This window comes from Arachis hypogaea, chromosome 2, assembly GCF_003086295.3.
Source record: "Arachis hypogaea cultivar Tifrunner chromosome 2, arahy.Tifrunner.gnm2.J5K5, whole genome shotgun sequence".
Lineage (NCBI taxonomy): Eukaryota > Viridiplantae > Streptophyta > Magnoliopsida > Fabales > Fabaceae > Arachis > Arachis hypogaea.
The window spans coordinates 58,785,065-58,857,153 of NC_092037.1; the positions used below are offsets into that span (position 1 = coordinate 58,785,065).

A 72,089-nucleotide genomic window follows, 5' to 3' on the forward strand; every position below is an offset into this window, starting at 1 on the left:
TAACAACAACAATAACAATAATAAAACTAAATTACTTATTACATAGTACTTACCATTCGATGTCGTGATATGTGTGTTAAGTGATTTCAAGTTTTATAGGGCAGAAATGGCTTAGAGAATGGAAAGGAAGCATGCAAAAGTGGAAGGAACACAAGAAGTTGAAGTTTTGAGAAGCTGGCAGCGATACGCACACACGGACGACGCGTACGCGTGACTGGTGCAGTAGACATACGACGCACACACGTGGATGACGCGTACGCATGACAGAGCGTCACGTGCTGCATTACACAAAAAATGTTGGGGGCGATTTTTGGGCTGCTTTGGACCTAATTTCAGGCCCGAAAATACTGATTAGAGACTGCAGAGTGGAGCTGGAAGGGGAATTGAATCATTCAAACATTCATACACTTTAGGTTTTAGATATAGTTATCTAGAGAGAGAGGCTCTCTCCTCTCTCTAGGTTTTAGGGTTTTAAGGTTTAGCTTTTCTCAAATTCAGATTTCTACCTTGCTTTTATTTAGTTTTTTTCTACTTTCATTTGTTCTAGTACTTTGGATTATCTACTTCTATCATTGATTCCTTTATGTTGCCAATTTAGCTTATGAACTCTTATGTTTCCTTTGATCAATCTTAATGCAATTTATGTTTCCATGTCTATGATTGCTTTCTTTAATTTGTATTATTGATTCCTTGCAATTGTTGATCTTAGATTTTACATTCTCTTATTACTTTTCTATGTTTTTATTTTATGCATTCCAAGTGTTTGATAAAATGCTTGGTTGGATTTTAATTTAGATTTTTGTATTCTTAGCTTGGATTGAGTAAGTTGGAGACTCTTGAATTGTCAAAGTCTCTTTGTTGGTTGGTGATTGAAAGTTGCTCGTTGGCTTGAGCTTCATTAACTCTAGTCTTTGATTAGGACTTGTGAACTCAAGTTGAATTTCTCATTTAACTTACCTTTAATTGTTAGAGGTTAACTAAGTGAGAGCAAAAGGCAATTACCATCACAAGTGACTATGATAATGGGGATAGGAATTCCAATTATCAATTCTTGCTAGGATTTTTTCTTAGTTGTTATTTTATTTCCTTGTTATTTATATTACTTGTCTCTTATTACAAAATCCAAAAAGAAACTTTTCGATAACCAATAATAAAAACACTTCCCTGCAATTCCTTGAGAGATGACCTGGGGTTTAAATACTTTGATTAATTTATTGGGTTTACTTTAATGACAAACAATTTAAATATTGATTGAGGTTTAATTGTCGGTTTAGACTATACTTGCAACGCGACATTTTTGTGAAAATCTTTACCGACATTTTTCCTCCGTCAGTGTAGCCGCAGCCATCGAACTAGAAGCATCGACCATGGCAGTCAAGTGAGGAATCGGAGCTGATGCCCTAGAACTATCGACATTGATCTCTAACTTTGCATACAGCTCGTGTATTCTGACCTTTGGAAAACTCTTAGGATAATGAAACAGAACCCGAATATCTTCATCGAACGCTATCACAAATGTATCATACTTCACACCAATTGACACAACTGCGATAGGGATCTTATAAAATAACTTCTTCACCCACTTGCTCCCAAATATCCCAAGCTTCTACAATATGTTGTTCTTTAGATCTGACAAGGTATTCGATGAACTGATAAATACACTCAAGGGTTCTCTGTTAGTGAACTTCACACTGTATTTCTTGCTTTTATGAATTTTTCCAGAACAATGCACTAGCACTAGGAAACTTTCATCCTCACTTGCCATTTTAAAAATGATCATCTTCTACACAATTGATTTTACCGTGTATATATAGAATTTTTACTCCTCATAAACCATGAAAGGGGTAGAGAGGATTATGTATGCATGGTTCGTATTCATAAACGGTGGAAGGGATACCACGGTTTATATATTTTCTGTGTTGTTTATAAACCGTGAAAGAGATACCACGGTTTATGTAATTCCACTAAAATGTAGAAGGGTTCTACGGATTATATAAAGTAGTAACAGGATAAACAAGTAACGAATTCTCAATTGTTGTATTTGGGTAAACATCTGCTCCATTTATTTATATAGGTAAATTGCCTTTAATTTAATTCATGTAATAATCTTAAGAGACTTATTTTTATATGCAAATGTTACTAACACATCCACACAATAAGGATCAAGTTTACAACCTTAGAAGCAAGCTACGAATCAGATGACTTTAGTTTTGTTGTTGTTTACTATTTAATATTTAGTTTTGTTGTTGTTTACTATTTAATATTTTGCTGTTATTAATTAGTATGACACTATAAATGATTATTATGCTAATCTTGTGTTGGTTGTTAGATTTGTTTTTATTGTCTTGTGAAATTTGAATGATTAATGTGTAATTGAATTAATTATTATTGTAAGACTTTAAATTATTATTATTAGATTCTAAATTATTATTATGTAAATGTTGTAATGTTATGAATAATTGTTTTAAGTATAGATATCAACTTTTTTATAACAAATAAATTTTTTTTATAAACAAGTGTCATTATAATTTTTTAGAATTTTTTTTATCTAAATTAATTAAATATATTATTTATCAAAATTTGTAACACACATAATGTTTATTAATATACAGAACTTTACACATTTTGGGTATTGTGATCCAAGACACATTAAACATATATTTCAGGTACTTAATTACCAATTAAGCTATGACTTTACAAAAACTGAATGTATTCCGGATGACATAACTGCAAAGTTGTATATAAACTGAGGACTCTAGGCACAATGAGTTTAATGCTAGTGTATTATTGTAATAATTTAACTATAATATTATGTACTCATATTATTCTACTCATATAGTTAATTAAATATTTGATTTGAAAATATAATTTGTAGATATAAAAATATAATTTATTAAAATAATTAAAAATATTAATAATTTTATTTGGATCTAGAAAATAAAAATTGATATATTTTGTTATTGCTATTAATACGTGTGCGGTTTTAAATCACTAATTTTAAATCAGTAGGAAACACAATTCACATAAATTTTGAAAAAACAACAATTCATTCGGGAGTGGATCCTTTTCAGTGAAAAAAATTGGATGGTATCAAGTGTTTAATCTAACCATTCGTTACTCTCTCTCTCTTATTTATTTCTGGTCCTACTTATAAAATTAAAGGTGAGAGATCACATTTTATTCTCTCAATTATTAAAAAAATGGAGAGAATCCTTTCCTCAAATAACTACAAATCTCGTTATAATTTTTCTTTTTTTCTTTATAAATTTTAACTTTAAATAGATTCAATTCAATCACAATAATTTAAATTAGATCAAATTCAAAAATAAATTTAAATTGATATTTTTGAATAAAATTTAATTAAATTTTGATAAATAAAAATTAAATAAATACTATTTAAATCGTAAAAAATTGCACCAATTTTAAAGATGTTAAAATTAGTAGACAGTTAAAATTTAAATTGGTTTAGTATTAACTATTAATCCAATTCTAAAGTGGTAATCCACTACTCCAAACCGTTGGAACCTAAAATTAAGGTGAAATTAATAACCACTTCCAATTTCAATAATCCACTAATCCTAACTTATACACTTTTAATTCATGTTAAAAATGTCAATCAGAAAAAATAATTCACATTGGGAATGTCAATCAGAAAAAATAAAAGGTTCTGCCATTGAAATAATTCATCAATAGTAATAAGAAGAAATTACATATATATCTCGATCTAATTCAATAATCTAAATAGTAATAAATTATATTGATTTTTATTTTGTAAATCAGAAAAAACAATTCATGTTAAAAATGTCAATCAGAAAAAATAATTCACGCTCGAAATGTCAATCAGAAAAAATAAAAGGTTCTGCCATTGAAATAATTCATCAATAGTAATAAGAAGAAATTACATATATATCTCGATCTAATTCAATCTAAATAGTAATAAATTATATTGATTTTTATTTTTAAATCAATTTAAATTATACTATAAATACTATTTTTATTTTGGGATTAAATTTTTTATACTTACAAATACCATTATATCAACATATCAAGAGGTTTTGCACATATCTTAAATAATTTAAAATTTTTAAAATGTTATTTTTTATTTAAAAAATTTAAATCATTTTATATTTTTAATCAAATATGTAATTTACCATCCAAATAGAATAATATGAATACTTAGGGGTGGTAAAGTGGGTCGGTCTGCACCGTCAAATCCCGCCCCAATACGGCCCACCCTGCCAAATTAATATGAGTTCGACTTACTATTCCGCCCCGCCAAAGGGTGGGCCGGCCCGCCTTTTTTTTAAAACATCCCAAAATAATATGTTAAATCACAATATTAGAGTTATATTACATGTACACCAAAATCAGTCATTAAAGTCAGTCATCAGTATAAAATACATGCTATAATACAAATGCACATTGAAAATAAATTAAACTACATATATATTTATACACAAATATATTAGTGACTAATTTTAATGTACAAATAACATTTTTGCAACCATAATAACTTAACAAATCTCGTACACAACCAAAATAAAATACAAACACATAATTCATACATAAATTCATATCAAAGCATAACTGAAACAAGTTAAACCCAAGTGATAATTAACCATTGTTCGAAGACATAACTGAAACAAGTTAAGCATAACAGGATGCAGAAAGCATTTCCACTCATGTTAGTGCACATTAGGTTTAAACAATGATTGGGCAAAGCTTTTTATCCATATTTTTGTTGGAACTTTCTAAAAAGCTAAACACAATTCACAACCCTTTTTTTAGGCCAATTCAACTTTTAGACGTAACTATTACATTGCTATAGCAAATACGATAGGTAATTAGGTGCAGCAATAAATTCCACCAAAACAGGATACCAAGTGAAATTTAACGTAGAAAAGTAAGCTTCTGATCCTTTGCAATAGAAAAAGTATGAGGAGCCAATGGAATACTTGTACAATGTGTACAATAGAGGTTTATGCAGTATTAGAGATATAACCATTAGTGTTACCTTTTTCCATCAGCTAAAATTTTTGGGATGAGTGGTAGCATGACATGGTATTAGAACGCTAGATTCGAAAGGTCAAGAGTTCGATCCTTGGTGAACCCCAAAATCAGCATAATCTTTTGGGAAGATGTTTATTATCCCTAGTACTCGGATAGTTATTCTAGATAGTATAGGAAATGTTCATTTTGTAACTCAATAGCCTATTGTACACATTGTACAACAACATGTCATATCATAATACAAGCCTACCATGGATGGTAGATCCTTTACATTATAATTCAAAAGAAAATAAGAAGTTCTACCCAAAAACACTATAAATATTTTTATTTGACAACTATTCTACGAATTAGTAGAGACTAAATTTATATAAAAAGATAAAAGAGAATCCTTAGTTACCAGCTACATGGTAAACTCTATCATCATCAACCATTGATGGATCAATTCACCAAGCAAATCAATATGAACACATAAAACGAGGGGAGACAGAGACGAGGCAGAGTTGTGAGAAAGAAAAGACGAGCACGCTGCTGTGAATATGAAGGAGATAGAGACGAGACAGAACTGTGAGAGAGAAGAGACGAGCATCGCCATAAATGTGAGGGAGACATAGACGTAATGCAGAGAGGGCCAGTGACGAGAAGGAGAGCTGTGAGAGAGGGAGACGGCTTCGTTGGTGTGAGAGAATTACCACTGCCACCTCTTATGCTCCGAGAATGGGAGAGAGTTTGAGAGACAAAAGTGAACAGGTAGCTCACGGAGGAAGGAGTTCGGGGAGGGATGTTGTGTGTGTGACTTTGGCCCGATTTAAGTAAATAACTTAATTAAACTCCTTTTGAAAAAATAGTTTAAACAATAAATAACTATATTAAAAGTAACTTATAAATAAGTTCTTTTGTATTTGAATTTTTAGTTTTAAAAGTATTTATTTTATAGAAATGTGATAAAAAATAGTAGTATTATAAGAGAAGTCATTTTTTTAACTTCTCTGTAAACTCTTAAATAGCTTCTTAGAAAGATACAATTTGGTTTTGAAAATTGCATTAGACACTAATACTAATATTTTTCATAAGTTAAAAGTTCAAAAAAATTACTTTTAAAACTTCCCAAACGAGCCCTTTGTGTGAAACTGAAATCCTAACCCGAATCCAGATGTAATTTTTTATTTTTAAAAATAACCTAAAACGAATGTCAGCCCATCCGGCCAGCCCATCTTACTCCGTCCTAGCCTGCGATTTTGACAGGTTTTTAAAATTTAGCGGGTTCAAAATCTCGTCTCGATATACTTTTTTGGCAGTTTGAACCGGCGAATTTAGCCCATTTTGCCACCACTACCGTTATAATAATACATGTATTCTTCATTGTGCCTTGTTCATACTTCGGTAGCCAACTTAGTCCAACCCAAAAATAGGCAAGGCTCAACTATTAGAATCCAAACTCCTCCTACAGACACATTCGATTTTTTTACATCTGACCTGGTGGCCAAAGTCTAACTGTTCCTACAAACATATTCATCCACTCAAATATGGGATCTCAACAACCCTTAAATAAAGAGGAGAATAACACCTACCAAGATAAGTGAATAAGTCATTAAAGATAACTTATCTTTACTACTATATATACCCCTACTACCTAGGGGTGACAACAGGGCGGGTAGGGACGGGTTTTTGCTCTACCCGACCCCATCTCGCCTTATAATAACCCGCCCCGCTCCTACCCGTGGGTAGTAAATAGTTGAACCCTAACCTGCCCTTGCGGGTACTTGTCCTACCATAATTATTAAAATCTAATAAATAAAATTAAATTTCAAAATTTATATAATTATCATCACATACATAACATAAATTAAAGTAAAATTTTAAATATGATGCAATGTTATCAATCGTTTTACTAATTATTTTACATATATTACACATATTATATATTATATATATCGGGACGGGTAGCACCTAAATTTGGCCCCGCCCTGCTAAAACCCCGCCCCAGTGTGGGACGGGTAATGACCCGTCCCGAGTGAGTAGGAGCGGAGTGGGTACCCGCGGGTTCAGGTGATGTTGCCATCTCTACTACTACTTCAAGTATTTTTCAACTTTAATCTATCTAAAACTTGTTTAAAATCCTTGTTAACTTAGTCAACGAAATCTCTTACAAGTACTACTCCACGCCTTCTCACGAAGGATTCGGACGACTTCGACTTTATCCATGCCGAAAAAGACGTCGGATCTTTCACCTAAAGGCGTTTGGACCTCATGTTCAAACCTAAATCACAATAGTTTTAAGTAGACCTTAGAACATACTTATATCTTAAGTATCCCATATATGCACAACTTTATAATTGTGTCCTATCCCAAGTGCATCTGGAATCCATTCCGTTTTTGTTAAATCATATTTTGATAATTAAATATTTGAAATATGTGTTTAATGTGTCTTAAATTATAGTATTCAAAATATGTAAAATTGTGCATATTAATAAATATTGTGTTATAAATTTTGGTAAATAATATTTTTAATTAATTTAAATAAAAAATCTAATTTTTTGACATAAAATTTATTAAAATTTAAAATTTAGACTTTATTCGATTTAGAATCGATTTTATTTAATATGATCTAAAAATAATATAATTTTATTGAGAAATTCTCCACATACAAGCGTTTTTTATACAAGTCTTTACAAGTGCACGTTCTTCTTCTTCTTGCGCACGTTCTTCTTCTTCCTCTTCCTCTTCTTCTTCTTCGTTTCTTGCCTTCTCTTTCTCCTTCTTCATTTACGTGCTTTTCTCTCTATTTTCTTTCTTCGTTATTCTCGATTTCCATTATTTTTTGACATCAAACTCTGAAATCGTTTTTGAAGAAGAAGAAGCAGCAGAAGATGAGGAGGAGAAAGAGAAAGAGTTCTGAATTATGCATAAGGTGTACTTCAACGAATTTTGGGTGTATTTCTTAAATCATTTGGGTATAGTTTTTGTAATCCTTTGGGTGTATTTCTCTAATCGTTTGGGTGTATTTCTATAATCGTTTGGGTAAATTCATGTAACCGTTTGGGTATATTTCTGTAATCTTTTGGGTGTCTTTCTGTAATCGTTTGAGTGTATTTCTAAAGTTCCATTATCTTCAAATTTGGCAAGAAACTCGTTTTCATGGAGGAAGAAAAAGAAGAGTCGTTTATAATGCATGGTGAGTAGCGCGCTTTGGAAACAGGAAGTGGCTGAATAACGTGTGTTTATTTACTCTTGAATGTAGGAGTATAATGTGTATTTTTTGTTGGACTTCTACCAATTTATAAGATTTGTAAGCCAAAAAGACTTGTACGTGTAACAGATCTCAATTTTATTTAGTTTAAAATCGAAAAAATAAAGCCAATCATTAATTATTTAAGATGGGACCCATGTGCATCCCTACAACAAACCACAACTCCAAATCAGATCTTAGACCATCTCCAGTAGGGAACTCATCCCAGTTCCTGTTTATGGTCCACCTGTCATAAAAAGTAACTCCACATCAGCTTTTGCGTCATAAACAGTAAATAGGAACTCAAAACATCTCTCTCTTCTCCATTAGGAGGAACTAACTTTAGTCCCTATTGTGATCCCACTTAATTAATTAATTAAAATACTTGAAATTAATTTAATTAATTTTTTTAATACTGTAATTTAAATTTATAAATTTATAAATAATTCACTATTAAAAGATATTAATATTAATTAATATCATATATAATAATAATAATACACAATATATAATTCGGAGTTACACCATTTGTAAAATTACTTAATACAAAGAAAAACATAATTAAGCTTTATAATTGACGACAAGCATTGTGAAATTACCATATGTGTTCAATCAAGTCCTCTTTCAATTGTCTATACTGCTGCCTATTTCGAAGTTGGACATTTCTTTAGAGAAATTGATGGTACGGTACGAAATCTTCTTCTCCCAAATTAATATAATAATATAAATATAAATAATATTTAATATTAATTATGATATAAATAATTAATATAAATTATTAATTAAATAAATATTTAATTATTTAATTTATTTAATTATTATAATTATCATTAAATTAATTATTTAATTAATTATTATTTAAATAATTAATATAATTATTTAATATAATTAATTATTATTTAATTATTTAATATAATTATTTAATTTATTAACATTTTTATAATTATTTATTTTTTAAATAACTTGCCATTTGGCAAGTTATCATTGGATGTATGGAGTCCCCATTCAGAGGGACTCCCCTTCTTGGCCCCCGTGAAGGAATTGCATTCCTTTTCACTCCAACGCTTCAAAGTCTTTATGTGTCAGAGAAGGGACTCCACTTTTATACCATTGGAGTTGCTCTTACATTGGACCACCACTTCCCTCTGACAATAGACTTATTCCCACATGTTATTGCTATCCCGGTTTTTGGGTGTAAGCTTTTTAATAAATTATCATGAAACGATATTCTGACAAATATAACATAATTAATATGAATAAAAACAAATGGTGATCATTCACCAGGTCAGCTCCATCTTCGTGGCTGAAAGAATATACTGTGCATTTGACGCTTTTAAATTCAGCTGCCACCTTGCATCATCTCGAAGTTTCTGTCAATCAAGTAGTGGTATGGAGGTCTATTTAACGCTGGAAGTCCAAGATTCATTCATGCTCACTGGGCGTGTTCATATACCGCGTAAAATGGGATTTGGTCTGATTTAGATTTCACTGAGTCTATTTTTTAGATTTTAATTCAATTTTAAATCTGATAAAATTTAAATATTTTTAAGTTATAATTATATTAAATATAAATTAGATAAAAATTAGATTTTTAGAATTTTAATAATAATTTATAAAAAATTTATTTATGATATACTTATTTATAAAGAAAAAACTTGTTACTAAAAAATTAATATTTATATTTAAATTTAAATTTATTTATAAATTTTAATTTGATATTTTTTTATTTATTTTTTAGTTTAACAGATATAGTTAAAAATAAAATAATAAACTTATAATTAATATAACATAGTATTAACATTAATTTAAAATATGTATATTTTTTTAGTTCTTTAGAATATACATGGATCGAATAAAATTGAATTCGTCTTAATTTAGATCTGACCTAAAATAATAATCGAATCTATTTTTGAGACCTTTATCTAATCTTTAATCTGATAAAATCACATCAAATTAACTCCTAAAATATTCAAAATTAGATTAGATCTTCAAAACGAACCAGACCATGAACACCTCTAATGCTCACCTTGTTTTCATGCTTTGGAAAAAGTTAACAAAAAAAAAGTTAACTTATGACTTATGAGTGATGATTTACACGGTTGTTTAATCCAATGGTAAAAAAAAAAAAATACAAGAATAAACATTAAAATTAATCTCTAAGAAATGTCAGTTAGATATTTTAGTTTTTTTAAAATTATTTTATTTACAAAAATTGATCTCTTATCATTTTAATTGAAACTAGTTTATTTTAAAATATATTAAAAATTTTATTAGAAACTATAAAAAATTAATTTATTTGATAAAAATAATTTTTAAAAATTTATAAAAAATAAAAATTTATTAAAAATTAAAATATCTAATAAAAAATTCATTAAAAACTAATTTAAATATTTATGATAACACAATAATAAATTCACAATAACATGAACTCTATTGAAAAGTTTCGGCATGAATAGTTACGTTGGTACGTGTTTTTTTTATCAGCATTTTGGTATCAATATTCAATAGCTTTTTGTCAAATTTGGGTATTCTGGCGTTAATGGAGCATTATTTGAAAAAGTTTATTGGTTCACTTATTACGGAGATCAAACACCCACTTTAACTACCATTATTCATGAAAAGTAAAAATTAGTCGTCAATTAATTATTTGTATAAAAATATTTATATAAATATCAAATAATTATATATTCACGTTTTCAATAAAATTTAATAAATAATTAATTAATTTTAATTTAAAATTTCAATTAATTAAATTTCATAAAAATATAATCAAATTTTATATTTATAATCAAAGTACGAATAAAGTATAAAACTAGAGTAAAAGATGATTTTATATTTATAAACAATTTGATTATGTTGCTAAAAAATAATTTGATTATTCTATTACAAATTATTTGATTACTTTGTTGTAAGGAGTTTGATAACTCAGTATTAGTCATTTTGTCAAAGTACGAATAAAGATAAAACTAGAGTAAAAGATAATTTTTTATATTTATAAATAATTTGATTATGTTGTTAAAAAATATATAATTTGATTATTCTATTATAAAACATTTGATTACTTTGTTGTAAGGAGCTTGATTATTCATCAGTATTAAATTTTGTTAAAATAATATGTAAACAACACAAATAATACATAAAATATAATGACTAATTTAGTGATTAATTTTTTATATTTATAAAATTATTTTTGTTTTCCAATATATTGGGTCAAACCAATTATTATTTGTGGCATTTATATAACATGTAAACCATTAAAAAAATAAAAAATATTTAATAGATTTTATATGAGTAAATGTTAAAAAAAATTTCAAGTTAGTACTTGAAATTCTAGGTGTAAATCAATTTGTTTTAAAATTTAAATAAATTATATTATTTGCTAAAATTTTAAAATGGAAAATTAACTTCTTACATAATTTATGTGCTTAGTTACTGCGTTGCTTAGGTAAATTATCGTTAAAAGAAATGCATAATATTAAATAAATTTAAAGTATCTTATTTTATATTTATTAATTATTATTAGAGTAAATGCATAATATTAAATATAATAAATTAAAATTATCTTATTTTATATTTATTAATTATTTCTAGAAAAAATATAAAATATTAAATATAATAAATGCATAATTATAAATTGAATTTTGTTATTTGTACCTTAAAAGTATAGGTTAAATATACTATAAAAAAATATTTTAATGCTATTTGTTATTTTTAGGGCAATTTACGTTTTTAAATTGTTTCAACCTCAAATTTACGCAAATGCATTGTTTCAAAAATGGTTACGCAATTACGTTGTTTCACTATATTATATAAACCGCTACTGGCAGTAGCGGTTTAGAGATGCACAGAAACCGCTAGAGCCAGCAGCGGATTCTGTTGATTTTTGGTTCTTCATAAACCGCTGCTGCCAGTAGCGGTTTATGTTTGTTGAAATGCGTGCGTAAACCGCTGGTGGCCATAGCGGTTTACGTGTATTCTATGTCATTGGGTTCCCTATATAAACCATGGAGGGGCAAATGTGGAGAGGTAGAGTGTTATTCACAAATGGCTGGGGAGGATAGTTTTGTGGCTCTGGTCCATTGCTCTGGAAAAATTCAAAAGAGCAGACGCCACGGTGTGAAATTCACAGATAGAGAACCGGTTAGTATTTTTATTCGATCTTCAAGTACATTGGCAGAGATTAAGCTCAGCATACTACAGAAGCTCGGTACCTGTGGTACGAAGCAGGTTAAAAAGTTGTTTTACAAGATTCTCATTACTGTTGTGTCAACCGGCGTGCGGTTCGAGACCTTTGTGATTGGGTCGGATGAAGACCTGCAGGTCTTGTTTCACTGCAGGCGTAGTTTTCCGGAGGTGAGGATACCTGAGATGTTTGCGAAGTTGGAAGATCGTGTGGATAGCTCTGGGGCATCAGCACCGGGTCCTCAGTCGACCACAGGGGGCAGTGCATCGACATCACTGCCTTTGGTTCACGCGGTAGTTCTACCTCCCGAGCCAGAACGTGCTGAGGTTGAGTTTGAGGTTGGACCGGATCGAGTTGAGAATGCGCTTTGTGATGATGATTCCGATGAGGAGCCACTCGATATTGGTGGGGACAGTGAAGATGATATACCAATAGGTGCAGCCCATGGAGGTTCCGGTTCTGCAACACAAGAGTACCCTCCGCACCTGTCGTCTTTGAACTTGGAGGCCCTTGGTCAGCACCAGAATGTTGAGGCAACATTCGATGGACAGGGTATGCATGATGGGACAGGTTTGACTGAATTTCAGATTGGCCAATCGTTCCAGAGTAAGGAGGAAGCTGTGCTGAGCGTGAAAGATTACAGCATTCGGCGTGGAGTTGAGTACAGGGTTATGGAGTCAGACAGTCTAAAATACCAAGGGAGATGCAAGGAGTTCGGTAACGGATGCACGTGGTTGATCCGGATAGTAATGCGAAAAAGGAAGAGCACATGGGAAGTTAGGAGGTACAACGGACCACACATGTGTATGGCCACATCGATTTCGAGCGACCACAGGCAGCTTGATTATCATGTGATTTGTGCAAGAATCTTTCCATTGGTTAGAGCTGATGCGTCGGTATCGATTAAGGTGTCGCAAGAGGCAACAGAGGCAACATATGATTTCAAGCCAAGTTATCGGAAAGTGTGGTTGGCAAAGCAGAAGGCAGTAGCACAGATCTACGGCGATTGGGAGGAGTCATATGCGGATCTGCCCCGATGGATCCTTGGGGTCACGTTAACCATGGACGGTTCCGTTGCTTTGCTGAAGACCTCCCCGGTTAGAGTGGGTGACCAGGTTGATGAAGAAAGAGTCTACTTTCATCGCATGTTTTGGACATTCCCTCCATGTGTTGAGGCCATAAATAACATATCCAAGAAACACAACATACAACATAATCGACTAATCATCCCTATCATTCTGGGCTGCATCCTCAAAAGGATCAAGTAGATGAGATCCCGTCCCACATCGCGGACGACGCCTGACTCTAGTAGGTCGGCCAGCCACCTGAACAGCATCATCAACAGGAGGGGCTACCCCATACGCAGACTGAGGTGTGCCTCCCATGGTGAACCAAGTATCTAAAGGACTACCTGCGGGCTGGTTAAGATCCACTGCATATTGTCCCTGAAAGTCAGGGACCTGGGGCTGCATCTCTGTCATGTGTGGATGGTAAGCTGTGGTATCGAACACTACATCTGGTGCTGAAGGCTGGTAAGGAGGGGCATCAACCTGCACATGGGACGGGCCAGCATCATCCCTCAACACCGCAGCAAAATCTGAATAAAAGTGTGCACTGCCCATCTGATCATCTACATCCATAGCCATCGTAGGTGTAAAAGTCTGAGTGAATGTATCGCCTGCAGTCTCAGTCCCCGTGGTCCCACTTGCTGCACCACCGAACTGGGTAGCACCCTGAGGACCCTGACGTCTGCCACTAGACCGGCGGACACGGTGACCGCCCACATCAGCAGCCTCCCCTCCCGCGTCATCCTCGTGCAGCATATCATATATCCATCGCCACTCTCGACCGGACTCACGAGTACCAACACGACGACGTCTCTGAACACGCCGGTTATCTGGCATATGAGGAAGTTGTGATCTGCGTGGGACCTGTGACGAACCTCTCTGTAATGCCTCCTCAGGTATCTCGGTTCCCCTGGGATCCGTGAATGCAGCCCCTGGGCTAAGGAACCTATGAGCATCGCGGTACCACCAATCTAGGTAATCTGCTGATGGACCCGGATCAGCCGCACGCTCAATGGAAATGACTGCATCAAGTCTGCTCCCCCAGTGTAAATGCCAGTCCCAATAGTAATGGGGGAACCACCTATCTCCTCCCCTTCCATCCTTAGCATGCAGCCAGTCTATGTTCAAGGCGTCCTCGGGGATATGCTGCACTCCACCAAGCTGTGGGACAACCCTATCAACCTGATGCCACTCGATGACAGCAAAGTATATCAAAGAAGTGACCGCTCGCCATATGCGAGAATGCTCGTCTGTGAGTATCTCCAGATGGACCACAACAAGTACATCAAGCGCAGAGTAGGGCTCCCATATAATCTGAAAAATCAAAGTACATCAGACGTTGCCATAACAAGTATATATATATTCACGACTCCAAGGCAACCCTAAAAGTTAATCATAACAAGTATAATACTTACATCACGAGCGCTCATGCGATCCAATGCAAGCCTATAACTTATGACCCTCTGTTCTTTCCCATCGTTCGGAGGTAAGTAAGCAGACCACCTAATTGTAAATATAATGAGACAGAAACTCGAAAAACACAACATACTATTTTTTAAACTATGAAAAAGACATAAACCATACCTGGATGCCAGTGGAAAAGAGAAATAATCAAACCCGGACGGCCTCAACGAGGGAAAACGCTAGAATATCCAACTCTGTAGCAACTGGAGGGGACCCGCAAGGTTAGTAACATTTCTGTTTGCTACCCGACACATACATCGGTACAACCAAGCCAACGCAGCCGAGCCCCAGCTATATCACCCCATCTCATCAAGGTTTGCCACAAATGGCAACCACCGTATATGTACCCGGTTCGCACTCTTGTCCCCAAATAACTGAGTAGATAAAAGCATCATGATGTAGGCACGTGCGTAGATGCGAACTGTCTCCTCGTTCGCATCTGGTGGTAGCACACTAAACCTCTCGTGGAACCATGTAAAGTGGACCGTCATCTGCTTAACCTTATTCGGTGGTGGCAGCTCACCGAATAGGTCCTGAAACCACTCCCAGGCCGGTCGACCACCCTCAATGTATGTTTCAAACTCACCTAGGCAACCACTCACAGCCTCCCCATCGACAGGCAACCCAAGCTGAAAAGCCACATCCTGCAATGTCACTGTGCACTCTCCAAAAGGCATGTGGAACGTGTGCGTCTCAGGACGCCACCTCTCAACGAACGCACTAACCAATGGCTCATCCAACCAGAACCAATGGCTGTTTAGCCTGGCCAAATGGTACAATCCAGCCCTCTCTAAATACGGGATGATCCTATCATGCAGGGGCATATTCTGTTGCCGTCTCACGCTGTATATACACCTAGTGGGCTGCAAAAAACAGCACAATCAATGCAGGATACAATTAAATTCTCCAACCCATAACGAAATTCCTTATCTAATAATAACACATATCTCCAAAATGTCAACAAATTTTTGACCGGTGAACAAATTAATCCCTAAAACCTATAAATAAGTAGTCAATAAACTAGCGAAATTAAGATGTAAAATATTAACTACAATAGCACAAATGACAACAAACTTAACTTATTAGATAACACCCACAATTATAAAAGTATTACAAACCTTAAACTATAAAATTCCAAAAAAAATTTCTTTATATTTTAACCTTCATACTATTTTTAAAACTAAAAGGGACTAATCTATAAAATCCATATATGGTTGCATTCATATCATTTTCCTAAATAAAAAATTGCTAAGCCTAAAAAAAGACCAAAATAATTAACTAACCTCGTCACCAATGGAACCGGCAACATGAGCAACACCGTTCAGTCGGTACATGCTCCTTCTGTCTTCTGCCATGATATCCCGCCGGAAGTCGCAGCTCAAATACCTCGGACCCCCTCTCAACTTGCTCTGACCTCTCTCTAGAATTTCCTCTCTCTAGAATTTCCTCTCCCAACCTCCAATTGCATAATCCGCGGCTGGCTCAGCGGTTTATATAATGATGCATACTTAACATAAACCGCTATAGCCTCTAGCGGTTTACGCACATATCCCCACGCACATAAACCGCTGCTGGCAGCAGCGGTTTATGACCATTGTCTCTCAAGCATAAACCGCGATGGGCTGTCGCGGTTTCTCTAATGCATTTTTTGACCAGAATCCGCTGCTGGCTCTAGCGGTTTCTGTGCATCTCTAAACCGCTACTGCCAGTAGCGGTTTATATAATATAGTGAAACAACGCAATTGCGTAACCATTTTTGAAACAATGCATTTGCGTAATTTTGGAGTTGAAACAATTTAAAAACGTAAATTGCCCTTATTTTTATGTATTGAAAATATAAAAAATTTTATTTTTATAATAAATAATATTAAAATATTTATTTCTTGTAATATGTTTAACCTATATCTTATGACACACGATAACAAAACACTTTTAATTTGCATATGGAAATAAAAATGGTGTTGGACTCAAATATGAGAAATACAAGTGCTTCACAGCCATGTGGTGTCAGTAGAACAGAATTCGGACCATGCGAGTTCTTTATCAGTAAAAAAATTGAAAACAACAAATAACTCGAAAGATCCGTTTTCTAGATTTCAAAATTCATATTTGTCCAACCACAAGTCAGACCATACGATTTCTTAAGCAAAATTTTAAAATCAAACAACTCGCATGGTCCGATTTGTGTACTTTGAGTTTTTTCAACTTTTTAAACACAAATCGGACCATCCGATTTGTGTATTCTCACAATTTTAAAAAACACAAAAAATTACCATGTTAAAATATATCACTCATTTTGTTTCCATATCAAAATTTTTTAGCCCAAAACAAAATCTTTATAAATATTATATATATGAAATTATAAATGTTAATTAAATAAAAATAACTTGACATTACTATTTTTTTAGATATATTGAAATTAAAAGACACCCTAAAAAATGTTTAATTATTACTCTTGTTTAACGGAAATTTAACATTAAAATTAAAATTAATAATAATATTATGTAAATAAATCTTTTTAACAATTAAGTTCAATGTTAAAAAGATTTATTCATCCAATATTTTTCTAAAATTAATGACATAATATTTACATGTCTGGAATGAGTTATTAACCTTTGGCCTTCGCAGTGAATATATGAATACAAAATAGGAAAAAAGAAATAAGAGAAAAGAAAAAAAAAGAATATTATGAAGAAGAAAAAAAAAAGAAATTAATATTCTCTTTCCCTCTACAGGTTTTCATCTCCATCCTACTGGAACTTTCTACCATCGTCATTCACTTGTCACACGCTACTTACTAGTCATGTCCCAGTCCCAGTTATAACTTATAACCCAATTACAGCCACTCAATAACATTTTATTCTTCAAAAGTTTTGTTCAGTGTGTATGCATCATCATCATGGTTCATAAACAACTCACCAATAACACAAATTCTAACGTACCACGTTACCCATAAGGGAATAACACATAATAAAAATGCCTATATATACACAGTGTGTTTTCTCTGCTTAAGTCTTGTGCTCTGAAGAAAAAGGGGTCTTGAGTCTTCTGGTTAGAATGGCGAGTAACGACAACAACGAAAACAGGAACAAGAAGAGCGAGAAAGAGAAGGACTGTGAGGAGTTTATGTTCGAACAGAATGAAGAAGCTGAACCTCAAGACATTGAAGCTGTCAAGTTCGAGAGCGAAAGCAGCAGTGGGAGTGGCAGTGACGACGACGACGACGACGATGGGAATCGTCATCGCAGAGGACATCAACCTGAATCATTCACTTCTCAGCAGTGGCCTCAAAGTTACAAGTATGATATCATCCTCTCTTCCTCTTCATCTTCTTCACTATCCTTTTTGTTTTGATTCCAATTAGCATTTCATGATAAGGTTTTGTATTCTTCTTCTTCTTCTTCTTTCGGTGATTTTGTTCAACACAGTATCTCTTACGTGACTCATCCTGTATTAGTTTCTGCAATTTTCTTTTATTCGGAATTATTGTATACTTTGGATGGTCCCACCTCCGTTTTCAAAGCAATTTACACTGTCCTTTTGTTTTGGTTTTGGTGCTTGACTGATTTTGAGAAATTAATTCTTTTTTTCATTATAATATCGAAATTCGTGTAATTTTCTGTTTATTATTTCATTTTTATTTTATGCTGTTTTAATCCCTAGCATCTTCAACATGCACAAACTCGTTCCTTTTATTGCTCGACTGTGTATGTAAAAATTTGATGCGCAACGAATTAGTATGGGATACCAAAACAAGTCCATAGTCAAATTTCCAATAATTAGAGCGTCATATTAAGTTTTGCCCTGGCTTATAGCTAAAATATGGTGAGGGTTATTGAAATTCTTGTAGTGAGTGAAGATTCCATATGAAATGACCTCTGTAGGTGAGTGGTTTTGTAAAGAGGTAGATGTATTTTTGGTTTTCTAGGATTTTTTAGTAAGCTTTGTTGGTACTTTCTGTTATATGGCGTTTTTTGTTAATTGGATCAAACATTAACTATTCTTGTGTTATTGTTTTTCATCCCCTTACTTTTGACAGAGAGACTACAGATTCTTATACCATTGCTGCAGCACCGAATTTCGAATCATTTCTACGAGGGCCGAGTTTTCTTTATTCGAGTTTCGCGCGTTCAAAGAGCAACTTGGAGATAGATGGAAAGACTCCTTTACTGTCAGGTCATGAAGGCATCACTCGATCATCAACATGGTGGGAGAAAGCTTCAATTCAAAGGCATGTTACTGGAGAATTGCCTATTGGTTATGGATGCAGCTTAACTCAAACAATTTTCAATGGTATACTATTTCATCTTTATCTGCTGCAATTTTTTTATTTTTAAACATTAAGCTTGGTTTTTGCATGTTTATCTATAAAATATGTTAGATTCAAATACTGGCAAAGACATTCCCCAATTATGCAATTTAGAATTTTTTTTTCCTTTCAGTAAGAAAAAGTTGGCCATTTGAGGTGGCTCATTCCAAAAAGTTAGTGCATATCACTATCCTTAGAGTGGTTATAATTGTAATAAGTAACCTATCAATGAAGTGAAGAGAAATATATACAGCTTTAATGAGTAGTTAGGCTGCATTTGGTAGTAGCATGGACAGAGGGGACACGAATTTTCAGTGTCTCTGGCTCTATATTTGTTTCATGTCCGAGCATTTTTTCCTAAATTTTACTGCTTAATTATAAATTGGAATTTAAAAAGTTGGTTTGTCTGTTTGCAGAAATGCTGACAGATTCTATGAATTTTGTTTTCAAATATCAAACACTGATCCTAGTTTTCTAATTCTATGTGACTGTTTTATAATGTGATTCTGTACCTGGCAGGGATTAATGTTATGTGTGGAGTTGGTCTTCTATCTACACCATATACTGTGAGACAAGCAGGGTGGGCCAGTATGGTGGTGATGCTTTTTTTTGCCATTGTATGCTGTTATACGGCCACCCTTTTGAGACGCTGCTTTGAAAGTAAAGAAGGAATCATTACCTACCCGGATATAGGAGAAGCTGCATTTGGGAGATATGGCCGTATTGCTGTATCAGTGAGTCTTCTGTTTTTTCATTACTAAAAGTTAACTTGATTGAAAATTGTTGTGCAATTCTCGTTACTTCACATCTCTAATTATTGGATGCATGGACTTGAAATGCTGCTTTTCTCTTGATATATGAATATTGTAGTTCTTTTTTTATGTATTTATTTATTTATTTTTATCATGATCCTAAATGGTTTTGCTTCAGTTTTTATCTTGGGTTTTATAAATTATTAAGGGCCTCAAAATGTGTATAAGAATATTCCTATCTCTTTTTTCTCTATATCCGAATTCTTTGCTGTAGAAGTGAAAAAGGGTGCTTAGAAGCTTGAATTGGTGGTTTTACTAATCAATATATACTGATGTTATTGCTTTTGATATATTTTCTTGCAGATCGTTTTGTACACTGAATTATATGTGAGTGGCAACAATGTCTTTCATTTCCTTTGAAATACCTGTGTTCTGTTCCTCTGGACCTTATGCCTAAGGTCTCTTTTCATGATTGCAGTCATACTGTGTGGAATTCATTATCTTGGAAGGAGATAACCTTAGTAGTGTGTTTCCGGGAACTTCCATAGATTGGGGAGGTCTCAAGTTAGACTCTGTGCACTTGTTCGGAATTTTGACCGCACTTCTTATTCTTCCTACGGTTTGGTTGAAGGATCTTCGCTTAATCTCTTATCTATCAGGTTCCCCAAGGTCTTAAGAAAATTCCTTGTTTTCAATTTAAAGAATCTGTTGTAACTTGAACTTATTATGACAATCTGCAGCTGGAGGGGTTGTTGCAACAATATTGATTGTGATCTGTGTTTTTTGTGTTGGGACAATTGATAATGTTGGATTCCATCACACTGGTGAAGTGGTGAGATGGAGCGGCCTGCCATTCGCCATTGGTATCTATGGCTTTTGCTTTGCAGGACATTCCGTTTTTCCAAATATATACCAGTCCATGGCGGATAAATCACAATACCCCAAGGCATTAATAACATGGTATGGTACCTAACTCCTTTTATCACTAGAAAATAATGTGTAATTTCTACATTCTGATTCCTCAACTCATTTTTCTGCATGCAGTTTTATTTTGTGCGTTTTGATATATGGAGGTGTTGCAGTCATGGGATACTTCATGTTTGGTGACAGCATTTTGTCCCAGATAACATTGAATATGCCAAAGGGTGCATTTGCTTCCAAAGTTGCATTATGGACAACAGTTAGTTTGATACTTTTTCGGTCTCTAATTGTTACTTTTTAATAGCTTCAATCTACCTAAGATGTTTTTTTAAGTCTCTAATTTCATGTTTCTTTACTCTTCTTTCAGGTAATTAACCCATTTACTAAATATCCTTTTGGCTATAATTTTGTTTATGGAAGTACAAAATGCGTAGGTTGATTTATCAAATTCATCAATAATTATATTTAACTTTTTTTCCTTAATATTTAACAAATATGCTCTGTTGATGAATCCACTGGCAAGGAGTCTAGAGGAGTTGCTGCCCGAAAGAATTTCTAGAACTTACTGGTGCTACATTCTTCTTAGATCTGCACTGGTTGCATCTACGGTTTGTGCTGCATTTCTGATTCCATTTTTTGGTAAGTCTGAGGCTGTCTCTGAAATATAAACTCTGGGCTATAGACCTATTCATTCATTCATTCATTCATTCCATATTATGATATAATTTCATAATCATATGTGCAGTATTCTGATGCTAATCTTTCTTTTTGTGTTATTTTGTTTCCAAATCATGAACCACATCCAAACTGGTTTAGTTTCTTCATTTATCTCCCTGGCATATTTTGAACCAAAATGGATGATTTGTCATATTGTAACAACTGTCATTTCAGCAGTTTTTAATATCTTCTAGACAATTCAATGTAAAAAACAGCACTAGACATGAAGGGAGTGAGCGTGAGTGCATAACTAACAGCTTTATCTTCAGAGTGAATTCCCTTACTTTTCTATTCCATCTTTTCTCGTATTCAATCACCACCAGTCCAACTCACAAGATCACTTGTTTCACTAGCTTGCACATACCTAGTTGGATTTACAACTGGAGCTCTCTTCTCGACTCCTACTATATAAGTTGAGTAACATATCCCCTTTAAAATTCCCTAAGCTTGGTAGGATCTTTATATTTATCTAGTGCAACCATGGAACAAGCAAGGGAAGCTTGCTTTCCGGTTTCCACATAGTAGCTTGACCTAGACATGAAAAAATAAGACAGTTGGAAATGTAACAGAAAGTGAATATTATTTTCTGATGTTCAAAGCTGTAAAAGGTTATTGGAGATAAAAACAATTGGTAATTATTACATGGCGCAAATCTAGCCTAACTTGCTCCTGTATTTGAGTTGTGCATCCTGTATATCTAATTATTATATGTATAATTGACAAGACTCAAAATATGATTGGGATTGAAGGAGGTCCTAAAGGAGAAATAATGTTGATAGAAGCTTCAAAATCAAAATAAGGGATCACCAGAAACCCTTGAAGTCGGCCTCCATTTGCATTGCAACCCCATAGGAAAGATATACACTTGGACTTGAGGCATACTGCAAACATGCAAGATAACAAAACTTTACAGTATGTTAGCAACTTGGCCCTGTTTGCAACCCCCTAATAAGCAATGTGTAGCCGAGAAGTCGGAACAAAAGATAGTATACACAGGCATATGCAAAAATCACTGGTGAAATGTTTATAGTGATTAGCTGGTCCAACGGTAACCAACAGCTGACAGGCTCTACAACCTTGGCTTAATAGGAAGTGTAGCAGTCAGGTGTCCACTATGAATAGTTCTGATAGGGTTGAAAGTTGAAGAGTCAATTTGAAATGAAAAGAATCGTGAAGGTTATGGATAATTACCTCCGGGCCAGAGCTACTTTTCAATGCCATCGTCTAAAAAATGGTTTCAAATCATTGTGTAGTAAACATATTTTATGTTGAAGTTCAAAACTTAAACTTGCATTGGGAGGACGTTGACATTGATTGCTTTCACTAATTCACACTTATTTTGTACTTTTTAAATTGTAAATATTGCAAGAAATGTGGAAGTAAGCAACTTTGTGTGCCATGTTCTTCTTCTGTCATTGATCAGTACCTTATCTACTAAGCTCTTACTGCTCTTGCTAATTTAAGGTGCTTAATAGTCAATAATCATACATCTAAATCTTTTTAATGATGAAATTTTGTATTAAAGTGGTAATACATGTTACAAAATTAAACAAGTCTAACTCTAATATCCTTTCATTACAATTTCAGGGCTTGTGATGTCTTTAATTGGTTCTCTCTTCAGCATACTTGTGGTAAGCACTCCCTTCAGCTACTTATATTCATACAAATACAAATATTTCTTTAATAACATCTATGATTCAAACCGCAAATAAAAGTTCAACTGTCGTGGAAGGAATTTAGAAGTCATGATTCTGTTAAGATTGTTTTGGTGGATATAATTCATGATTCTTTAATCCCTTTTCTGTCATTTTTTGTTTCTTACAATTTTTATTTACATACATCAACCATAAAATACTGACTTTAATTGATTAGAGAAATACTCATGTGCATAATTGTCCTTGAAATTGAGGATACCATTTTAATGGTGTGTTAGCATGCTATTCGTATCCTATAACTAAATTTTGTTGTATGTTTAATGTATGTGCCTTATATTCATACCTACATGGCTGCATCTCATCTTATTTTTTTAAAGCAAACCTAGAGCCGCAAAAAAATTTTTTTTTTTGAAAATCACTAAAAATGAAAAGCTGTACAAGGATAAAATAAGGTTTGTTAATATTAGTTAATCCATATATATATATATATATATATATATATATATATATATATTGATTTTACATATAAACATACAGCGACTTTACTTGCTCATCTAAACAAGCTAGACTTGTTTATAATGATTGGGATGAGGTAGATTTGTCCATACTCCATTCTGCTTTCCCTTATTGTTCTTGTTTCAGTTTCTTATACGGAATCCCCATTGAACAACATATAATATTTGTATGCAAAATTTTTCAGTCAGTGATAATGCCTAGTCTTTGCTTTCTGAAAATTGTGGGCAAGAAAGCTACAAAGATGCAGGTAAGTACGTTTCTGATTTCATAATTACTCTCTAGTCCTTTATTCATATTTTGTCCATAGGTGTGATGAAATTATTAATTTAATAAAAAATCTAAATTCCACTCTCACATGATTATAACTTATAGACTAATGTTAGTATTGAACAATAATACTTTCTAATTAAGTCAATACGAAATGCATGTAAGCTTTCAGTATTATCTGTCAATTTTCCTTATATCTATCGCATTCGTGTTTTATATTAATTGAATAGTTTCAACATTGAAGTACCAAAATTAATAATCATCTTTGGAAGATTATGAAGCTAAAATAGTTGCCATGAATGAATGTCAGTGGACAAAATTACATATGAAAAAAAAATTAAATTAATCGACCACTAAATCCAAAATGTTTTATTTGTTTGGAAAATCAAACCAAAATAAGTTATTTTTTATTCTTTTTTCCAGTACATGATCTTTCACTGTTAATTTTATATTTTCTTTCATACATAAGTTTGTAATAATATGAAACTTTTAAGATAATTTTGGTACACTACTGATTTCAAAGCTTTTTTGGCTGTTGGACCGCGTGGAATTGTTAACTATTGTGAGCTCATACATTAAAAAAGCTGTTTTGAAAAAATTTCCTATTCATTCCATAGAACTCAAGACTTGTGTTGCTGGTTCTTTCAGGTTGCCTTGAGCATCATCATTTCAGGAGCGGGAATCATTTGTGGACTCCTCGGAACTTATTCCTCTCTGCTAGATATTGCGAATAGTTACTAAATCAGTCTTTCAGCACTGATCATGTTGGTTAAGTTATTATGGATTCAGAGTTAGAAATTTACCTTATATGGCTAGTAGTGGAGCCATTTGAATTATTGCGGGAATAACTTGTAATGAAGCCTATTTAGTAGCTTGCTTTGAACGAACCAGAACATTTCATTATCTAGGTTTGCATTCTTTTTAGTGGAGTATTAATGTCCTATAATCGTGTTACTGTTGAATAATTATTAGTTTATGCCTTGGACTCTTATTAGTTTGCGTTTGACATTGGCACAAGTGCTTTGATTAGTTATTTATGATCCTAGATGAATTGAATCGGAGGAGAAATCTCTATTCATTGATTGAATAGCAGAAATGAATTTTTCAGTTAGAACTTCTAACAGCCTGAAAGCTAACGATAACTAACTAAATTAATCATCCAGCTAAGCAATTTTAACTCGGTCAGATCTCTATAAAAAAAAAAAAAAAAAATTAACTTGTTCAGATCACGCACTTGCTCAAGTTCTGGCTTATAATACAAGTCGCTAAGTTTAAGCTCATCAACATTCTACCTCCAGTTATCAATAATCAACATTAAAGCAACGTGGGATCTTCTTTCAAATTGGGATCTTGTCATGAAACATTGTAATGAAAGTGATGAAACAAAGTAAATGGTCCTAGAGCTAGTGCTAATGTGAAAATATTAGCTATTTGGTTTTCTGATTTTATTAGATGTGATTTCAATACATCAATCTTAGTTTTTTCTTTTACGATGTGGCAGTAAGGTTCAATCTGCTTGCTCCCTCATGAGCATAGGGTTTGTACTTTGTAGCATTGTGCAGAATGGGTTTTTTTTAGACAGAAGAATGAACTTTCTTAAAGAGAAATCGTCTAACAACCATTTTTATATCAGATAAAAAAACATTAGATCTAATCTGAAAAGGCAGTTAAATATCTTATATATTATAGATTTAAATTTTTTAAATTAAAAAATTTATAATTTAAATTTTAAAATTATCCAAGATATGTGCAAAACTCTTGATATGCGATATAATATTTTTGATAGTATTGTGTTGAAAAATACTGAAAATTTTAAAAAACTTCAGATTTTTTATGTATAAGGTAGATTCAACATGTGTGTGGTTATCGATAAAAGTTACAAACCATTTTTTTTTAAATTGAGTTATTTTCGATGGACCTCATAAATTACTATGAATTACTTGGAAAGGTTTAGATGTATGATAAGGTTGAGAGTAATAAAGAATTTTATGATTTTTTGCACGAATACAACTTTCACATTTAAGTAAGGAAGAATTAATATTCTTAAACAATCTTGGAAACAAATGTTTGAGATATGAAAAATAAGAGTGTCCTAATCTATTGTGTCAGAGCATTATTTGGTCCTTTATAGGCATAGAACTATCCTCTGAAATATCCTTAAAATGATAGAGTCAATCCATCATCTTAGCACTGCCAATCATCTTCTTCGAGATCCGGTCTTAAAAAATATTATAACACCCTACCACATAGAGTCTTATGCTTAAGTCATAAGACTGAGGTGACAAGGTATTACAACCTCTAAAAGTAAAAATATATATAATAATAGTTGAAAGGAATTTTATAACTAGAAGCTTTTGAAGGAAAGTCTAAAACAAAAATCGTAACGCTCACGTCAACGAGAAACTTGCGTACGAAGAAACGTAGGATATATGTATATGAATAATAAAAAGGGAGTGTCAAAAATACAAATATTCAAACTCTAGGCTCAACTTGCGAAGCCATGGTTGGCTGGATATTTACATAAATATATACAAGATAAACCCAAAAGGTCCAAAAGATAGCTTACAGAACCTGTTTCTTCAAATCAACCTCTAAGAGGGACATAACATGTTCTATGCAATATATATATATATATATATATATATATATCAAAACCAAAATAGAAACCCATAAGGCAAGAGTTCTTCACTTCAGAAGCTTTCAGAATGTCTCATGTCCTGCATCTGAAAACTACAAATATTATATGGGGTGAGAACCAGAGGTTCTCAGCATGGTAACGATGCCCACATAACTAACATATAATGTCTCGGAAAAGTCAGAGGCGATCTTAGAACTTCCGACAACAGATTCAAATTTAAACCTTCTTTACAACCATAATTAAGCCATAAACAAAGTGGGGTAAGTAAGGGTTCGAAATTTTAACTCAACCTAATTTGATCCTTTAGCATCTCACCTTCTTCCATCCCTCCAAAATTCTATATAACAGACAACCAAAATACAGACAAAGCAAGCATAAGAGGTAATGAAGTCCACATTCAAAGTTACTAGCTTTTGGGTCATACCAATACATCTCTTTGTAAGCATGATAACCAAGCTTTTCAAACAACTTTTTCAAGTCAAAATAGTTCACCAAATCAACATCCAGGGGACCACTTCTTGACACTACCATTTATGTAATGAAGTACTCCTCTGTTGTCCTTAACAAAACTACCACCGCATTGAAATACAGGAACTACAAGCTCAGCCATTTATGTATGTATATGACAAATTATGAAATTAACAACACAGTCAAACTCAGCTTACTAAAATTCTAAGTATGCATTATCTAACTTTTCTACAACAAATCATTATCCCTATTTTAAATACTTTCATACCAACCACTTCTCCTATATTTATGCATGCATACCAGAGCCACTCATACAAAATATACACATTACTAAGAAATTTCCATTCCTGATATTCACTCAAACAAAATATTCAATAAACACAACAATGCTCTTCATAAGGACAACCTAACAATAATCGATCAATAAATGCAAAATGCTTATCCCCGGTCAAAGACGACATAGACACAATCATGAACAGCATGAACTTGCAACTGTTGACTTGCTATGTCGATCACTCCCAAAATAACATTAATGCAGGTCAGGCTGGTGAAGATGGTGAAGTTCTTGACAGGGATGACAATCGTCACATGAAGAGAATGGTTTTCCTCGTAAAACCTAGCAGGGAAAAGAGTCATTCGTAATTTCATTTTTGGAGTGAATGTGAGGAATCTCCCATACGAAGGGTCAATTTCCAAAACGCAACGTAGGGTACATCTATAAAATGGATAAGGTACATCCATAAAACGGATAAGGTACATCCATAAAACGGCTTCGTTTTGCACAAAGGAGACCAAGGACCAATTTGTCCCTTTTGTCCACATGGCATTAATCGTGTGACGTGACAAGTTAACACAATACATAGGACATTTCCAGCTAAACTTGACGAAGCAAACTGGGCTAGGAACCTAATTGACTAACGGAATTAAATGTTGGAAACTATCCAAGTAATTAATTTTTGTTTGTTAAGGACTAAAATGTCTGATCCGAAATTTTTTAGGAACCAATATGGACAAATACTCAAATAAAATAAGCAAGCAAAAGAACGCCATATAATTTATAAATTCAATGCCCCAGCTTCAGCTAAAAGTTTTTACATCAAATAGATTACCATTTATGTCAACTACATATAGTAGATAACATATGGTTTATAATTTCATTCATGTTTTAACATAAGAGTGAGATCTATCAATCACTACTCAAACTGGCAATGAGTGCATGTGAGTTTAACTGAAATGGCCGCTCAAGACTTGGGTGTGTAGAGTTTACATGAACCTAGGTTAACATAGTATCGTCCTCTTCTCTTCTTATGTATGGAGGAGGCAACAAGCTGTCCATGTTAGCAAAAAGATATCCACGGCCGCATGACGATTCAGCAAGAGGCGAGTCTAAGACTGAATCAGGAATTACTGCCAAGGTTTCGTCCAAAAGTGCTTTGATTGTCTACAAAGTTCAAGGAACTCAGTAAGCATTCAAAGTAAGCAATTCAATAAATGAATCATAAAAGAACAATTACAGCAAATTATGATGTAAAACATAAGCCAAATTTTGAATTAACTTGCCCACAAGATGTCAACACAACAATTTCATAAACCATTTGATAAGTTTTTTATAAACACGATAAGCACATTCTTCTGTTGTTAGTTCCACAGATAACCTGTCTCCTTACAATATTTAGGAGTATGCTTTGTGCAACACCACAATATCATACCCGTATATAATCGATGAAATTAAGAAGACTTGGAGACTTGCTTGGTTATCAAAGTCTTTTTTTAACAGTGGATGTTGATAACCTCATCTAAAATCATATTACTTTAGTGACGCAGCTCTAGGTACTAAAAATATAGGGTTTTAAAAGTAATATACCGAGCAAGTTTGGATGGCAGCATCTGCTTTGCGTTTCCAAAGTCCATTCCCAGGCTCAGAATGAAAGAAACCAAGCAAAGGCTGCAGAAAAAGTAACAGATGATCATATGATAATAGTAAAATATATATTGGAAGCAGAAAGTCCGAAAATCAATCACATTAAATAGATATATAACTTGCTTCCTGCAAGTGGAGGGAGGAAAGAGGATCAGTCCAGGCATTGAACCATGTATACCAAATTATAATTACATTACAAGTATATTTAAGAGAATTGAAATCCATGCCTTCATCACATATCAGCTTGCTATTAAAATTACATTTCTGTCAAGAAACGTTCATTGAATGACGGGCATTATACAAGAACAAATTTTGAAAATCATCTACTGAGGATTATTCGCGCTATGCCCACCTTCGTTATATCCCGCACAGTAGGCCCAGGACCATATTTCATCAATACCGAGTCCCCATACACTTGATATTTCTCAAGGACCTTGATGAAATGAGAGGGAGAAAGAAAATCAAAACAAAGCAAGATATACCCTACGTCATTCCAAAATATAGATCAAGAATTCAAGCCTCTGAATACATTCAAAGCCAAAAGACTCTAACCGAACCTGTCGACGTGTAAGACTACTTCTTGATGCACCATAGACTGCAGTATCAATGTGTCCCAAAAGGTGCCAAGGGCTGCAGAGATTACCAATGATGGTTATTCAAGCTACTGAGTATCAATTCATATAAACATCATGAAGTCCACCCAATAGTGAAATCTTATTAGAGAAATAAAGTCACTTAAAGTCTTCAACCAAAAAACTTAACACTTAGGGGAATTAGTACAAAGGTAATTAACATGACAAAATAGTGGCAAACAACTGACTCGACAGGAGTTGGATCCCTGTCACTACTATTTATTACATACAATTAAGTCTCAGCATAACATCTCAAGTATGTCCTTCATCAAACTCTTAAGCCGGAAGAGCATTTGGTTGAAAACACGTTAGCACAAGAAACCTTTCAAGTAGCTAGACTTTAGGGCTTATATTTCTAGGAAGTTAATTCCAAAAATATGCATAGCTGGGAAAATCTTATCTAACCCGCAATGAAGATGTATATAACATCCAAGTTTTCACGAAATAATATTGTTTTAGATACATTGTTTGCGTTCATGTGCACACAGCATGCATAAAAATAATTTCTGATTGTTACGCATTAATGGTGACAAAAAGAACCATGCACCAGGTAATAGACCACAGCTGCACCAGCTCACCTAGCACTCCTAGTTTTAACCATTAATAGGCCATTGCAGAAATATCAGGTTTCTTTCATAACATAAAATTTATGTAAAACAATTTTATGCATTTTGTTAAAAATTTGAATGTTAACTTATGTCCAAAACTAAAACAGCTTACTCTAACACAAAGTGCTCAAGTGGAAGAACAATGCAGTTGGACTAATAAGATGATAACTTACTTCAAGGTTTTATCCAACTTAAGAATTACAATGGGCATTCATCATTTTTAACCTAAAATGTCAAAATCACTTTTACAGGAAATTGAATGGAAGGGCTGATTCCCCTTCTCGTTTATTGAAAAGCAGAGCCAGATATAACAGAGCTAGATACTTTTTGTTTTAGATTTCACACAGTCAAAGTGTGAAAAAGGAGGTTGGGGCAGAGAGATTTGGTATTTGAGACTTACTTGTTGTATGCTGCTCGTCCAACCATAACACCATGGGCCCCAGCCATTCGAGCTGAATTGATCTACAATCAAAGTTGCCAAGTAAAGGAACAGAAAGAAGCAGAATGACAATATCTAACTTTTTCCTTTAATAAAAGCAATATGTATCCATTAAAAGAACAATTTCAAAGCTACAACACTCACCAGCATATCATGCCATCTATAAAAAAAAGAGGAAGACGGGGAATAGCATGAAAAACGTAAATCAAACTCATGAAGAAGTAAATAATATGAAAATGGTGTCCACAAATTTTAGCTAATGCAATTTCATCTTTATTATTGTATTCCACTATTATAATATTAACCATTTAAATGTTAAAACATAAAAATATATTTAATCTATCCAGAGATACTCAATTTTCATTGATTGAGCAATATCACATAGACTGTAGCACTTGCAAACAAAGGAAACACGTGTAAAACAAGTTTGAGATTTGTATAAGCAAGAAGAGAAACCATAAATGGAGCACAAGAGAAAGAGGGGTTAACCAATAAGTAAAGGTTTGCAAATTGCAACCATAAGAGGTAACAAGAGAGGGGGAAGAGACAGAAGCAGCATCTGCCAATGTGAACAAAGAAGTTGCGGAGAGCAGAAAAAAAGGTGCATATTGATTAACAGTGGAAGATTCAGAACACATGTAACACATAACTTGGATTTCACATGTGAATTGTGAAGGAACTTCAATGGAGATTCTACTTGCCATGGATGTTGACTATCAAACTCAGGTTAGTAAGAATTGCAAATACAAAACAGGTTCACAAATGAATTTATGAGATGAATCGCCAAAAAAGAAAAGAATCATATACCCATTTTCTGAAGTCATCAGAATGTCAATAAGACTGCTATTTTGGCTATGATCTACAATGAGTAAATAGAACCATGAAGAGATAGTCATTATCTACCACATGAAATTCATAACACCATTTCTTTCAAATGGAGATTATTAGATCTCCACCATGCTATAAAAAAAGGGTATTGCCATGCACTTTTTAACATCATTATGAGGAAAGACTATAGAACCTGATTTAGGTTATTCAAGGATAGAACCTGAAAGCTTGAAGAGTATTTTAAACGGCTTCATGTCTATAGTGATGGTTTGTGATAGGGCCCAAAGATAATATAGCAGACCCAGTGACGGATCTAGAAAATTTTGATAGTGGGGACAAAATATATATAACATTATAATAATTTTTATAATAAAAATATTACATTTACATAAAAAATTAGTTATCAAATTATCTTTTATAAATTTGTGTATAAATATATATATCATTTAACTTATTTTTAATATGTATTTTGTATTTCAAAATTTATATTTTAAAATTTATTCTGTACAAATGATTATTTTATGTATACATAGCATAATTGTTGTTATAATTATATTTTGTTATTGTAAAATATGATTAGGTTTCAAAATATCTAATTACAAATTAAAATACTAAAATAGTAATTTAAATAATAACATATAATTTAAAATTTAATTTTTTATATTTCATATTTTGAAACCTTGACAATATAATTAAAATGTCTTTTTTTTGTATATATGTCGTTAAACAATCATTTAAAACTCAACTTTCATACAAATTAGCTCTCGATGATATTCATAGTTGAAAAAGTTCATTCAATTAGTGTGTTATTATGAAAAAAATTAAAGCTAATTTTAAAAGAAGAAACACAAATGGATAGATAATATTCGTTCGAGTCGATTTCTAAGAAAAAACACCAGTTTTATTTAAATTTGAAAATTGATCATTATAATGGACATCTAATATGAAGTTTTCAAATTTGCTATCAAGTGTCGAAAGTTGAATAAAAAATTATTGTGGGGTCAAATTTAATAATTTAATAGGAGCAAATAAATATTATTATTATATACTATTCAATAAAATTTCAAATTGTAGTGGGGGCACTTGCCCCCACACCCACATAAATGGATCTGTCCATATTACTGTTAATTGTCCATATTACTGTTTGAAAGAAGAGAGAATTCAGATAGAAACAAATAACCCTTAGGTTCAAAAACTTTGCTTTAGACACGGCTTTAATAAGAACATCTTAGATTGTTAGCTGTTCCTTATTGGGAATGTGTGAAACTAGCAGCTTGCCTCCATAACTCTCTCTATCATAAAGAAGAGATTCATGTCATGTGTTTCGTCCTATATTGTGTAAAGCTGGATTATGTGCTAACATAATACCACTGATACCATATTATAGTTTGAGAGAAGAAAGATTTCAGAGAGAAACAAAGAAGTTCAGAAATGTGTAATTTGTATAAGTTTAACGCTAATCTGTGTGTATATATATAAAGAAGCATAGCTTGCTACATAAGCTAGTCCAAAGAGCAGAATAGTCTTTCATACATAAGTAAGTTATGATAGCTGCAACAACCTTACAGCTGTCCTATCCTAGCTGGCTCTAATCTTATAACTAACTCTAACTCACTCTATTAGTTCATCATCTACTAATGTATTTGCCAAACAATAAATTTGGAAAATTACTCCACTCAACCAGTCCCATCAAAAGTTGGAAAATATAAAAAAAGCAATGCCAAGACAAACTGTATCGCCTGTTGGCAAAGCAATGCACTAGATAAAAGTCCAAATCTCAATAAATCTAATCCAGCCCAAAAGGAAGACAAAAAGGTGAGGCATGCTAAACCAATATAACCAACTTGAAATAAAAACACACCAAAGCTTGTAGATACCAAACAAAAACAAAACAAAATTACTGTTAAAATATTACAGGGTATAGCATAGTACTTCTGTTTATCCCACACATAAATAAAATGAATGTGCACTTCAAATATGGATGACATATTTGATATGGTCATAAAAGAAGAGATTAAGAGAATATTAAATATATTCTTTATCACAAACTTACTATCATTGGATACCAAGTCTCAATCACATGAAATATGAGCCAAAACTCACCTCATCAATACTAGCAATGCCACCATTAATTGTAAATGTTAAATCAGGAAAGTCCCGTAAGAGACCATAAAAGTATTCATATCTGCATTGGAAAAATATGATACATTATCTCTCTAATTAAATAATATACTAGACTATAAAACTCAAATTCCTGACACATACTTCAATGGAGGAATACTCCGATTTTCAGCAGGGGTGATGCCATTAAGTAGTGCTTTCCTTGAGTGAATTATGAAGTGCTTAGCAGGTGATAAAGAAGAAACCTTGTAAATGAAATCACCTGATAAGAAACAAAAGTGGCAACATAAAATGTCAATACACAGCCTGAATAACAAAGGCAAGTATATAACTTTGTATTCTGATAATAAAAGAATGAAGGGTTTTGTATAAACAAAAAAAAGGAAGAATATATATATATATATCCACTTCAATTTACAAAAATAATAGCAAAAAAATAAAATAATTATCCCTCCAATAAATCAAGCATACTTCGTACAAAAGGGTTATAATCTTCACAGCACAAAGATGCCAAACGTGTATACATATTATACAAGACTTGGTAGTGGAAAATTCTGTTGCTATATATATGAAAATTATGCTCCAACTGAAGTAAACAATAGTGCCATGTAATGACATGTCACAATGATTTCACTTCTACCCTTTTCCCAAAGCCAAGAAAAATAGAACAGGACAAAGTAAGTCCAAAGTTTTGGGACAAACCACACACTAGCTAAAGATATCTAAAGAAAGTATATAATATAGATTTACCATGGAATGTGTGGAACAGATTTATAACACACCAAATTTAAAATAAACCAGAAGAGATAGCCATAAAAGACCTCGGAACACTGTTTACTACAATTAAAACTGAACACAAAACTAAGGTATAAAAACTGACATATAAATCACATCCATATTAATGTAGGATAGAATTCCAATAAGGTTTTATTGCATCCAGAAAATATCAATCTCATTACAACAACCAAAGTCAAGGAAAACAGTCATTGAATTCCTACATCTCAAGAAAGAAAGACAAAAATAATTCAAAGAAATCATTAATTAAGGATTTCTCCTTGACAAAATAGATTAGGAAGTCATTATTATATTAACCAACAAGGGCTAGTGCAACAGTAAGCAAGCTTCAATGCCAGGGACAATTGTGTAAAAATATTTCTCCTTGTCATTTATTTGTGTAATAAGAATTATGACCTAAAAAGAGGTTTATGCAGAACTGACATCAGCTTCTAAATTTTGCAACCCTGCTTCATTTTCAGTTTCCTATTATTTGTATAGGTTGGTGGCATCACAATTTGGTGACAGCTGAGAAGTCGAGGAGTAGAATATGATTCTTTTGGGAATAATTGCAACTGTGATTATAGGATTCAACAACAGATTTGGTATTTATTGATGCAAAGAGAAATAATCAATGTGCTTCCCTCATGATATATATTATAAGATGTTTCTATGGCAATCAATTTAATAAGACTCTGTTCTTGACCTCTATATGGTGCTTTGATAATAAATACTTAAAAGGAGTTGCCAGGTCACACTTTAGAGAATAGGCATGTTGATGCTCTTTTCAACTTTTCCCCTTAATCTGGTTTGCTTCTGCTATGGAGCATTCTTATTTGCCTTTTGCCTGTACTTTCCCTCTTTCCTTTCAATAAAATTATTTTTCTATAAAAGAGGGGGGAAATCTTTTCAAAACTTATATAAGACATAGAAATATATGATAACTTAAAGTCCTTATTTTCATTGGTATTCGCAAATGGGGAAAACACTGATGCTCGTAAGTTCCTTTACTACATAAAAATGTTTCCTGCTAAATACTTAATAATCATATATTCTCTAGATATGTTATTTGTTTTTCCATTAACAGTTAGCTACTAACTGCAACCCGATTGTTACGGAAACAAACATGATATCTTCATTCTAAGATCCTAGCAGAAGGTCACTATTTGCTTTCAATTAATAAATAGTAATTTCAATGTTATAGTAGTAAATCCAAGGGTTTTGCGAGGATAAGAATCCCCAATGTACCTACTTATCAAAATAAGGGTGAAAAAGATAGAATTCCCCATGTACCTAATCAATTGGACAAAAGCAACACATGTTTTAGCACAGCATAATTTAAAATGCTTATAAAATGCAGCAGATTGAAAACAGTGCAGCCATACTAACATAAATCTAATAACTTGGAAAGTAGGCTCAATGGAGGATCAAAATGCATTAATGCAAATAACCACAACAAAATGGCTTTTGCGGTTTTGCCATGCCTTGACACTGAACAGGGGCAACCTTCCCTTCACTATGATGAATTCTGTTTCAAAAATTCATAACATTTCATTCTTTCAATATGAATAGAGAAAAATGAACAAAGAAGGACCTTACACAACTCATTGTAAGAATCATGATTGTCCACGCCGATTCGACACTTGACAGTAACTGGTACATTTGTATTGGCAGCCATTACTGAAATAGCCTCAGCAACAAACTTTCCTTGTATGCATTAAATTTCTATATTAATGCAGATAAGACAAAGATGTTTATATGTAACCTTAATCAAGGATGATTTTTCTAACCTTTGGGTCAAGCATAAGACGTACACCAAAGCATCCACGCCCAGCTACTCTTGGACTAGGGCATCCACAACTGATATGCATTGAAAGTAATAAATTCATTTTGTTAGAGATAAAGACAACAATAAAGCTCTGAGATTTAAGGTGATAAGAACAGACTTGAAGTTGATCTCATCATAGCAATAAGCACTAGCAAGTTCGGTTGCTTTTGCTAAATTATCCAAATTACTTCCTCCAATTTGCAGCACAATTGGATGTTGATCTGGAGAATATGCCAAGAACCTGTCCTGACAACATATAAAAAGAATCAATGGTTTTTCAGCACCAATTTATTCAACACCCTTTTGTTAGTTTGTGTTCATATACACACATATATGCCCACAGCATAGATATAATCAAAGCCTTCAACTAGAAAAAACAATCCATACTGGGTAAGCAATATATTTTATTTCATTGCAGCAACAACATAATGGCCTATCACAGATCACATACATGTTTAAAACATTTATATTTTATCTCATTGCAGTATCTTATCCACTCTTCTAACTAGAGCCTCTTGAAGCTTTCTCCAACATGTTTAAACCACTTAACATGAGATTCTAATGCATTCATTAATAATTACAACATTAAGCTTAAGTTCCTATTGGCATTTTACCGTCTAACATTTAGTCTCATACAACTTTGCCAGTCTAATAGTTGTGTGGTAAAATTTACCAATAAGCTTTAGTGGCACTTTTTTATCGCAACAAAACCCCAAACACTCTTCCACAGTGACCACCTAACTTGAATCCTATGGTCATCTCCATCTATCTCTCTATTACTCGGCAATTTAAACAAGAATACTTAAATCTCGAGAGCTTAGTGCGATGTTACGTCCAATTTTCACCTCATGCCACCATAAGAACTTAAATAATCAGTTAATTTTAAAATAAGGAAGAGAGTGAACCCCAGACACACTAGTAAGATTGTTACCTTGTGACAGAAACAATTGAAGGTCATGGGTCCAAACACTAAGAAGTAAGAACAGTCAAGGACACTCTTTCTACTTGCAAGTGCAGGATTGCTAACTTCATATATTTTTACTTCCCCCAAATCCCACCAAATGGCAGCTTCAAGAACTCTTATGCCAATTTAGGGCAACATAGAATGGGCCTATGTGTCAATTATGCTTCAAATCTGAATAGGTCTTGTATGATGAGGCATGTTCAAGATAAAGAAATTTGTCTGCGTAGGTAATATCTTAAGATTTCAAGAGACCTTTCCCCTTAGAAATTATGATAACTTGTTATTCATGCTAGGAGGGACCCAGGACTTATCTTTATAAACTTACCAGATTTCCCTTTTGATAAACAATTGTTTCAGCTGCAAGCATTTCTGTGTAAAGCCAAGAATGTTTTGATATGAGACGTGCAAGAGTCCTATAGTGATGGTCTGTCCAGTCCATCATTGGAGCAACACTGAAATCCAAGGAAAAAAAACCAGATTGACATCATTTATCAAGCAAAGGAGAAATAGAAAGAAAGCTTAGATAAACAGCAAACTCACCTAAACCAAGGAGGAAGATAGCGATTTGCAACCATCACAGCTAAGCTACGTGATTCCTCCTTCTTAGTGGAAGAAGAGAACAGCCCCAACCTTCAAAAATTTCTCGGTGCTGCACCCACTCACAATCTGCAAAAATTTTCAAATGATATTTAGACCTAGTAGAACTTCATACTTCTTTCAATAAACTATGGCGTGTTTCCCATATATCCATTCATCATAAACCAACCATCCAAAAATTCTTCAGGACAACAGATTTAGGTGGAGGAAATGCCTCAATTCAGAGTTCGAGCATGCCCCATGTTTCTTAACAATCTATCAACAATAGAATCCTCAGAGTTAAACCTAAATGCAATAAGAAGGCCCACCAAATGTACCAAGCCATTGGTACCCATTCCATTCAAAACACCCGAAACTCATGGTGCAGAACCGAAAATAAGTGGGTGGAGTTAAACGGTAAATAAGAACATAGTCAAATCTTTGCAGAAACAACAGTAATCACTCACAAACGAAAACTTATTTTTACAAGAAATAATACAAACTAATAACATATTCTTTGTTGCTTCGTTTGGGTTGCTTTAGGTTACTCCATTGAAAATGTTTTAGGTTATGCCATTGCAGCCGCATGGCATATGAAAGAAAAAAAGAAGGTTCTAGTATCTGTGGCATGATAATGGAGCATGTGAAATAGCACAGGAAGCTTTCTAAAATAATACATGTGAAATAGCAAAATCTTCAAATTACTAATAGGTTCACCATTAAATACACTAATGGAAACATAATGAACAAATAACATCCAATATCCGTAACTACGACATCCAAATAACATGCAGAAACTTGCCACTGTGACATCAAGGTAAATACTTAACAATGGCACCCAGTTGTAACTGTTTATATAATGATATTCATATCCAAGCTAAAGCAATGTAACACACGATATGAAACCTCGACTAATCTATCATCAACTGCTGATCAAATCCAACAACCTAAAAGTATTCACCATTGGCGGGCTTAACACACTAACGAGTAATCAGATATCAACCAGCCCTACCTATAGCGAAGCATGGAAAATTTTCTTGTTGGCAATTTCGAATTCTAATCACTTATCAATCCCTCAAGCCCAATGCATCACTAACATCCAACACATTCAGGAAAAACATAGCAATGGTGTATAAAATGCAAGAACATAGCACCAGGAACGACACAATTTAAAAAAAAATAAAATAAAAAAGATGAAAAAAAAAAGGGAAACAAACCTGAGTGAGTTAACCGCGGCGTCGTTTCCACTTGTGACAGGGGTCGGCCCTTTGTCGAGCTGTTGCCGTCAGTGGGTGCAGAGGCTTCTTTGCTTCAGACGATAATGCTCTCCTTTTTCCTGCCCTGTTCGTTTTTTATTTGTGAAATAGAATGTTTGCTGATTGGATGAAATTTAAGGACATCTAAATTGGGCTTTCAATAGGGCTTTCTTTGTGGGGGATTGTTTCTGCATGTGAGCAGACTAGAGAGGTAAAGATAGAGGGGGACTTTTTCCATGCACTATATCCAATCAATGGTGGTAATAAAGGTACAGTCAACTATAATCAATTACCTGGGGTTTTAGGCCCGTTTTAATTACCAAAAAAAAAAATCTATAATCAACAGTGAAAACTTAGGTACAGTCGTTTTATTTCACGTGAAGTTGATAGTGGAGAGCCGTTAATTAAATGATTTGATTGATTTGACTAAATTTTCATCTAACAGCTCTCAACTATCAACTTCACGTGAAGTCGACTGCACCTAAATTTTCACCATAATCAATTACCACTTTTTTTTAAAGAGGATGTCAATTTAAATTATTATGAAAAATATTTAAATTTTAATAAAAAATCAAAATCTAAAAACAAATATTTAAAATCAAATAATAACAGACATCTAAAATTATTTTAAAAATTCAGTTTAAAAATTCTAAAATTCTTTTAAAAAATTTTAATAGAAAGAAACATTTGAAACGTAACAAAAAATATCCAAAACCTAATAAAAACGAAATATTTAAAATTATTTAAAAATTCAAAAAATAACAAAAAATTGAAAAAAATCTGAACATTAAACAAGAAACATCTAAAAATATTTAAAAAACATCCAAAATCCAAAAAAAAAGAAACATCCAAAATATAAGAAAAAAATCTAAAATTTAACATCCAAAACTAATAAAAAAAATCATCCAAAATCAAGAAGAAGAACAACTACAAGAAGAAGAACAAGAGCGACGCAACCTCCTTCTTCCTCACTAGTCATTCTGTCGCAACCCTTGGCAGGACAATGGAAGCGGACGTGTGGAGGCCTCCTCGGTGGCATGATACGATGCGGTTGCAAGGGGAGGGTGTGGTGGTAGTGTTTTCGCGAACGGAAAGTCTCTGTTCTCGGAGGGATACTGGTGCGTGCAGTCGGCGGTGTACTCGAAAGGAGGGTGCAGCGGTGGTTTGTGATGCTACAATTGCAACAGGGGGCTACATTCCTACCACGGCTGCAAAGGGACGGCGTGACGTGAACGCGGCTGCGGATGCAAAGGAAGCTTATGGTGGTGCCCCACGGTGCTATATTGGCTAATGGAGAGATGCATGTTTGTTGCGGTGGTTGGGGCACTGGTTTCGGGAATAGAAGATGACGCTATGTATGGTGGCGGTCAGCAATGCTGATTTCGGGAAGGAAAGGGACTACGTGCGGCGGTGATCGATGGCGTTAGGTGGGGTGCGGACGTGGATAAAGAGAAAAATAAGGGTTTGTGTGGTTATTTTTTCTATTGTGTACTGTGAATGTGTGTGAGCATGAAATTAGATTGACTCTTTGGGTATTTTTTTATTTTTATTTTTGTTGGGACTTCTTTTAAAATAAGATTTTTTTAATTTTTAAAAATTTATTCAAGTTGACCGTACATATAGTTGATCTCCTAGACTTTCTCATGTCCATTATATACATTTGGGTTCAAGGGTTGGATATTTAATGCAAGTAAGTAAGTATGAAAAAAGTTCAAAGTCCAACAAAATTTATTATTTTTAACCAGTACTTTAGTTATTAGTCTAATTTTTTATTCTAATAATCTAATAATATATTGTTAGGCCATACTTTTAAATATTACTAGATAACTGTTGGCTAAAAATTAATAAATTTTAATAGTCATCTAACATTTTTTCGTAATTATTATGATGTGTAATATCTAAAGTTGGGGTTATCCCACCCATACTCCTACATAATGAAAAAAAGAGAGATTTTTTTAAAGTAATTATGACATTGCTACTTTAATGCAATTTAAATTTGATTAGCTTTTAAAGAGAATAGGAGAACCAATAGAGACAAGCGAAAAAAGTATAAGTGACAATGAGAATGGTCGTGAGAGTGGAAAACTGTGAGGCAGCTACCTCCACCGATGGAAGTAAAAATGGAGAGAGTGTGAGAGGAGTACATCTGGTGGTATGGAGGGTTCAAAGGGGATGACTGGATGAGAGTCTCTTCTGGGGATAAGATGGTGGGAATGGCTAGTCTTAAACCCTTCACAATGGATGATGCTCATGATGGGGATAATATAGCTATTGTGAGGAAAAAGCAAGGAGATCCAAACCCACTAACTATAACGTTCATGGATGAAGGGAGAAGAGCACTTTTAACACTATATGTGGGATCTATTGTCATTAAAGTGATTGGAAAGCATGTAAGTTATACGGCCATGGTTCATCGTCTTAAGAGCATATGGCGATTGCGAGGCGGATACGATGTTATGGATGTTGGTTGTGGATATTTTCTTGTGAAATTTGATCTCATGGAAGATAAAGATAAGATTCCCCTGGGTGTTCTGTGGAGGTTAGGAGGACATTATTTGGCAGTCAAGCCTTGGTCACCTGATTCTCGTTGAGAGGAGTTCTTTGGCTCAACACTTGTTTAGGTGCGCATTGCAGGCTTGAACATATGGTACTACCAAGAGAGAGCGGTGTAGTGCTAGTTGCGGCCATTGGCAAACTCATAAAAGTGGACATGGAAACAAAAGAAGCAGAACATGGCCGTTATGCTAGAGTGTGCATCCAGATTAATGTGGGATTGTCGGTTGTAATACCCTAACATTCAAATTCTTGTGCTCGAGTCATAAATCAATGATAATAAGGTGGTATGACTCTCAAGTAGATTATAATACTTAATTTAATTAAAAGAAAAGAAAATATTAATCAAGAAGCCTAAAGAGAGTGAAAATAAAATCGTGAAGTCGTAACACTCACGTATTAACAAATAGAAGGCAAAGCGTGAATCGAAAACGATACGAAGATAAAGCCATAAAGAAGAGTAAGAATAACACAAAGTATAAAAGTATAAAAGTAGTTGACAACAGTATAAAAGTAGTTGACAATAGTATTTCCTAATCTTTCCCAAATGATACATAAAGGCCTCTATAGGCAAGTCTCAAAGGAGATCAATACAAAATATAAGTTTTTCAAAATAAAGGTGGAGAGATTCTAAACAAAATATAAAGCAGCGAATATAAAGGTCTTCGCCATCTCTCAGATGAACCACAGCTCACTTCTGAGCACCTGGACCTGCATATGGAAAACAAGAGATATATACAGAATGAGAACCCCCGACCCATGGGTTCCCAGTATGGTAAAAGTATCAAATAAATACAATGCACTATAATAAAAACTCACTAAGTATCATAAACTTCCTTTCATCAATTATTCATCCTAGGTTTTTACTAATCCATAAATAGGCAACTGTCATAAGGGAATACTAAATCTAATTTATCTTTCACATCTTTCCCAACTTTCCAACTCTCCAACATAACAAAATCCAGAATCATAAACAGAACCATCACCCGTTATTGTCTCAATAATTCTATATCAATACATCATATCTTCACCTGAAGCAAGTGAAATCACTTCACTGTTTCTACCCAGGAAACTCAAATAATCTCATTTAATATTTATCATTATTAATCAATCATCTTATCATTTCATTTCAATAAGAACAACCCTCAACCTCAATCGACACCAGCATGAGAAACCTCTCAGTTGTACAAACACATGTAATGTAGACAAGTAATACACAAGTATATTCAGGTAAGGCAAATAGCACATAGTCACATAGTATGGCATATACAGTTAGACAAACCAAAATAAGTAGGCAAATCCAAATAAATCAAACATATGCAAATGATGTATGCTTGCCCTATAGCTGATGATATCATCTGTCGATTATATAGCCAACCTGACATGTCCTGGTAGCTAAACATTGGACAGTCCCTGCGAGCGCGCATCCCCAAGCTCAAAATCATAATCATTCAAAATAAAAAGATCTATAGGGGAGAGCTCATCTGGAAAGGTCTAAGTGTTCGGCCACACTTACGACGCATGGTCAACAGAATCTCGGATCTTAACCTGGAGTAAATGGAGCTGACCCACTGCATCTACCCAAGGAAATATGAAACTCAGATAATATCTCAAATCTCAAATTATTCTCGACTGGGAGCAAGTGGGGGCTAACCACTGCATCTACCCTAGGAGACTCAAACCAAACCCGAAACAAGTGGATCAATGCCACTGCATCTACCTAGGCAGGTATATCTCACCACATTTCGAAGCAAGCGAAATCACTCCACTGCATCTACCCAGGTAGGTGCATCACAATTAGGATCATATTCAAGATCAATCTCATAATCATTATCATTCTCATAATCATTATCATGGTCAATCTCATAAGCATTATCATTCTCATTATCAATCTCAAAATCATCATCACTCTCATTAATAATATCATAATCATCATCATTTTCACTTAACCTCTTGTTCATTTTTCTCAATTTTACTAACTCAACTCATTTAGCTTTATCCCTAACTCTTCCATCCTCAGTTCCACTGGCTCTAGACTCGTATTGAAGTTTATAAAGTTTTAGAAGACCAAGAGAATGGTTAAAAGTAATAAAAACACTTTTATTCTAAATTCTAAAAAGTGTGCGTATGCATGCATGTAGTGTGCTTATGCACAAGCTGAAAATCTGAGTGTCTGCGTACGCATGCAAAAGGCCCGTGTACGCATACACCGATTTTGGACCATATTATATATGCAAGCAGTGTCTGCGTACACAAAGGCACTTGGCAGAGGCAAATGTCCGTGTACGCATTTCTAGAGCCGCGTATGTATCCATATCAGAAAACAGAAAATCTGATATGTTGTAGAAATTAGTTTTTTAGTCCAATATTCAAAACCTCAATTCTCATTACTCAACAATCATATCAATTATTCACACATTGAATATCTAAAATCCATTCAATCTCATATATTATCACACCATACAAACACCGCTTACCTTCCTTACTTCTTTCCGGCCTCCGGCACATGATTCACGGCCTCCGGCCCAATTCATCAATCCAATATATATATATATATATATATATATATATATATATATATATATATATATATATATATATATATATATATATATATATATATATATATATATATACTATCATCATCCAATTCCTCAATTTCACAACACACCAAATATGTAAAAATCACACAATATATATCCAAATCATTATTCTCTACAACATGTCATTTATACACATCAATTCCAACCAAACACACAATTTAAACTTAATCCTAGGAGCATTTAACCCAGGAATTCTCGTCACACCACACAGTACTTAAATGAAACTTAAACCGCACCTATTAGAAGCTAAATTTAAGCTCTCAACTTGTGAAATCTCACCAAGTCTCTGCTCCAAGCTCTACCCAACCATTCCTCCAGAAAATTTCAAGTTCCAAAAGCGTACCCAATACTCTAATACACACATTACATACATATATCAACTTAGGGCTCACAAAATCTCATAAATTATAAGGGTTAGAGGGTTCCTTACCTTAACCCATGAAATTAGTTGATGAAACTCACCAATGTCTCATACTAGAGCACCCCTAAACAACCAAAACCACAAGATTTCCTCAAAACCCACAACCAAATTCAAATTTAAAGGAAAAATAAATATTGGACAGAGGTGAGCAAAATACTACCATAAAACTTTGATAGAATTGTAGAAGATGAGAAGAGCAATGCGTGGCCACAAACGACTCATCAATCGGAGCTCTGGAGAGAAAGTTATGGTGATTTGAAGATCAAAGGGAGTTAGAGTTTTGATTTCTCTTTTCTCTCTTCTCTCTCATCGTGGAACACAAGAGGGGGGGATGATGCTAAAATGGCTTAATGTGAAGGCTTATATATGTGGGGTTGGGCCCACTTGATCCCGGTTCAATCGGTTTAGCCCGTTGACCCAATTTTGGACCAAAACCTTTAAGATTGGCGTTGTAATGTATACTTTAATTATTTTTACCACTTCAACAATAATATTTAACTTTCTAACCTTTGTTACTCATAATTAATTTTCTTAGCTACAGTACCAGATAGATCTCAGCCAGTACTGCTGGTCAAATTTTCAGTGTGCGTTTTTACGCTAAAACTATGTTTTCCGACTCTGAAAAATCCACTGAGTCCAAATTTCATATTTAAATTATCAAATTATGATTGCTAAATTTTCTAACTATATTCACTCATATTTAATTTATTATTTAATTAATTACAGTTTGACCGAGTTTTACATCTTACCCACCTTATTTAAAATTTTTTCCTCAAAATTTGCTCTTCTATCTTCATATAGGCACCCTCAAGTTCAACCATCCTCATACCATTCATTCTACCCTACTCCAATATCATTTTCAATACCAAATCACATCCTTTTCTCTCATACACAAGGTCATGAACTTGATCAAATCCAAGCCTAAGCCATATTCGTCTGTTTCAATTTTAGCTTCTTCTAGATTCCTCCCAATAACTAACCAATATCAAGTTCATCTCACTCTTCATAAAATTTTCTAAGCTAAAACTCCCGATTGAAATCGTAACTTAAGATTTCTAAACTCTTCATGTTCTTTCAGAATTCTGGCAGAACTTTCCCTATAAATCTGGGTTTATCACCCTTCACGGGTTTTCTCAAACCAATCTCAATATAACATCAGCATTTCAATTTAATGTTTTTCAAATTCGTCTCTCAAATCCAATTATTATATATTTCAATCTAATTTCAAGGTCATCATGATCAAATATCGTAATACCTATCTCTCAAACACAATAACTAGCACTTACTTATCACCTAAATCTAATTACACATCAACAATCTCGTATCCACTTCGGAATCAGTTAAAGTTTACAGCCACAATCAAATTCAATTATCTGGGAATCATTACTTGCATTAACCCGCTAAACCCTTTGAGTAGTTCAAGTTTAAGACATTCTAGTCAACTTTACACCTCCTATTCGTAACAATCCTGTGTTACTGCTTCCGCAAGCTTCTGCTGCGTCACTTTGATTTTTAACCACCAAGAATCCAATCAGCATTCATGTCATATTCCCTTATCGGATCACAAAACCTAGGCCCACTTCTAAGCTTTCTCAACCTGACCAAAATAATGCTTACGCTCATCTTGAGACTCAATCACAACCTCTTAAAAATTCTTGATCTCCCTACTCACATTACCTAATTGTTCATAACCTATAATATCAATGACCTAGCAATTAGTCATTCTCCAATTTCTACAAATGCTCAATTTCACAAACTTTCATTCCAATTCAAATCCAAACTATAGCAAGACCAATTTACAAGCCTCCTATACTCTAAATCATCAAGATCCAATCAATTAAATCCTAATTAAACAAATTATCCAATCAACTGTTCTCCTTTAAGTATTTCACTCAACAATAAAAAATTGACACACTAATCACACATATACCACTGCCAAGATTCTCATTTCAAGTACCTCGCTCATGTTCATGAGACGCCATTCGGGTCCTGTTCATATTAAACAAGTGATATCAAGGTGATCAATCTCAATATCCCAAGTTAAATGCTTCAATTTACCAAAGGTATGCTCATGAACTTCATGCTAGACGTATCAGTTAGATACCCTAACTAACACAAGCATAGACTCAGAGTATGCATTGAAGTATAAGCAGTTTCATCCCTCAGGCTCACGAGAACGAACTGCTCTGATACCATAATATAACACCCTAACATTCAAATCCATATGCTCGAGTCATAAGCCAATGATAATAAGGTGGTACGACTCTCAAGAAGATTATAATACTTAATTATAATTAAAAAATAAAGTATTAATTGAGAAGTCTGAAGAGAGTGAAAATAAAATTGTGAAGTTGTAACACTCAAGTATCAACAAATAGAAGGCAAAGCGTGAATTGAAAACAATACGAAAAGAAAGCCATAAAGAAGAGTAAGAATATGACAAAGTATAGATATATAACGTAAGTAGATAGCCACTAGTCGCGACCCGCGAAGTTTAGGCCGGCTAGATTATAGTATAAAAGTAATTAACAATAATATTTCCTAATCTATCCTAAATGATACATAAAGGCCTCTATAGGTAAGTCCCAAAGGAGATCAATACAAAATATAAGTTTTTCAAAGATTCCAAACAAAATATAAAGCAGAAAATATAAAGGTCTTTGCCATCTCGCAGATGAACCACAGCTCACTTCTGAGCACTTGGACCTGCATTTGGAAAACAAAAGAGATATATAGAATGAGAACCCCCGACCCATGAGTTTTTAGTACGGTAAAAGTGACAAATAAATACAATGCACCATAATAAAAGCTCACTAAGCATCCTAAACTTCCTTTCATCAACTATTCATCCTAGGTTTTTACTAATCCATAAATAGGCAACTGTCATATGGGAATACTAAATCTAATTCATCTTTCGAATCTTTCCCAACTTTCCAACTCTCCTACATAACAGAATCCAGAATCATAAACAGAACCATCACCAGTTATTGTCTCAGTAATTCTATATCAATACCTCATATCTTCACCTGGAGCAAGTGAAATCACTTCATTGCGTCTACCCAGGGAACTCAAATAATCTCATTTAACATTCATCATTATTAATCAATCATCTCATCATTTCATTTTAACAAGAACAACCCTTAGTGTCAACCGACACCAGCATGAGGGACCTCTCAGTTGTACAAACACATGCAATATAGACAAGTAATACACAAGTATATTCAGGTAAGGCAGATAGCACATAGTACGGCATATACAGTTAAACAAACAAAAATAACTAGGCAAACCCAAACAAATCAAACATATACAAATGATGTATGCCTGCCCTATGGCTGATGATATCATCTGTTAGTTATATAGCCAACCCGACATGTCCTTGTAGCTAACCATTGGACAGTCCCTAGGAGCGCGCATCCCCTAGCTCAAAATCATAATAATTCAAAAGAAAAATATCCATGGGGGAGAGCTCATCTGGAAAGGTCTAAGTGTCCAACCACACTTACGACGCAAAGTCAACAGAATCTCGGATTTCAACCTGGAGCAAGTGGAGCCAACCCACTGCATCTACCCAGGAAATCTGAAACTCAGATAATTTCTCAAATCTCAAATCATTCTCGAGTGGGAGCAAGTGGGGGCTAACCATTGCATCTACCCCATGAGACTCAAACCAAACCAGAGCAAGTGGATCAATGCCACTGCATCTACACAGGCAGGTATATCTCACCACATCCCGGAGTAAGCGAAATCACTCCACTGTATCTACCCAAGCGGGTATATCTTACGACTTTCCGGAGCAAGTGAAATCACTCCACTACATCTACCCAGACAAGTGCGTCACAATTAGGTTCATATTCAAGATCAATCTCATAATCATTATCGTTCTCATCATCAATCTCATAATCATCATTATTCTCATTATCAATATCATAAGCATTATCATTCTCATTATTAATCTCATAAGCATCATCATTCTCATTATCAATCTCATAATCATCATCACTCTCATAAGCAATCTCATAATCATAATCATTCTCACTTAACCTCTTGTTCATTTTTCTCAATTTTACTATCTCAACTCATTTGGCTTTATCCCTAACTCTTTCATCCTCAATTCCACCGTCTCTAGACTCGTATCGAAGTTTATAAAGGTTTAGAAGGCCAAAAGAATGGTTAAAATTCATAAAATTACTTTTATTCTAAATTCTAGAAAGTGTGTGTACGCATGCACGTTGTGTGCATACGAACAAGCTGAAAATCTGAGTGTCCGCATACGCATACAAAAGGCCTGCATATGCATACATCGATTTTGAACCATATTACGTACGCAAACAGTGTCCGCATACACAAAGGCACTTGGTAGAGGCGAATATCTGCGTACACATGTATAGAGCTGCGTAGGCATCCATATCAGAAAACAGAAAATTTGATATGTTGCAAAAATTAGTTTTTCAGCCCAATCTTCAAAACCTCATAACTTTTTCCACAAAATTCTATTTTTAATCATTCTTGTATTATTGGAAAGAACGTTGAAGAAACTTTCATAAAAATTCAGTTTTGAAGAATTTCCAACTTTGATGACCGAATTACGGACCACCGAAGTTGGTCAAAAATCGGTTTTTACCTAAGAACAGAAATCACTAATTTTTTTTCTAAGGTTCACAAGCCAAATTCATTTTCATCTATCAAATTGACCCTAAATCAACCAAATTCACAAAGTTACACTCAACCAAATTCAAACCTACCTCATCTACACAATTTCCACCCAAAACCATCAAATTCTACACCTCAATTCCTCAATTCTCATTACTCAACAATCATACCAATTATTCACACATTCAATATCTAAAATCCATTCAATCTCATATATCATCACACCATACAAACACCACTTACCTTCTTTACCTCTTTCCGATCTCCGTCGCAATCCATCAATATATATATATATATATATATATATATATATATATATATATATATATATATATATATATATATAACACATACTATCATAATCTAATTCCTCAATTTCACAATACACCAAATATGCACACAATACATATCCAAATCATTATTCGCTATAACATGCCATCTATACACATCAATTCCAACTAAAAACACAATTCAAACTTAATCCTAGGGAGATTTAACCTAGGAATTCTCATCACACCATACGGTACTTAAATGAAACTTAAACTGTACCTCTTGGAAGTCAAATTTAAGCTCTCAACTTGTGAAATCTCACCAAGTCTCAGCTCTAAGCTCTACCCAACCGTTCCTCAAGCAAATTCCAAGTTCCAAAAGCGTATTGAATACTCTAATACACATATTACATACATACATTAACTTAGGGCTTACAAAATCTCATAAATTACAAGAGTTAGAGTGTTTCTTACCTTAACCCACAAAATTAGTTGATGAAACTCACCAATGGCTCATACTAGAGCATCCCTAAACAACCAAAATCACAAGATTTTCTCAAAACCCACAACCAAATTTGAATTTAAAGGGAAAACAAAACTTGGGCAGAAGAGAGCAAAATACTCCCCACAAAACTTAGATAAGATTATAGAGGATGAGAAGAGTGATGTGTGGCCTCAAACTTCTCATCAATCGGAGCTCTGGAAAGAAAGTTATCGTGATTTGAAGATCAAAGGGAGTTAGAGTTTTGATTTCTCTTTTCTCTCTTCTCACTCACCGTGGAACACAAGAGGGGGGAGGGGGAGAATGATGCTAAAATGGCTTAATGTGAAGGCTTATATATGTGGGTTTGGGCCCACTTAGGCCCGGTTTAATCGGTTTAGCCCATTGGCTCAATTTTGGTCCAAAACCTTTAAGATTGGTGTCTTAATGTGCGCTTTAATTATTTTTACCACCTCAACAACAAATATTTAACTTTCTAACCTTTTTCATTCATAATTAATTTTTTCAACTGTAGTACCGGACACATCTCAGCCGGTACTGTCAGTCAAATTTTCATTGTGTGTTTTTACGCTGAAAACTATATTTTTCGACTCAGAAAAATCCACTGAGTCCAAATATCATATTTAAATTATCAAATTTTGATTGCTAAATTTTTTAACTATATTTACCTATACTTTATTTATTATTTAATTAATTACAGTTTGACTAGGTTTTACATCGGCTGTGACTGATATAATTATTGACGGACACAAATACCAAGTGCGTTATGAGAATTTAGAATTGGTGTGTGAGTGGTGCAAGTGCCTTAGGCATAATAGGAAAGCTTGCACAAGAGTACAAAAGGAACAATCGGTGGAGCAGCCGCGGGATGTTGTTGCGCCACAAAAAGAGGCGATGACACCGAAAGAACGAATGGGAGTTAAGAAGGGTACAAAGAGAAAGGAGAATCGAAATCAAAATCAAATTCAAAAATTCAAAAGTCTTATTTGAATTTGGAAAGAATCATCTAGTTAATGAACCAAATTAGAAAGGAAAACATATATCACAGGAAACATTACCTGAAAATGTTGAAAATAGGCAAGAGAATCATACACATGAGGAATGGGTCCAAGTTACTAAGGGAAAAGACAAGAAAAAAGTTGAACAAGGAGATGAAGGTTTGAGGTTTGGATTAAAATCTAATAAGCCCAATGTAAAGAAAGCCTTCCATTTTCAATGTAGTTCCAAAAATAAGCATGGGTCATTTAGCCATGGGTTAAAACATGGGAATAAAGCCTCAAGTGTGCTAAGAAAGGGAGGTGTGTCTAATATAAATGGAGAAAATATACAACATGACAAGAGGAGCTCTAGTGTGAAGACACCAGCCTTTGCAACAAGGAGAAAATGTGTACGGTCTAATTCTCTTCAAAATTCTCCCATTGATATTAGACTAAGCACTAATGTGGGAGCTGAAATGGAGGCCTCCCAGTAGCAAAGGGAGGCGTTGCCATCTTTCTAATAGCAATTTTTTGGTAATTCCAAGCTGTGTTATTGGTATACTTTATCCTTAACTTTTATTTATTTTATGGATAGTTACAATTTTAAGATTTTGGCTTGGAATAGAAGAGGAACCTCTAATAAGATGGCTCAAGTTCACTGCAAAGAACTTGTTCAAAAATATCAGGCTTCTTTTTTTTTTTGTTGGAAACCCATATTGCTTTTGACAAAATGAAAATGTTTTGGAGTGGTTTAGGTTACTCAGTTGTCGCCATTTCTAAAGCGTAAGATCAGCGAGGTGGTATATGGTATTTATCTGTTGTTTCTATTAATCATTGCAAGGTGGTTAGTGTTATGAAACAGTGTGTTATTGTAGAGATATTTATGAGTAGTAAGTCATCGGTGTGTAATGCTATTTATGGAAGTCCTAATATGAGGATTAAACAAGAATTATGGCATCATCTGATAGAGTTGGCAGAGTAAACAAATCATAATCAAACAAAACATACAAATGCACATGATGCATGTCTACTCTATGGCCGATGATATCATCTGTCAGTTATCCAGCCAAATATTCAATCATCCATCGCGCGGCTGGGTCAAATAAATCTCAAATCTCAACCAGAAACCAGTAGGACGAGTCAATGTGTTTGTCCAGGGAGACTAAGATCAATCATAAATACCAACCTGAAGCAAGTAGGGCGAACCACGCCTTTGCATTTACCCAGGAAGCTCAAACTATATCATCCGGGAGCAAGTGGGGTGAACCACACCCTTGCATCTACCCGGAGAGCCTCAACAAAATAACCTGGAGCAAGTGGAGCGAATCACAACCCTTGCGTCTACCCAGGAGAAACGTTCTCATATGTCCAGGAGGAACAAAAGAGGGGATCCTAACCGGCCATTATTTCGTTGGAGGCGATTTTACAATATTAGGAGAAACAAAGAAGGGGATCATCACCTTCCACCATCTCACTAGGGTCACACTTTCGAGAAAGAGTGCTCGAGATAAAGCAATCACATTTATAATCAAATCACACCCAATATTATATTTATAATTAACATATAGTTCTTCAAACTTATCTCCACTAATACTCCGATATCTTCTCTTTAATCAACTCAAAACGCTTCGCAAAACTACTCTAGTTAACCTACCCACAGTACTCTGTAATCATAAGTCTCTGGCTCTAAATACAAAACAGAAACTACCTCTTTTATTTTAGGGTTAAATACTGAAATTGTCCCTAAGGTCTGTGGTAAAAATCAAAATCGTCCCCGACCTTTTTTTGTTATTAAAATCATCCTCAACATTACAAAATGTTATAAAATCGTCCTTTTTACTAATTTTATTTTTTTATTACTAAATTATCCTTCATTAAAAAATTATAAAATAAAATAAAAAAGGAAAAGAAAAGCTGAGGGAGAAAGAGAATCGAGGGGAAGGGGGAAGGAGGAAAGGGGGGAGAAGGGAAAAGGGGAAGGGCGAGGGGGCAGGGGAGAAGGGAAAAGGGAGAAAGGAAAAGGGATAGGGGAAGGGGAAGGGGGAAGGGGGGACGGCGCTGGCGAAGGGGGAAAGGGGAAAGGACGCGGGGTGGGGGTAGGGGTGGGGGGAAGGGGTGTGGGGGAGGAGGAGTGGGAAGGGGAAAGGGGGGAGGGGATCACCGCCGTTGGAGGAGCCGCGTCCTGTCGCCACCATCGCGCCAGCCACAGCCACCGTCCATCGCATCGCACCATGCCACATTGCCGTCAGGAACAGAGTGCGCACAGGGGAGGGAGACCGCCGCGCCTTCGTCGCCGTTCCTCGCTGTCTCTGCCTCTGCCTCCCAACCTCGCCGCCTCGCCGCTTCCGCCTCTGCTTCGCAACCTCGCTGCCTTGCCGCCTCTCCGCCTCCGCTATCTGCATCTGCTTTCTTGCTTTCCTCCTTTTTTGCTTTTTATTTCTGCTTTTTGATTTGGTATTGTTTTGTGTTGTTGCTGTTGTTTGGGGTTCTTAGTGTTGGTGTTGGTTGGTGTTGGTGGTGGTGTTTGTATTGGTGGTGGTGGTGGTGGTGGTGGTGTTGGTGTTGGTGTTGATGGTGGTTGTGGTGGTATGGTGTTGTTGCTGTTGTTTGATGTTCTTCGTGTTGGTGGTGGTGGTGGTGGTGGTGTTGGTGTTGATGGTGGTTGTGGTGGTATGGTGTTGTTGCTGTTGTTTGATGTTCTTGGTGTTGGTGTTGGTTGGCGTTGGTGGTGGTGTTTGTGTTAGTGTTAGTGTTGGTGTTGGTGTTGGTGTTGGTGTTGGTGGTGGTGGTGGTAGTGGTGTTGGTGTTGATGATGGTTGTGGTAGTAATGTTGGTGGCAGTGGAGGTGGTGGGGTGAGAAAGGTGAAGAGAAGAATGATGATGATGAGGGTATTTTTATCCGAGAATTTGGGGAAGGATGATTTTAAAGAGTTTTTGAACGTTGAGGATGATTTTAATAACGAAAAGAGGTCGGGGACGATTTTGATTTTGACCCAAGACGTTAAGGACGAAAACAATACTTAACCCTTTATTTTACCAGTACACTCTCACTCACCTCAAAAACCTAAACACTTGCTAGGGATTCTCAAATGGTAGTTACAAAGGTTTGAAAAGACAGAGGAATGGTTTAAAACTTGAAAATATACTTTTGGCAAAATGGGGTGTCATGCGTACGCATGCCTCATACGTACGCATGAGCATGAAAATTTTCAAAGTCGCGTACGCAACCACTCCATGCGTGCCCGAGTGTGTTGAACAGAAAGAAGTTCTCACGTATGCATGCGTGTGTCTGTATACACATGATGTGAAAATGCTCAAGTCGTGTACGCATGTACTGCCTATGTACGCGAGAGTGCTGGGAAGAGCCCAACCTTCGTGTATGCATAGGGTCTTCCGCGTACACATGCATCAAAATTTCAGCAAAAGCTGTTAAGTTGCAGGAATCAGTTTTACAGACCGAACTTTGAACACGCATAACCTTTTCGTTAAAAAATCATTTTTGATCTGTTCTTCAAACGTTACAAACTTCACGGACCCAATTTTCTTTTAAAATAAGTTTTACCAAATTTGGGGATCCGGAAGCCAAGTTATAACCCACCAAAATTGGTAAAAAAAAAAAATCAACTTTTGCCAAGAAAACACTAAACCTCTAAATTTCCAAAGTCTTCAATTTAAAATCAAAATTCTAATGACCAAAACAGCACCAAATATGTTCAAATCATAATCATATACTCTTCATTCACTTCACCACATGCTAACATCCAAAACCTTCAAATCTATTCAACAATTTCATTCATAAGTTCTCACCAAATCCAACATCAGTCATTAACATTTCATATTAGATACACATACCATCTCTACTTAAACAAACCAACCAATTTATGTCAATTCATCACCAATCACACCACAATTACCTCAACATATAAATTTATCAATACCACTCAATAATTTTCAACTACAATTCACATCAAACTCAACATTTATTTATATCCACTAAACATCCACCATTCACATAATTCAACTTATCCTACGGTCAACTAGTCTAAGTTTTCTCGTAACGTTATATATTAACTATAATAAATCAAAATCATACATTGGCCAATTCCTTCCTAAGCCAAAAACACCGAACCTTAAGTGTCAAAGACTCCAAATCAATCCCAATAAATTTCAACCACTCAAAGCTGAGTTTCAAGCGCTCTAATTCACCAATTCAACACCAAATTCAACACAATTTCAATCTAATTCATACAATTCATCAAAATTAGTACCAGGATTCACAAAATTGGATAATCCATAAGGGTTTAGAGTTTTCTTACCTTATCCATTGATAATTGGGGTAAAATCTAACAATTATCCAATGTTAGATTGCACCTAAACCACCAAAATCATCAAAATCTCTCAATACCAAACCAAAAGTGCAAAAAATAAAGGGACGAAAAACTGGGCATGAAAATTTGAGATCCTTACCACTTCGTTTCAATAGAATTGAAGAGCTCGACAAGACGAACGCGCAGCTACAAACGACTCATCAATCGAAACTCCAAATTGAAAGTTATGAACGATTTAAGATAATGTGTGAATAGTGTATAAGGGTTAGCTCACCTCTTCTTCTCTTCTCTGTGGAACATAACCCACAAGGGAGAAAAGTGGCTGAAATTTTAGATTTTTGTGAGTTATATAACTTGGGTTTAGGCTCAACATTGTCCTAATTCAACTATTATAAGCTAAAACTTTTTAAATTAATATTAAAATTTGTATATTAAATCTTTTTATTCTTCTAAATTATGAAATTTTAATTTTTTAATTTCTATTGAATAACAATTAATCTATTAATTAATTATTTATTAATTTACCGTAAAATATCCTCTTCGCCAAGATTACGATGTTGTTTAAGTTTTAGGATCACTGTATTTTTTTTTTGGTTGTTCTTTTTATTCTTTCCTTTTTTTATGAAATTCATAAAATTTGTATTGATTTGAATTAGATTAGATACTAATTTTTGCAAATTATATGAATGGGATAGAATTTTGTATTTATTTTTTAAAAATGAACTAATTATTTTCAAACCGTAAAATATGATAAAATATTATTATTTTATTGATAAATTTAAATTTTATATATAATAGTTTAGTTTATTACACATTTTTATATTTTTAATATATAATTATTATTTATTAAACATTTTATGAGTATAAAATAAAATTCATTTATTTATTTATGTTACCAATTTAAAATTACTTCTATTTTTTAATACAAAATTTTATTTTCTCAAAATCAAATAAATCAAACTAATTCCGACAACAATAATTTAGATTAAATCAGATTGAAATTAAAAAAAAAATAAAACCGATCCAATCCAAATCACAAAAAATTATATACTTTCGATGAGATTGATTTTCACTTCAAAATCAATCCAAACACCCGGTAAACACCCTATTGTAATATGGTTAGTTATTGGAATGGATTTGTTTTAGAAACTCTCATCATTAATTTTATTTAATCTCTCATCATTTTTATTTTCTTTAATTTTTATCCAATTTAAAAAAATTAATATATGTTTTTTTTCTTTCTTCCTGTCTCTGATTTCAGTTGCAGATGGATACCTTTAATAATTGTTATGGAATGAAAGTTCATCATATGATGTTTGGCTTCGGAATCAATCTTTCTTGATAATATTTTCTGTACAAATTGTTTTGTCATAATTATTTAACTTTAATTATTATATTATTTTTATTAATCTTTTATATTTGTATTTTTATTTCTTATAAAATTTTTTTTGTTTAATTTTTTATCTTAAAGAAAAAATCGTTTTATTAACTTAAAAAATATTTGTTCAAGTTACAAAATACTTTGTTAAATTTTTTTTGGGAAAAAGACAAATAGGTCCCTGACTTTTTAAGTTTTTGACAAATACATCCCTGACAAAATTTAAATACAAAAAAGTCCCTAACTTTAACAAACGGAGGACAATTTAGTCCTTCCATCTATTTTCCTCTCACACATCAAACGGAACTGGCTGACGTGGCTGTAACGGTGTCCAGGTGTCCGTTACGGTGCCACGCTGGAAGGGAAAAAAAGTTCGAAGGACAAATAGGTCCTTACAGATCAAAACGACGTCGTTTTAGTAAGGTAACCCATTATTAATAAAAACCCTTTGCCAACACAGAAATTACCATATACTGCCCTGACCCCTTCATGAAGCCAGAGCTTCCTTCCCTCTGGCTCGAAACTGAAGCGTCATCGAAGAAGGTGGAGTAGGAGAGACTTAGTTCGTATGCTGAAGAAGTTCAATCATCAATCAAGGTAAGCAAGTCCACAACGTTGATGATCACATTCGCATTAGGGTTTCATTTAGTGTATGGTGTGATGCATGCAAATGCATTCTGCTATGGTTGCTTTCTGTTTCAATGTATTTGAAAAAAGTTATTTTGTCTTCAATTGAAAGTTTCTCAGGGTTCTATGCATTGTAGGTTGATTTTGTTTTTGTTTGAAAATTACAGATGACTGATAGATATGTAATTCCTGTTTTTCACTATGGAGGAAAGTTTGTGAGGAATGGTGATGGGGGACTTGTTTATGTGAATGAGATAGTAGAAAAATTTCCAGAGATGGACATAGATTTTATCAACTTTGGTGAGTTGGTGAAGTTGTATGAGGGTTTAGGATATCCTGGCTACAAGGCAATATACTGGTTTGATAGTACAGCCAGTGATATAAAATCTGGCTTTCATCATTTAACAGGGGATAATGAGATTCGTGAATTGTGTGACAATTTGATTAGGAATGAAGAAAAAGATGAGTTCCATATTTACTTTGATCATGTTGTCAATGAACCTGAGTATGTAGAAGAAGCAGGAGGCGGGAATGCAGGAACTGGGAATGTTGAGTCCATAGAACTAGATGACATCTGTGATAATCTGATGACATCCTCCTCTGATGACGGCTACGAGAGCACGGAGGATGAACCTTACAGACCTCCACCTCCGGAGTATAATGATAGTGATGATGAGAATAGCAGTGGAGAAGAGAAACGTACCAAAAAGAAGAGAAGTATGACTTACAAGAGAAAAAAGTGGCTGTACCAAAGAGGAAAATGAAAGAGAAGAAGAAGAAGGATCCACTAAAGAGGCAGGATGCACCAAGGAAGAATAGATCGAATATTGGTGGAAAAAGATCCAATGTACAACCAGGTGTTGGGCCCAGTGTAGACCAACGAGCTGGGCCTTCGTTGAAAACTGGTGGGCCTAGTAATGGGCCTGACCAACACTCAAGCTGCACTGATTCAGAGTATGACTATGAATACCATTCAGAGGATTTGCATACCCCTGTTTCCTCTGATGAAGAACCTGAGAAGCAACACTGGCCTGAGTTCAATGATGAGTATGGATTTGGAGAAGGCCACTTTGAAGTAGGTACCAAGTTTGCAACTCTTGATGATTTTAAAGAAGTGGTGAAGGACTTGTTCATATCTGAGGGTAGGCAGCTTCAGTGGATTAAAAATGATAAAGAAAGGGTTTGGGTGGCCAGAATACACAACAGGCAGCTCCAACTGAACAAGCACAGGACACTCCAGCAAATGCAACAATTCAGCCAAGAACCAATCAAGACAACAAAACATACTCATTCCAAAACACCAGCTAAATTTAGGCCAAAGCAACCAATCAAAAGGCCACGTGCACCAACTACAACTCAGACTCAAGTTGCTCCACCAACTTCAACAAGTGTGACAACAACATTGAGTGGAGGAGTATCAAAGGAGACACTAGCAGCAACAAGTTCTGCCACAATAGGACCATTCAAGTTTATACCAAATCCAGGCTTCAAGAACCAGAAAAAATGACGTGCTTGTTCCTGACTTATTTTGGAAACAAAAATTAGTTTTTTGCTGCAATAGTTGGTTGTAATACATATTGGCAAATTTTCTTTTAGCCAATTTAGTTGCTTATGAGTTAGTATTTTGGAATCCAAGGGCTGATATACCTGCTACAGTTACTTATCCTAGATGTTATTATGTTGTGGTATGACAATATTCCTATATTATGGTTTATGTTCAATGAATGAATTATTGTTGATTGAATGAATTATATATGACTTATTTCTGGTTTAGGTTCATCTCTTGCAAGTAAACATGTATGTTACACGCATTCTATATCTATTTCAAGCCAACAAGATATGGATAATTAAAATCTTCTTTCTTTCATTTATATTAGCTAAAATAGTTAACAGATATAATTCATTACAATCCACATTTTTTTTTCATATTTTTCATACCCTAAATAAACAAAGACCAACAACTACAACAATCAAGCTTAGTACTATGACCCAGAAGTTACTGCTTTTCTTGTTCTCTAGGTAAATTATCCTTTGCTCTAGATCAGCCATTCTGTTCTCTAATTCTATCTTTCCAAAATGTTCTTCAACATTTAAGCTCTGGTTATTACCCAATTCCTTTGTTGGCTCCATGCACCCAATTCTTCCAATATGGTCATCAACCCACACAAATAATTTACAATATGGTTGTTTCACCTAAATCAATTCAGATAGTATGAAAATATGTTGGTAAAAAAAAAACTCTCAACTTCATCAATATACATGAAAAATTGTGAGCTTATCTTGAAGAATGGGCATCCGAAGAATAGTCTGTTTGGGTTGGTATTTGTCTTTGACATGTAAAATATCGCATACATCCCGCAGAAGCATTTTGGAGCGATGAAATCTTTCTCATCCCCAGCTTCAACTGAACATGGAGCTGCATTTACAATCGAGCCTTCCTGTCGTCTGCCACCACCTCCGCGTTGTCTCTTGATTGATGAGCTTCCATCACTTGCCATCAATTTAAGCAACACCACCATGAACAAATCTAAACAACTGCTGCGTATGTTACTTCAGAAAACCCAGTTTATCTCATTAGGGTTACCTTGTGAAAACGACGTCGTTTTGATCTGTAAGGACCTATTTGTCCTTCGAACTTTTTTTCCCTTCCAGCGTGGCACCGTAACGGACACCTGAACACCGTTACAGCCACGTCAGCCAGTTCCGTTTGATGTGTGAGAGGAAAATAGACGAAAAGACTAAATTGTCCTCCGTTTGTTAAAGTCAGGAACTTTTTTGTATTTAAATTTTGTCAGGGATGTATTTGTCAAAAATTTAAAAAGTTAGGGACCTATTTGTCTTTTTCCCATTTTTTTAATACATGTATTTTTTGTCGATTGTAAATATATGCATAATTTTTTATGTTAATTTCAATTTGAAATGAAATTGACGTTTTATAATTTCAGCTTGATATGGAATTATCTATAATTGATAGTTTTTTGACTGAGCATTTAATTCATACCTTTGGTTAGTCACCAAAGAAATTCATACATTTAGTCTATATTCTTTTGATTGTTCTATTTTAAACTTATATCAATATTTATTACTAGCTATTACAATCCAAGTATCCATGGAAATGTGTAACCTTCATACGCTCCCGATGCCCCTGCCTCATGTTAGTGTATAAACAAATCCTCAGCTCGTGTGAGTTGTGTGCCTCACTAACATGGCATTTTACATGCTTGCATGATAAAGTGATATTTTTTTCTCAGGTGATAAGAAAATTGCGTGGCATAGGTGATTGCGTGACACATGGATTTGCGTCAGCGTAACTATACGTATAGACATTGTCTTGTTAGGTTGTATTTGTTTACAAAAATTTGATACGGAGACAAGAACACAAAAACATAAAATTGTGTTTGATAGAAAAGATATAGATATAGATAATATATCTAGAAATATTAAATTAGTGTATTTTATGTCCATTATGATAGAAATGATATAGAGACACAAACAAAAGATACAACTTATTTTTTATTTTTTTATTATTGTTGTTAATTTTTTATAATTATATTTATTATTATTATTATATTTTTCGTCTCAAATTTTTTCAATAAAAAAATTAGAATAAATTAGATTTTTATAATTTGTTCTAGTTTATCACCAAATAGAATACAAAGACATAAAATTTTGTGTCTTTGTCCTTTACGTCTTGTTCTTAATGTCGTCTTATCCTGTTCTCAGAAACAAACGCAGTCTTACTGGTGACTGATAAGGTAAGGTGGTGCGAAATTAGATAACCACAAACTAACTGACAAGTGCACCGGGTCGTACCAAGTAATACCTCAGGTGAGTGAGGGTCGATCCCACGAGAATTAATGGACCAAACAACAATGATTGAGTGATTTACTTAGTTAGGCAAGTAGAAAATGGTGTTTTCAGGTTTTAGTTGCATTAAACAGTAAATTCAAAGACTTAGAAGCAAGCAGTAAAATTGCTGTGAAGAATATGTGAGAAAATAGTTAAGGTTTCAGAGTTATTTATTTTCCGAATTTCTATTTCTTACCAACTATTTTAATCATAAAAGATTCAATTCATGGCAAACTGTAATTGACTAAACCTTAATTCTTTAGTGATTTAGTCTCCTCTAACCTAGTTAACCGCCAATTCCTTGGTTACTTAATTTTGATTAGAGTTTTAAGTTCAATTCTAGTTTATTAGCCACAAAAACCTTAATTGCTCAAATATAAGAGGATTACATGTCACATATCTCGTTAAGTTCAGATAATTAATGATTTAGGAGAAATTGCTTTCAAGCTTTTGTCTAAGTAAATTACTTTTCCAAGATTTAACAAGAACTCATGTAGAAAAAGTGTTATCTTTCAATATACCCTAATCCTTAGGACGAAGAACGAAAGCAAATTCTTGAAATTGAAATCAATACATTAATCAAAATAGAGTGGCAATAATATTAATCCATAGAATAAATAGAGCTCCTAACCTTAACAATGGAGGTTTAGTTGCTCATGGAGAAAATAAACCCTAGCAGAAAAAAAATGTGTAATTATGAAAAGTGCGGAAGAAGAGAAGAAGCAACCCTAGACCAAGATCTCCTCTTCTTTTATATCTAATCCTAATAATGTAAAATATATTTTCTAGAACTTAATGATATCTTTTCTAATTGCAAATAAAATAAAGTTTTAATCAAAATCCATAAAGAATCACGTTGCTGGCTTCTCTTGAGACGTGGGAACCACTCTAGATTTTGGAGCTGGTGCCAAACTTGAGCTGGGTCAAGTTTGGCGCCATGGTGGCCGAGACAAATGGGAGCCAAGCTTGATCCTGGCATCAAAATTGAACTAAGTTTGGCGCCAGCTTGGTGGTGTTTAGCGTCATGATGACAGAAGAAAAGTATAGAGTATTATATATAGTTGAAAATCTCTGAAAGGTGGATTTTCAACGGCGTTGGAACTGCATCAATTGAACCTCTGTATCTCAAGTATGCTCGTTGGAGTGCGAGGAGGTCAGGATTGACAGCATCATGCACTTTCTCCCTTTCCTTCTACACGAACTCTGTCAAAGAAGTTCGAATGCCACCTGTAATAAATCAAATTACAAAACAACTCAAAGTAGCATTCATGGTGTCTTAAAAAACACCCAAATCTTGATTTATTTCAACAATTTCGCATGCAAATTTACTAAGAAAAGATAAGAAATATGCTCACACATCACAACACCAAACTTGAATTGTTGCTTGTCCTCAAGCAACTGAAAACAATATAAACTTGAGATGTGAATTTGCATAAGAGTTGAGTTTTCAATTAAGCTCTTGTCTATCTCAGAGTGGGGTTAGCAACATTGGGACCCTGAATAGTCTTGGCATCTCACTATCCTTTGAAGCTTAGGAATGTTAATGTCATTCGAAATTAGAATCTGGATAATATTATGAATTCTCTTGCTTTTTCACTTCGGTTTAATCCTTGAACACAACATTTTCGTGTCTTTTCTTTGGTGCTTTGCACCTTGAACCTAGCCGTGACTCTAAATGTTTTGTCTCAAACCTTGCTTGACACAGAAACACCACAAGCACTTAACTAGGAAATTCTTTGTGTTCGAATATTTTCTATTGAACTTTTCCAGTCAGTGTTGCTCAAAGCCTTTGGCATACTCTATATTGCACTTGACTTTGACTCTAAGTGACAGAGTTCCTTGACACATTCACACCACAAGCATTTGGCTAGAAAAATAACTCTTTTAAGCTTTTGATCATTCTTACCCTTCATAGCCATTGATGCTCAGAGCCTTGGGCCTTGCCTTTTATTTCTTTTTTCTTTTTGATGTTTCTTTTACTTCAAGGATTAATTTCTTATTTAATTTAGAGAATTCATAATAGTTCTATAAATTCCTGTTCCTCAAGCATCAACATTCTTTTGTCCAAATTAAAATATGCATTGTTCATATCATGCATTCAAAGTCACAGATAACACCACCACATTTATGTAAATAAGACTACTCTTAAATATAGACTCAATTTTTTATGCAATACATCACTTCTTTCTTAAATATAAAGCTTAAGCCTTGAATTGAACAATAACATTACTGGACTGGCTCAAAAGCTTTAGTGGCTATCTTCTTGTCATGCATCATCTTGGTCTTTTTTTTATAGAGCTTGCATTCTCATCAGCAGAGTTTCTAAACTCATCAAGCTCATTTAGTTGGAGCAGCCTTTTTTCTCCTACAACTTTGGCATCAAAGTTTAGGAACTTTGTTGCCCAATATGCTCTGTGCTCTAACTCCACTGGCAAGTGACAGGCCTTACCATAGACTAACTGGTATGGGGACATCCTAAAAGGGGGTCTTGAGTGCAGTCCGGTATGTCCAGAGAGCATCATTAAGCTTCCTAGCTCAATCCTTCCTTGAAGTACTCGTAATCTTCTCCAGGATCCTTTTGAGTTCCCTGTTGAAGACCTCAACCTGTCCACTTGTTTGTGGGTGATAAGGGGTTGCCACTTTGTGACAGATTCTATATCTCTGTAGAAGTGAGTCCAACTGTCTGTTGCAAAAGTGGCTTCCTCCATCATTAATAAGTGTCCTTGGGACACCAAATCGGTTGAAAATATATTTTTAAAGGAAGCTCAGCACCACTTTGACAACATTAGTGGGTAAGGCTACTACCTCTACCCACTTGGACACATAATCAACCAAGTTATGGAACTACTCACTCATCATAATTATAGACTTCACAGAATCAATGAAAAAAAATAAAAGAAGACATAATAAATAATAATAAAAAAGATTAATTGAAAATAAAAATAGTTCTGTATTAATAACTTGTGAAAATAATCCAATGTCAACTCTGGAGGAATTAAGAATATGGAATAATAAATGAAAAGTAAATAACAAATTATAGTGACTAGTACCGGAGGTAGACTCTTCTCAAAAGCTAAAGCCAAAATCTTCAAAATCCTAATTATGAATGTTCAAGTGAGAAACCTAGGGGAGGAGTAAATTCAGATCTAAAAACTAAAAATTATGCAGAATGAATGTTGTTCTTTTGTCTCTGCATGTTTCCTAGCTCTAATCTGTGTTTCTGGGCCGAAAACTGGGTTGAAATGCGGCCCAAAAACTCTGCCAGCGACTTTTGAAATTTTGCAAATCACGCACGTCACGCGGCCGCGTCGTCCATGCGTTCGCATCACTCAGCGTTTCTCGTACCACGCGTGCGCGTCGTCCATGCATTCGCGTCGTTCGTGCAGCTTCCAATCCGCGCGGTTGCATCAGGCACGCGAGCGCATCACTGTGATTTCTTCTATTTCGCGCGGTCGCGTCAGCTATGCGACCGCGTGACTTCTCGCTGGTCATCTCCTCAGTTCTTTGGGTTCCTTCCATTTTTGCACGCTTCCTCTTCATTCCTTACGCCACTCCTGCCCTATGAAGCCTGAAACACTTAACACACAGATCATGACATCGAATGGTACAAGGGAAGATAAAAATATATAACTAAAAGATCTTAGGAAGCAAGTTTTTAATCATAGGATATTTTTAGGAAGGAATTGTAAATACATGCAAATCATATGAATAAGTGGGCAAAGACTTGATAAAACCACACAATTAAACACAATATGAATGATAAAATAGTGGTTTATCAACCTCCCCACACTTAAACATTAGCATGTCCTCATGCTAAGTTGAAGGAGATAAATATGAATGAATAGAAACATGTAAGACTCATGTAATGCAATGCAACCTATATACATCTGAATGCAACTATATGAGTTTGTCTACATGATTAAAAGTAGATAAGTTCTCTAAGACAAAATATGGGATAGATTTCACTAATTCAAATCATATTGTAAAAGCAGATAAATTTGTAAGAAGATAGCTTGTGAAAGTAGGAAATACATGACTGAGCATTGAACCCTTACTGTTGGTGCATGTGCACTCTAATCATCTCTAGTATATGGGGTAATCACTCTATCCTTCTCTAATCATGCTTTCAAAAATTTTGTTTTTCACCTAATTAGTCAACAATTTTAAAATGCCAATGCAAACATCATGAGGTCTTTTCATGGTTGTAATGGGACTAAGGTAAAGGTGAAGATACACATATGGCTAAGTGAGCTTATATATTGAATCTTTAATTAACCCAAGCTCCTACCTAACATACATATACTCTATATAATTTCAACATTCATCTTAGCTACCCAAAATCTCCTTTTCACATTCCATATTCATGTCTCAACCTTTATTTTAATTTTATCACATGTGCATTGATTGTTTAAACTCTTGACTTGTTATTGGGGTAATTTTGTCCCCTTATTTACTAAAATAAAGAAAATATTTTTTTTGGTATAGCTTATCAATGCACATATATTTGTAATTCCTTTTATGGTTTCACATGAATAGGTACCCAAATTCCCTTTGTTCTATTATGACATATTTTCTATCACCCTTTATTCCCACAATTTTCCCATACTCAGTTAACAAAAATTCTATCTTAAGCTAACCAAAGATTCAATTGGGATTTTTAATTGTTTTCTACTTAAGGCTAGTAAGTGGTACAATATAGAACGAATGGGATTAAAAACAGCTCAAAGTGGTTAACAAAGGTAATTAAAAAAGGTTGGCTTATTTGGGATATGTGAGTTAAACAAACAATGGCCTCAATCATATGCATGCATATAACACATTAATTTTGGACATATAGGATAAAACAAAATTCAGATTACAATCATAGAGAAGTAAACACACAAGGAAAAAAAGTTTATGGTTAAATAGTGTAACCATGTATTTAGGCTCAAAGTCTCATGGGTTGTGTGTTCTTTTTAGCTCAAAAATTCTGTTCCAATTTCAACTTCAAACGACTTTAACATAAATGTTTTGATTTAAATTAGTGAAATTTTCAAAAAAATATATGGTCTTAAAAGAAACTTATTGTCTTTTCAATCAGGTAGAACATGCATGCAATTAACCTACTAATATGCAATCTATTCTATTCTAAAGAAGAAAGAAATTGGTGTTAGGGGGAAAAAATTACCTCCAGAAGTCAGGTACTGACCGACCTCCCCACACTTAAGGTTTTGCACCGTCCTCGGTGCCATCTGTCAAGAACAAGGGTGGGCTGGTGGCAATATCTCCACAGTCGGGACCGTCATGGCTCCCTGTGCTGGTAAAGTAAGTGGAGTCCGGAGTGCCTGGGTCCTCGTCAGGTCTATGGTTGCCTGTGAGTAGCTCCTTGAGGTATTTGAATCGGCGGTGGTTGCGGCACTCTCGGAGCTTTGCTTTTTGGTCTTGTTGGTCCAACCTCTTTAGTATTTGATGCAGCAGCTGACTAGTAGATGGTGGAGGAACTATAGCATCTTCTGTGGACTGGCTGGTAGTGGCAAGTGGTGACATGAGATATCTCCCGTTAGGGACGTACTGATCATTCCGTGGAAGTATGGCTTTAGTGTCCCCAGCTCTATAGGAGACTCCGGCTGCTGAGATAAGATCAGAGACCAAGGCGGGGAAAGGTAGGTTACTCGCAATTTGCACGTGTCCCATAGCATTCCGGATGTGTCTCGGTAAATTTAGAGGCTGGTCTGTGAGGATGCACCATAGTAGAATGGCCATGTTTGCGGTGAAAGAGGACTCATGAGTGCTCGGGAAGACATAATGGGATATAATCTGTGCCCATACGTGAGCCTCTAAGGTGAGTGTGGAAGCCGAAATTCCCTTAGGACGGGAACGATGGTATCCGAAGATCCATTTGCTGCCAGGTTGTGCGATAACTTTGAGAACATCATCCCAGTCAAAGTTGTACGCCTAACGCTTGAGTGCGGCTTCTTGAAAAGCGTCCAGTTCTTTTGGAGCAGGGGAAAGATCTAAGGCTCGCTGAATGGCCTCTTCTGTAATAGGGACTTACTTCTGACGGATATAAACAGACTGCAGGGTCGGCAGGTGGAAGTTGGAGTAGAACTCAACTACCCAAGAAAGATTAACCTGTCGTAGCTGTCTTTGTAGGAATCCCCAATGTCTTTGTGCAAGTTATGGCTCAACAAATTCGGCAATACGCGGTAGAAGGATAAGAAGGTGTTCATTGTTGTAATTTTGAGCTGCCAGAATGGGGAACATCTGCTCATAGTAACGATTGGAAAATCGTGCAGTGTCCTTTGCTGGGAAAGTTCTCTCATTTTCATAAACTATGATAATCCTTTTAATTCTTTTGTTGAGGGCTTGACTGCAGTTGAAGAAGGCTATGCCACTAATGCTCTTTTTGTTCCTTTCCTTGTTGTAGATTTGGGGGTAGCTTTCTCCTTGCCTTTCTTGGTGGCCATCCTGAAAGGAAACGAGTAAAGACATGAATAATGCAAGGGTTATAGCAAGGAAAAGAATGGGAAAGGTGGTAATCATTGCACAGGAATGGATAATGATGTGAACACATGGTCATGGTTACATGTGACAAATCAATAATGGAAATATAGCAAGTGCATGGGATGACAATTAAATGCAAGGTGTTTATTGGCATGCCGGCAAAGGGCATGAGTAGCATAGATCAAGCATTCAATGTCCAAATTAGATTACCAAGTCTTTCAAACTAATAATATGTTTGTAAAAACAATTATATTTAATTAATAAAATATAAAAGGGATTTTGTGAAAAGCAAGCATTTAGAGTAGTAGATTTAAAAGAAATCTAAAAATAGTGCAAAATGCCATATGGGCGTTTTCTCAAACACATAGCATGCATGTTAAATAAGGTATGGAAAATATTAATTTGAACATGCAAGTAACCCTTAGAAAATAATATATAATTGTTAATCAAGTCCTAAACAATCCAAAATCAACATATAAAAATAATGACCCAAATAAAATTCCAACACCAATTGGAGGAATAGGAAAAGAAAAAAAAAGAAAACATGGATAGGGAAAGTAGAAGAGAAAGAAAAAGAAAACATGAAAATAAAAAGAAGAATGAAAAAGTAAGGAGGGAAGAAGAGAGAAGAAAAACCTTGATAATGGTGGTGGGAGAGAGGGGGGTAGAAGAGAGAAAGAATGGAGGAAGAAGGAAGAGGAGAAATAAAATAGGAATGGGATGAGAAAAGAAAAGATAATCTAGCAGATTTGAATGAGTTGGGCGGCGCAATCGACGCGGACGCGTAGGACACGCGGTTGCGTGGAAAGCCCTTAAGTGAGGTGATGCGGACGCGTCGGTCACGCATACGCGTGACGTGATTTGTGCTAGTGGCGTGAGGGCAGCTTCGCGCTCGCACAACTCTTTGTTTAAATTATGTTTTACCAAAATTTGGGGTGACGCGATCGCGTGGATGGGCAGATGGAAATAACGGCGCGGACGCATGGGGAACGCGTTCGCGTGGTAGGGCTTGTGCGACTAGCACAAATGCAGGCCAAGTCCAGCGCAACTTTCGGCCATTCACCCTTTTTACGTCGAATTGCAGAGCCACGCGTTCGCGTGGTTGACGCGGACGCGTAGGGATGCCAATTTACAAATGACGCGATTGCGTCATCCACGCGGTCGCGTGGATCAAATTGTACCAAAGGCACGCCTCCAGCCACATTCCTGCGCAACTCTCTGTCCAATTTTCTTTCTTTCCAATGCACATGCAACGCGGACGCGTCAGTGACGCTGGCGCGTCACGTGCGATTTCTTCTTCTCTTTTTTTTATGCAAATGCAGATGCAAACTAAATGTGCTAATAATGAGAAGAGTTATTGAAAAAGAAAACTAAGAGTAAAGAAAGGAACGATCATACCATGGTGGGTTGTCTCCCACCTAGCACTTTGCTTTAACGTCCTTAAGTTGGATGCTCCATTAGCTCAGTTTTCTGCTGTGAGTGGATCCTCCAAGAGGAAGATATCTAACTCCTTATTTTTCGTCACCTTCTCACAATGGTAGAGCTTCAAACGATGTCCATTAACTTTGATGAGTTCAGAGCTTGAAGGGTGACTTAGGTGAAAAACTCCGTACGGCTCAGTGATAAACCACTATTTTACGGTTTACAATGTGTTTAATTGTGTGGTTTTATCATGATCTTTACCCACTTATTCATATAATTAGCATGCATTTATATTTCCTTCCTAAAATTATTACATGATTGAAAACTTACTCCCTGGAGACTTTTAATTAGATATTTTACTTCTCCTTTATTCCATTCGATGCCGTGATCTGTGTGTTAAGTGTTTCAGGCTTTATAGGGCATGAATGAGTGGGAGATTGGAAAGGAAGCTTGCAAAAATGGAAGAAATACAAGAAATTGAGGAGATGACCAGCGAGAGGTGATGCAGCCGCATAACTCACGCGATCGCACGAAAGAGAGGAAATCGCAGTGACGCGACTGCATGGCTCACGCGACCGCACGGATTGGAAAAGCATAAGCAACACGGAGGCATGGACGAATGACGTTAGGATTTTTGCTAGTAAAGAATTTATAAAAGTATTCACGTTGTAGATATAGCTTCTAAACTAACAGAAATCCCTTCGTACAAACGTTTTGGTTGTCACAAGTAACAAACCCCTTTAAAATTGATAACCGAGTATTTAAACCTTGGGTCGTCTTCTTAAGGAATTGCAGGGAGGTATATTCTTATTATTGGTTATGGAAAAACAGTGTTTGGGGTAAAAAAAAAAAGAGTTTTGAACAAGAGAAAGGGATTAAGAATCGATAAATTAGTAACTAATAAAACTTTTGGCAAGGTATTAGAACTGGAAGTCCTATCCTTATCAATTGTGATGAGAATTGGATTTTAACCCACTTAGTTAACCTTTACTAAAGCAAAGGAAAGTCAAGTGAAATAATTAACTTGATCCTCAAGTCCTAGTCAATCCCTGTGGGAAGACTAGCTTTAGAGCGATCTGCCAATTTCAACCACTGCTTTATTTGATAACTCAAGAGTCACCAATTACTTAACCAGAACCAAAAGGGAAAATTCTAAATTAAATTGAAGACATCATAAATAGAATAAAGCAATCATAAATCTGAAAATACCTCAAATCATATTAAATAGAAATATCAAATGTAACATGGAAAAGTTCCTAGACAAATAAAAGAGGAAGTAAATAAAAAGAAACATTGAACCTGGGATCGAGCGTCACTCCTAAAACTAAGAGAAGTCCTAAATCCCTATCCTAAGAGAGAGAGGAGAGAACCTCTCTCAAAACTAAACCTAAATCATGAAAAGTAACAAAAAATGCGAGCTCCCCCCGAATGGATGCATTCTCCTACTTCATAACCTCTGGTCTATGCCTTCTGGACTTGGATTTGGGCCAAAAAAGGCTTCAGAATTTGCTATGAGCGTTTTCTGCAATTTCTGGTGCGTGGCCTCTGTCACGCATCCGCGTGGGTCACGCGGTCACGTCGATTGGAGTTTTCCTTATCGCGTGGTCGCGTCAGTCATGCGGCCGCGTCATAGGTGTTCTTCTTTATTTTGTGCTTATTCTTCCATGTTCTTAATCCCCCAAGAGTTGACATTGGCTTATTTTTACAAGTTATTAATATAGACTATTTTTATTTTTAATTAATCCTTTTCATTATTATTTATCATGTCTCTTTTTAATTCCTTTTCCTATGTTATGAGTTCTACATTCACAATGAGCGAGTAGTTCCCTTACTTGATGGGGATTTGATTGAATGGAACCCTTGAGTTGGGATACTTAAAGGAAAAATTGTAATTGGGCTCATTGTTGGAATGCCCTCTAGACACAAACCCTTTTCAATGAGCGGATTGAGACTTGTGAATAGAAACAGCATTCCAACTTGTTTGACTCTCTCTTACCTATTAAGGGATAACTAAACAGAGAAACCTTCAATTATCAATTAATCTTGAGAGTACTTCAACAAAAATAGGGTTTCTAACTAATCTACTCCCAGTCAAGGCTTTGATTTAAAATTAATTAAATTCTCTAATTTAAACTTCTGTCTATCAACTTAACCATTTTTGAAAACATCCGATTGATGAAATAGCACATCTCTCTGCAACTCATTGGGAGACGACCTGGGACTCATACTCCCAGTATTTTAATTTAAATTTTGTGACAACCCTTCTAAATTGATAAGCGGATTTTCGGTTGGTTAAGGACTGTACTTGCAACGCATTTCTATTAATAATTTCTTAACCCGCCAATTTCCGACACGTCAATTTTTGGCGTCGTTGCCGGGGAGTTGCAACAGTGTGCTAATTTATTGGTTGGCATTTATTTAATTGCAATTTTTCTTTTTATTTTGTCACTATGAGCTGTACGTTTCTTTCGTTAAATGACGCGTTCACTTCCTGATCCAAGCTTGCCAGTATTTGACCCTGAGATTGAAAGAACTCTTTCACGTATAAGGCAAGCTCGGCGTCGGCGAGTCCTCTCTGAGGACGAACCTGAAACGTCATTTAAGGAAGAAGCAAGCTCCCTCTCTACTGATCTAGTTGATTTAGGTGCAGGAGACATGGCAGCACCCAGGAGAGTCACTATGCAGGAGGAAGGAGCCCCTGATTTTACACTCCAACCATTTTAGGCACACCACCCAGTAGTGGCTGTGGATTTTGAAATAAAGTCCTCGCTACTCAACTTGATGCCCAAGTTTCATGGCTTACCAGTTCAAGAGCCTATCAAGCACCTTAGAGATTTTCAGACTGCTTGTTCTACTGTTAAGCGTGATGGCACTGATGAAATCTCCA

The 72,089-nt window shown here is 34.7% G+C and overlaps 2 protein-coding genes across 4 annotated transcripts; one reads left to right on the forward strand and one right to left on the reverse strand.

The window, feature by feature from the left end:
- Positions 1-17,666: 17,666 nt before the first annotated feature.
- On the forward strand, positions 17,667-25,078 carry LOC112744914 (amino acid transporter AVT1A). 2 transcript variants are annotated; one of them, XR_011872881.1, is made up of 12 exons: positions 17,667-18,249; positions 18,990-19,243; positions 19,779-19,993; positions 20,375-20,398; positions 20,490-20,670; positions 20,752-20,971; positions 21,056-21,191; positions 21,300-21,317; positions 21,424-21,571; positions 22,399-23,280; positions 24,005-24,067; positions 24,736-25,078. XR_011872881.1 is itself a non-coding variant. In XM_072218032.1 (12 exons), the coding sequence occupies exons 1-12, from the start codon at positions 18,008-18,010 to the stop codon at positions 24,826-24,828; spliced, it is 1,638 nt and encodes a 545-aa protein (XP_072074133.1). In that variant the 5' UTR covers positions 17,667-18,007; the 3' UTR covers positions 24,829-25,078. The 2 variants fall into 2 exon arrangements, 1 of the variants encoding a protein (XP_072074133.1); XM_072218032.1 differs by having other exon boundaries at positions 23,237-23,280.
- A 3,143-nt stretch (positions 25,079-28,221) lies between these two features.
- Positions 28,222-39,269, reverse strand: LOC112744933 (uncharacterized). Of its 2 annotated transcripts, XM_072218041.1 has the most exons (14): positions 39,102-39,249; positions 37,849-37,974; positions 37,634-37,760; positions 37,276-37,527; positions 36,463-36,590; positions 36,307-36,376; positions 36,116-36,218; positions 33,887-34,004; positions 33,725-33,806; positions 30,755-30,816; positions 29,672-29,744; positions 29,467-29,547; positions 29,058-29,138; positions 28,222-28,634 (listed from the first exon to the last, which is right to left on the reverse strand). In XM_072218041.1, the coding sequence occupies exons 4-14, from the start codon at positions 37,300-37,302 to the stop codon at positions 28,467-28,469; spliced, it is 993 nt and encodes a 330-aa protein (XP_072074142.1). In that variant the 5' UTR covers positions 37,303-37,527; positions 37,634-37,760; positions 37,849-37,974; positions 39,102-39,249; the 3' UTR covers positions 28,222-28,466. The 2 variants fall into 2 exon arrangements, with proteins under 2 accessions (XP_072074142.1, XP_025650499.1); XM_025794714.3 differs by lacking the exon at positions 37,276-37,527 and having other exon boundaries at positions 39,102-39,269.
- Positions 39,270-72,089: the final 32,820 nt, after the last annotated feature.

Bases quoted from the DNA above. Each gene is read 5' to 3' on its own strand.
- LOC112744914 (XM_072218032.1), top strand. From the start codon at position 18,008: ATGGCGAGTAACGACAACAACGAAAACAGGAACAAGAAGAGCGAGAAA. The intron at 19,244-19,778 runs GTATACTATTTC...TGTACCTGGCAG, and splicing joins AACTCAAACAATTTTCAATG to GGATTAATGTTATGTGTGGA. The intron at 20,972-21,055 runs GTATGGTACCTA...TTCTGCATGCAG, and splicing joins CCCAAGGCATTAATAACATG to TTTTATTTTGTGCGTTTTGA.
- LOC112744933 (XM_025794714.3), bottom strand. From the start codon at position 37,883: ATGGTTGCAAATCGCTATCTTCCTCCTTGGTTTAG. The intron at 33,807-33,886 runs GTATGTGTCAGG...TTTCCAATGCAG, and splicing joins CGGAGTATTCCTCCATTGAA to ATATGAATACTTTTATGGTC. The intron at 28,635-29,057 runs GTATATTACTTT...TGAACTTTGTAG, and splicing joins CTGCCATCCAAACTTGCTCG to ACAATCAAAGCACTTTTGGA.